At 40.6% G+C, this 72,089-nt stretch overlaps 1 protein-coding gene across 1 annotated transcript; it reads right to left on the bottom strand.

Annotated features, from left to right (window-relative positions):
• Window positions 1-16,611: 16,611 nt before the first annotated feature.
• On the bottom strand, window positions 16,612-62,005 carry fam135b (family with sequence similarity 135 member B; the record flags this gene model as incomplete). The annotated part of the gene is made up of 19 exons (XM_083982100.1): window positions 16,612-16,817; window positions 17,173-17,286; window positions 17,843-17,953; window positions 18,168-18,319; window positions 19,269-19,366; window positions 19,535-19,626; window positions 19,923-20,089; window positions 24,662-26,624; window positions 27,197-27,351; window positions 27,434-27,507; window positions 28,865-29,020; window positions 30,442-30,488; window positions 31,054-31,213; window positions 37,085-37,211; window positions 38,638-38,811; window positions 39,849-39,919; window positions 46,688-46,827; window positions 58,208-58,287; window positions 61,929-62,005. 19 exons carry the CDS (start codon window positions 62,003-62,005, stop codon window positions 16,612-16,614), a joined length of 4,164 nt encoding a protein of 1,387 aa, XP_083838226.1.
• Between the last annotated feature and the right edge of the window lie 10,084 nt (window positions 62,006-72,089).

Below are 72,089 nucleotides of genomic sequence, written 5' to 3'. Positions count from 1 at the left end.
ATTTTCTCATTTTCCCACAATAGAAAACCTCTCTTTTTTTTTTTGATTTCCACCAATTCATCCTTACATCCACACTGACTGAGCTTTGTCATTTTATTCTGAAGAAGGTGTCAAAGGTGTCATATAGTTATCTCCAATCCCAGACGGTGTCAGATCAAAATTCAGAGAAAAACAAAACTGGATTGATCAACATCAGATCTGTTGTCTCTTTCAACTCTACGACATCCTTTATGTATGAAATATAAAATATATAGAAAACAACACAAGCCGGGGTCTTGTTTTGATGTGCTTTGAGGTTTGAACTTCTCGCTCACCTCTCTCTGCCGTGTCTGCATGAATAACTCTCCTTAAGGATGTGCGAAGGATGACCTGCTTATATTGTTATGAAGTTATCAATTCCTCAGCTTAAATTTAAAATCGGGCTTTACTTTTCACCTGCATCTCTTCAACAGCGTCTACAGCCTGAGGGTGGCCTACCAGGCAGCGGGTTTACATCTTCACAACTTCTGCATCACCAGAGAAGAAACAGGTTCAGACTGCAGCGAGAAACACAAGTAAACAAGAACGTGTCTGGAGGACAAATGTTGTGTGAGAAAGGCATCTGATTCTGCCTCGGAGGAGCTGTGTGATGTTCAGTGGAGGATCACAGCGGCGCCTGACATCTAAAGACGCCGTTGTCGATTCCCAGCAGTCCTAGCGCTATAGCTGCTCCAGATCGGGGAGACAGATCCTGATGCGGGGAGGAAAGAAAGAAAGAAAGAAAAGAAAAAAGAATACATATGAATCCATGTGGCTGTGATGTTGGATTTGGATGCATTTCAGAAAAGCACACCATATGCACTTGTCACTGAGTGGATAATCCCGAGATATGCGGGATCAAGGTTAATCTGTCGTTAAAAATGAAATGGATTCAGAACATATCAAGACACAATATCTCTGGCTCAGCATGTTGTGGTTTTTTGCCAATGCAGCACATTTGGTGGAAGGGCGGGAAAGTCATGATGACTTACTTGAGAGTCCAGACATACAGCCCATATGGATATTTTTTCCTTGCGCAGTATATCCTCTTTCACCTTTCGTTCACAGCCTTTCTTTTGCATGATAGAGTGGACCTTTGTAAGGATCATCTATCATTACATGGGATTACCGTTTCTTTGCATGCTGGGATCTCTTAGGATTACAGGGAGATTACTTCATATTTCTAAAACCCCTGTGCCAGATCTGCCTTTATCTTTTCCATCCGGCAGTTTTTTTTGGTAAGACGCTGAACGTCTAGCGTACTGACTGCCTCTCACAGAATTCATTGCCACATCTCTGCGTTAGTAAAACCTGTGGTTGGTATAGCTATGTGCATGTGGAGACAACCTCCAGCTACTTTTCACAGAGCGAATGCATATTATCCGTACATTTTTTTATACCAATTAACCAAACAAGCTTAACAATTCCCAGACTGGTGGCGTCGTCTGCTCAGTGTCCCTGAGGCTTTGAAGGAGATGTGCTGTGTGGGAAACAACACATCATTAACAATGTAGCCAGCTGCAATAGGTAAATGTGAAGGTCATGTTGTGATGATGTTGTCATTTTTGAACTGGTATGAATCAGATTCAACAAGCTAAAATGAAAATACCACAAGCTTTTGTAAACGTAAACGCCTATTTGCTTTATTTCTAACAGTGAGATATGTATTTCTGTGTTACATATTAAAACAGCTAGCCTGCCTCTGTATCAGCCCACTGTAGAAATATAGGAAATGGGAACTCAGAGAAACCAAGGCTTAGCAAAATTTACTTCAGTTCATTCAAACATGGGGATTAGCTGTAGAAGCTATTATTTGTCTGAATCGGCCAACAAGGGAATAGTTTATGCAGATGTTTTCTCTGTCCACAAGACTTTCTGTTAAGAACAGGAAAATGAAAAGCAAAGAAAACAACATAATAACAAAGACACAGTCATGAGAATAAGACAAAGGGTGGACAATCACAAAAACAGATCTGTCTCTAAAATATATATGAAATTATTATTGTTATTATTCATTCAATTTATATAGCACTTTTCAATGACCCAAAGACGCTTTCATTCATACCACATTCACACCGGTGGTGGTAAACTACGTGTGTAGCCACAGCTGCCCTGGGGCAGACTACTGAAAGCGTGGCTGCACAATGTGCGCCAAACGGCCCCTCCCTCCGACCACCACCATGATCATTCATACACATTCACACGAGGCAAGGTTGGTAAGGTGTCTTGCCCAAGGACACTACGACAGCGACTGGGACAGAGCGGGATTCGAACCGCCGACCCTCCGAGTGGCAGTAGTTGTTGAACTAAGGGTTTGTGTATTTACTTAGCCTTAGAGGTTCCTATGACATTTCCCTCACTTTGTACTGTCAGTGCACTGTTTCCTTTTGGCTCCAGTGACTGTGCTAAGCCAGGTTTAGCTAAACAAATCCTGTGCTGCTGTCAGAAGGTAGCAGACGTCTCTGTTTGTCTGGGACTATTTCAACCTGGATGTCCTGGCCTATATCTATATAATACTATAGGCTCTCCTGGCACAATTACATTCATAATCCTAACTATAAAATGATTATTGTTTTCTTTCTTGTGTTCAGTTTTCCAATATAAAAACATAGACATTGCACAATGTGTCTGAACTCATCATTGATTGTTCTGTATACGTGTCTTTGTGACGGCTGTTGTTGCTAACCTATGCTGGTGGCTCAGAATCACAATAGTCTCCAGGAATCTCACTTATTCTATTGTAATGGACAATTACAATGACAAGAAATAAAGTTTTCATGGTGTTGAAAGGTGTGTTCAGATTGGGATATTTGTTTGGAAGTTGAAGTCCTCTGAAGTCTTATATATAGTATGTAAGACTTGTATAAGTAGGACTTGTACATATACAAGTCTTATATATATATATATATATATATATATATATATATATATATATATATATATATATATATATATATATATATATATATATATATATACTGTATATATATATATATATATACTGTATATATATATATATATATATATATATATATATATAAAAGACTTCAGAGGACTTCAATTATACTGTATATATATATATTCATGCAGGGGGTAAAAAGTTACACTTTGGAACCCATGCAGACACAAAGACAGCTGGGCTCAGAGAAGTTGTCTTCAATAAACAAAAACTGGCTCACAAGGCCGATGGGTGGGAAAAAAACAAACAAACTTGGAGTCCAGACAGGCAGGAAACTAAGCCCAAGAAATCCAGAACACAGGTAGCAAAGCCACAGGGAAATGTTCGGGAACAGGAAAACTAAAGAGGAGCAGGTGCGTAGGGAGGTGAGGGGAGGAGGTCTGTGACTGAACAGGACTGGGTCAGGAATCATGTCAGTTCATCATATTTCCTGGCTTGTTTTTGCACTTGTGTTCTTTCCCCTAAATATTCTAAACGTGGCCTGACTTTCGGTCCCACTGCTGGGAAGAAAGCAAATGTGTGAATTTCCTGGAATATCTATCTCCTTTTGGCTCCAGTGACTGTGCTAAGCCAGGTTTAGCTAAACAAATCCTGTGCTGCTGTCAGAAGGTAGCAGACGTCTCTGTTTGTCTGGGACTATTTCAACCTGGATGTCCTGGCCTATATCTATATAATACTATAGGCTCTCCTGGCACAATTACATTCATAATCCTAACTATAAAATGATTATTGTTTTCTTTCTTGTGTTCAGTTTTCCAATATAAAAACATAGACATTGCACAATGTGTCTGAACTCATCATTGATTGTTCTGTATACGTGTCTTTGTGACGGCTGTTGTTGCTAACCTATGCTGGTGGCTCAGAATCACAATAGTCTCCAGGAATCTCACTTATTCTATTGTAATGGACAATTACAATGACAAGAAATAAAGTTTTCATGGTGTTGAAAGGTGTGTTCAGATTGGGATATTTGTTTGGAAGTTGAAGTCCTCTGAAGTCTTATATATAGTATGTAAGACTTGTATAAGTAGGACTTGTACATATACAAGTCTTATATATATATATATATATATATATATACTGTATATATATATATATATACTGTATATATATATATATATATATATATATAAAAGACTTCAGAGGACTTCAATTATACTGTATATATATATATTCATGCAGGGGGTAAAAAGTTACACTTTGGAACCCATGCAGACACAAAGACAGCTGGGCTCAGAGAAGTTGTCTTCAATAAACAAAAACTGGCTCACAAGGCCGATGGGTGGGAAAAAAACAAACAAACTTGGAGTCCAGACAGGCAGGAAACTAAGCCCAAGAAATCCAGAACACAGGTAGCAAAGCCACAGGGAAATGTTCGGGAACAGGAAAACTAAAGAGGAGCAGGTGCGTAGGGAGGTGAGGGGAGGAGGTCTGTGACTGAACAGGACTGGGTCAGGAATCATGTCAGTTCATCATATTTCCTGGCTTGTTTTTGCACTTGTGTTCTTTCCCCTAAATATTCTAAACGTGGCCTGACTTTCGGTCCCACTGCTGGGAAGAAAGCAAATGTGTGAATTTCCTGGAATATCTATCTCTTTGAAACTGCATTGTTCTATCCGGCATTGGTAATCATCTCTCTTCCTCTTAGTATCTCCCTCTCTCTGTCTTGACTGCCTGTCATCTACGGCAGATAACAGCGGCTGCTTCAAGACCGACTGGACTCTACAGTTGGAGCCCACCCCAGCTGGGAAATGATATGGCTGGAACTGGTGAAGTGTGCTCACCAGCAATGCTGTGAAATTGGTGAGTATACTGTCAGAATCACTTGTAGGAGTTGACTTGCTCTATGATCGAGCATCAGTAAAAGCTTGGTCACCTTGAGTAAAGGTGAATGAAACTTTAACTTAAAGGGATAGTTCACCCAAAATTCAAATTTCACTCATTATCTACTCACCCTCATGTCGACTAAGAGCTGTGAGAATTTTCAGAGTCCTCCGTCCCTTCTCTGAGTTACGGGGGGGTCCGTGCAGCAGTATTTGTCCATAATGGTTGTCAATGGATACCAACTTTCTTCGTCCAAAAAGACACACCAAAAAACATCCAAATACCTCCATACTGCTCGTCTGTAATGTCCCTCTTGTATTGAAGCCCCGACATGAGGAATTGTTCCGCCGGTCAGTGCAAATCACGCGAGATTTGCACAGACACAGGAAGAGCAGTGAACTGAGACACTGGGAGCTTCCGTTACAAACAAGCTTAAAATATAGACTTATTTAATTTTTTTCAGAACAATTTCTCATGTCGGGGCTTCAATACAAGAGGGACATTACAGACAAGCAGTATTTTGGTGTGTCTTTTTGGACGAAGAAAGTTGGTATCCATTGACAACCATGGACAAATACTTCTGCACGGACCCCCCCGTAACTCAGAGAAGGAACGGAGGACTCTGAAAATTCTCACAGCTCTTAGTTGACATGAGGGTGACTAGATAATGAGTGAAATTTGAATTTTGGGTGATCTATCCCTTTAACACTGTCTGACTGGCTTCCAGTGAGTGTGTTTTTATGGACTTTTAATCTTGTTTTTGTTAATCAGAAGTTTTCCTCTGTCTTCTAACCACTTACCAGAGAGATGAGGAGGCAGCTTGACACTTCGCTGCCGGAACAGCCGCTACAGTAAATGTCTCTGGATCAATACTGTTGCCTATAGCTCGTCTGTACTGTACCGAGTCTCTCACGCTGCTCTGCTCATTAGAGATGTGTCTGACCTATAGGTTTACATCAGCTCACTGGCAGCAGGTAGAGAAACCTGTTAGGACACACACACACACACACACACACACACACACACACACACACACACACACACACACACACACACACACACACACACACACACACACACACACACACACACACACACACACACACACACAAATATATGTTAAGGTAATCAGTCCAGCTCTAAAAGTGCACTAAAAAGATCTATCTAAACGCACTGACAGGCTGATTTTCACTATGAAAATTGAATATTTTTGCTTGTTTATTTTTTATTTAATTTATTTTTTTTTTCTCATTACTGATGAGCTCATATTACTGACAAAATGGCTTCATTGCTGAACCTTTTACAGTAATAGCAGCAACCTGTCACATAAGCGGCCGGAGCAGAGATCAGCAGCACCATCTGCTGGACACATTCATCAGGAGAGGAAACGGCTGTGAAAGCAAAGACACAAGAGACATTATGGAAATTAGGGGAAATTATGGAAATAAGGAGAATATTTAAGTCGGAACATATTGTAGCATGTACATGAATTTATGCCACCACGGAATTTGATTTGTGAGATTCAAGTTCCAGTGAGGGAAAAAACTTCAATATCTGAGGGAAGGACTTTTTGTAAATTTTCAGAAACACTCTGATAATTAGGCCCTCGCTGATATTCCCCCCTGTTTGATAGCAGCACTGGTGTTTCCCGATGGTACAACTAGACGCTAGTTTAGAGCAGAACTTTCTGTCTGCAAGGATTGAAACTTTTGTTTTTTAGAAGGTAAGCAGATGAGAAATATGAAATTAGAAAATTTCCTTTACAAAACCATAGGCAACTGGATGAAGAAAACTGAACTGAATTCAGCACTAACTCCTTATTTACTGTCAAGCACATTAGGTTTACTCTGGGATCTGTTGAAACAGCTTTAGGCCATTTTGAAATGTGTGGAAATAACTTGATGAAATTGTGAAATAGATTGTTTTGTTTCTGTTTAGTTGAAGGTTTTTTATGACAGTTCTCTTTGTAAAAAAGACACCTGCATTACACCCTGGGGGTGTGAAATATGTGAAAACTCAACAGGAAAAGATGTCATCAAGTTGCATCAGCTGCATCGAAAGATTCTTGAGCTTGACCCACACTAGTTACCAGTCAGGATATTTCTGGCTCTGCCTCTTCAGTTTAGACCATTTGCTGTAGTTAGTTTCCCTACAGCCCCACAACTGTTAAGTGGAACACCTCAATGCTGGAGTAATGCTTTAACAGGCTTACCATGAAAATAACTAACATGAAATTGAAAGTTCATGGACAATTCAGTCAGTGAATTATGGACAAAACTGAAAGATAAAGGAACTAAAGCTTTAATACCAGATTGTAACCACAGCCTCACAGTATTAGCATCACATGAGTGAGAGTGAGGCTTCTGAAAAATATTTACTATCATTTATAATTTTTTCAAATGAATATCATGCATTCTGAAGGACTCCTCTAAAAGTCATTCTCTGAAGTTTATTTTATTTATTAGTTATTTGTATTCATTCATTATTCTGTATTTTCCATCCAGGGAGCTGGGATGACGTGCCCCTACTGTCTCTGTACAACTCAAGGAAAATATTTCAAGATGATTTTGTATGAAAATGTAAAATATTGAACTGTTGCATCACAACACTTCATTACAATAATTTGAAACGTTTTAGTAATTTTATCAGCACAGATGAGATGGTAATGAGTCCACCGTAGTATCAATTTAGGGCATTGCTATGAAGTTTTGTAGATGTTTGTGGTCCCCAGAGGAGCCCATCAGTTCTTCATCTAGTTCCACCTTCATGGTTAACATTTCAGTTTTGTCACATACAGTAAAATACAACCAACAGGTATGTGAATACATTTCTTTTGTACTGACATTAATGGTCTGCAGTGCATGGATTGTAATGACTAACTTTCTTCAATTTCTTGAATACAAATTACTTTTAATAATTTGAGATTTGATTTCCATGAACATTACACTCACACAGACCATAGGCTTGCACATCAGCCACAGCTGTATTTCATACCAGCATGTTAAACCTACATTTTTAACATCAACATCTCAGCATTGTCAGCATCCATTGGTGTGTAGCAGTAAACACCAATGCAGATATGTCATTTGCTGCTTCCTGGCAAATGATTCCAAATGTTGCCCGTGCAAGATTTCTCCTGGTACATGAGGCTCGTATTATTCTGCAGTGGTTTGAAATAAAACTTCTTCTGCTACTTTCCACCGACCATAATAATACACTATAGTTAAATCTGAAAGCACATGTACCGCTCTGGGCCGATATTATTCTCAGTTGGAATATGTTTTTTGAAGAAAAAAACCCCAAACTGCATAAACATGGCAGTGTGGAAAAACCTGTAACAATTTGTAGACTTCCAGACTTTGAGAGAAGATTTAAAAGGTGTCCTAAAATGTCAGTTGTGCTGCGTTTGTGCCGTTTTAGTTTCCTGATAGTTGGGTGTGAAATCCTCATCAGTGTCATGGGAGATAATGAGACCATGTGAGATCTTATTACCTTCCAGCACAGTTTCATGCTGCAATAATTACTCCCACTGGCGGCTTTGCTCGCTGACGACGCCTGCCCAAAGTATCACTCTGGGACTAATGGTTTCCCTCCTTCACAAGGAAAACAATGGAATGAACACCGCTTCAATCAACTAGGAGTGATGGATTTAATGACAAAATCATTTTTCCTCCACTTTATGGCCGAGGAGGAGCGACACATGCAGAATCAGATCGGTCTCTGAGGGGACATCTTTGCGCGAGAGCCGAGCTGTAAACAAGAGTGCGCCTTTTATTTGCTGTGATTTCATCTCATTTGATGATAACTGAATGTGACCGACCAATTGCTGTTAACTTGAAGGCAAATGAAGTGCATTACTATGTGTGAGCGCGGCTCCCTCATCAGTTTTCAATGATAGAGTGATGTCTTTAGGGTCGGGGGGTGGGGTGGTGGAAAAATGAGCTCTATTGATTTCAAGGAAGGAAGAAAAAAGAGGAAAAAGCAAGTAGAGGGACTCCAACTAGCCTCAGTTGGATCATGAGTTCAACATGCAGTGACAAATGGACGGTGGAATGAGAAAGAACACCCCGAAATCAAATTGAGTATGGATTGTTGTGGCCTGGATTTATAGCTCTGGGGTATCTCAGACCTGGAAGTCATAAATTGATGCAGTTGAAATGGGGCATCAGTGGGGGATTGCTGCTATGATTCGTTTACTGCGCGTGTCACCGACGGACAATACAAATGGCGAGTCATTGTTGTCCCACAACAGGGCTCGTTAATAGAATATACAAAGACAGAAGTTAAAGGCCGTGACAAATCTGCCCCAGTGGACCCGGGGGGTGGGTAACAGCCACATATCTACACACAGCACAAGCAGCGCTCAGGGACACTGACAGGCTGAGACCAGACACCGGTCCCTGCTAGAGCCGGTCCCTCTTGTCCTCTCAGGAGAAATCAGGACATGAGTGAGATGATAACGTTTGGGTAATTAGACAGAACCAATCACTCCAATGTGCTGCCTATTTATAAAAAAACATTAGATATGAAACTAAAAAGACAAAAGACTTCATGAATAAATGAGAACATATCTTACTGCACTGACTGGTGTAATGTTTTATCCAGATGGTGATGGGAACTGTAGTTTATTTAAAGTAGGTCCCACATTCATTGATGTGCAGCAATATATTCAAATATTCTCCAGTAGATACTAAACTGAGCACTAAATGTGTATTCATCCGCAGCTTAAAATAGCTCCCTAGGTTTACGAACAGTTGCCCATGCAGGACTTTAAAAAACCAAAGTATATATCTACAGTATTATGTCTCCTGTAAGAATGAAAGGGCTTGGGAAGGCTGCAAATGTAGAGAAGGCTTCTCCCGCTGCAATGTCATGACTCTGCAGAGTAGAGGGCTTTTCATTTGGAACCAATGATACAGGAAGTACTTGGCGACACCCAGCTGAGGATAGAGGAAAAAGAAACAGAAGAGTGAACGGTAGATTTAACGAGCTTTCATTATGTTGGATAGATTTCTGTTATTGATACTCACTCCAACTGCCGACATCACCAACTATGTGGAACTGCAACGCTAAGTAACTGAAAAACAAAAATTTTAGCTTGATGTTGAAAATGTTCACCTTGGTTTATATTATACTATGATCGATCCTTCATATTGTACAGTAATATTATTTGGGCAAGTGTATTTTAACCTTACAAAAACTATTCATCAAAATGATAACATTTTCAAACAGATTCACTAGATCCACATCCCTGTTTCCATCCCTGAGTATTCTTCCTATTTTTGCTGTAAATACTTTTCAAATATGTATTTTTGTCAATCCATTCACAAGTTACTTCCAATCTGTTTCCAAACTGTACTTAGGGTACATTAAATAGGCTAAATATTGTACATTTTGTGTGTTTTTTGTCTATTTAGTTGATATTTGGAGAAATGTTCTCATTTAGGGCTACACACATCTCATGAAGTTTGAAATGTAATGTGAAGTCAATATTCAGCTTCTTTTATCCCACATTTGAGACATTTGGTGAGAATGACAGTCAGGCCTAACATGTATGCTCAAAAAGCAGTTTCACAAAATTTTATTTTTTTCTACACTTATCGCCTTAATTCAATATTCCACTACTTTTGTGAAGCCCAGACTTTCGTATACTCATTTCAAGCACCACAACAGTTTGTTCTCATGATTGTGAAGAGACATATTTTTTTCATGTTTTCACCCAGGATTTACTCAATGCAATTTCACTGATTGTATGTGCAAGTTGTGTATCTCAGGGTCAGATGGGACATAGAGATACACTGCTATGTTATCGTTATGATCATTATGATCATTGTTCGGGGGGCGCCTGAGAGTAATCTCGCCTAGGGCACCAAAACGGCTAGAGCTGGCCCTGCTTCAGTTCAATTCCCAGATTCATAATTTCAACATCTTCATCCCACTTTTTTCAAGTCTACTTTCTCTCAGTTCTCAATTAGATTTAGAGGTCCGCACTTTTGGAACTCCACCTTAGAAACTGTACAAGCATAGAGTAAATTAATTTAAGAAACAAATAATTCACTTTGGCCCAGTTGAGCAACGCATAAACCATCTATTTTCTTTACTTCACCACACAACATTGATTTTCTCTTGTTTTATGTTGTTCTTCACATGACTGTAAATGTAATTGTTTATGTTGAATGTTTATCTTTAGGAGGAACACTTGACAAGCCCTTGGGGGTTTTTCTTTTTTGGTTTCTATTCTATACTATTTAATATGCTGTTTTCCATGAACATTACACTCACACAGACCATAGGCTTGCACATCAGCCACAGTTGTATTTCATACCAGCATTAAACCTACATTTTAACATCAACATCTCAGCATTCTCAGCATCCAATGAATTGTATAGCAGTAAACACCAATGCAGATATGTCATTTGCTGCTTCCTGGCAAATGATTCCAAATGTTGCCCGTGCAAGATTTCTCCTGGTACATGTGAGGCTCGTATTATTCTGCAGTGGTTTGAAATAAAACTTCTGCTACCGACCATAATAATACACTATAGTTAAATCTGAAAGCACATGTAGCTACCGCTCTGGGCCGTTGGAATATGTTTTTCGAAGAAAAAAACCCCAAACTGCACAAACATGGCAGTGTAGAAAAATCTGTAACAATTTGTAGACTTCCAGACTTTGAGTCAAGATTCAAAAGGTGTCCTAAAATTTCAGTTGTGCTGGGTTTGTGCCGTTTTAGTTTAGTTTGTGCTAATACATAAAAAATAATCAAAGAAAATGGTTAAATAAATGATAATGATTGAACAAACTGTGCAAAATTCAAAAACATCAGCTTAATGTCGTCATCAGCTAATGTGACAGGGACTGAACCAGGCTGAACAGATACAAAGAGGAAACGTACAAGTTCTGCAAAAGGAACATGTTTATTGTAACATCATATCTGTTATAATAATGCTATGCTATGTATATATATATATTTATATATTTGTATTTATATTTTTACATGGAACACAAGCTACTAAGGAGTACATACAGTACAGTCAGCAACATAGAAAAATATTAGAGTAGTATTGGCACGGATGAAGTAGTATTTACTGTACTTTACATGTTATACATTCAGCAAAAGAACTGCAGAATGAAATAAATACATGTTCCTCACAGTGAAGTCAGACATGATTTTTTTTTACATTCAGTTCAAACTGGGGAAGGACGCTCCAGTGATGAGCAGACAATGATAACACATCAGCATCCTCCAGACACACACACAATCACCCACACACACACACACACACACACACACACACACACACACACACACACACACCCTAAAAATGAACATGACTCTCAGTAAAGGGCAATCAAATACAAAAAGGTTCAAGTCAGCTAGTTTTGAAGGTTGACAGCACTTGCAAAGAATCTATTGGATGTATGGAACACATCTGGATTCACTCTCAGTTATAACAGCAGCATCAATGTACACTTTACACTCTCAGACATATTCTGACATTAAAAAAAGGATGAAGTTGAACATACCGTAATGTTAAATACTTCCATGTAATACCGTGTCTTCAAGTTAAACCTTTTTCAGGACAGCCATCTATCGCAGGAAACAATCACAAACACGTATTCGCCCTTGAATGGGCTCATCTCAATACCACAAACACTTCCCCCCTCCATCGACTGCCAGTGACCCGTTTGGGTAAACACACATGGCTCTAAATGCACACTCAGATGAAAACCAAATAAGCTAAAGGCTTATCCATATACAATGTGCGTGTGTTTTTTCTTTTTTTTTTGGGGGGGGGGGGTGAGAAGTGATGCATGATGCATGGCAGCTCCAACAGACCCAGTTTTTGCTTCGCAGCTTTTTGAGAGTGATTTCTGTGTCCTAAAGGGGCTCATTTGATTAGAGTCAATCACGGTGACACTCTGCTTACCGCTGCAGCGCCACGGCAACAGCTTCCACCCAGAAAAGAGCACTTTGCGATGTCATCGGTTGTTCAACTAGACGGCACACTTTGAAGACAATACAATGCATGAGTGGCTGAGACGGACAGCCGACAGCTGTTTTTTTTTTTTTTTTCTTCTTTAAGTGCCAGACGTGGCCTTCAAATGTTAAGAAAAACTCACACACACACACACACACACACACTCACACACATGGGAAGAAATAGCTTGTTTGGATGGTGTAAAGCTAGTGGAGGGTGATTCAGGGTTGTCATAAAGTGCACTTGCCATCAAACCAGTGCAAAGGTTAAGTATAGCTCTCTGTGTGTATACGCAGCAGATGCACAGCCGCTGGTGGATGTTAGACGTTCATGATAACAGTTCTCTGATGCCAGAATGTAAACATCATTTGATGGACAGCACAAGTGATGAGGAAACTATCCTCACCAATATGCCGGAAAACTACACCTCCTGTCATGCTTGAATGTGACAGCCAAGGTTGAGGAGGAGGAGGAGGAGGAGGGAAAAAAGGAAAGTACATTTCCACAACAAAGTTCTGATTTAGCTGATGAGATGATCTGAAAATGACATCACATAGCCTACAGTGTACAAACAACATGAGACAGAGTCTGCTACGATGCTTCCCTGCTATCATCATGCATCATGTTGAACTTAGCTTTTTAGAAAATGACAGTGTGTGAGGGTGAGTATTGGCAGTGTGGTTCGTGTTACGCAAAATGAATCCAGTTTCCCACTAAACAAAGACAATGACACCCTGATTCACACCATTTGTACAAATAATACATTCCAAGTGCTGATAAGTGCCTTATGAAGTCCATCTTCATGTAGAGGATTTTTATCAATAATTTAAAACAGTTCATTAAGAAACTGATGCTTATTAGACCATGAGATTACACTACAGGGTCATAGATAATGTCTTTCACATTAGCCTTTACTATATTTTGCTAGTAATTACATGAGGTCTGTTTTCTGCCTCCTTAAAGGGCATTTCCAGTCGTAACCAATGTTTGCCTCAGATATCAGGTCGGGGTCATTCCTGTGTTCCCACAGCCTTATGTTCCCACATTTCTAACTTTTGTTGTCACTGAAAATTAGGCCCTATATTCCCACAGCCCTTTGGTCCCACCATTGGTTGGGTTTAGGCAATGAAGAAAAGAGTTGGTTAAGTTTAGTAAAAAGACCAGGTAGAGGCTAGACAGGCTAGATAGAGAGAGTCCAGATAGGTAGAGAGAGTCCAGAGGGAACATAGGGCCTAATTTTGAGAAAAATCTTAGAACTGTGGGAACATAAGGCTGTGGGAACATATAGGCTGTGGGAACATAAGGCTGTGGGAACATATAGGCTGTGGGAACATAAGGCTGTGGGAACATAAGGCATGGTCTACCATGGTGTCCGCATTGTTCCTTTCCGGTCGAAAGGATCAATGGTCAGTCCGAATTTAGCTTTAATTTAATTGTAAAGCCAACTAAAATTTAAATGATGGTCAAAAGGACGTCACTTGCGACCACAGAACAATTTCAAAATTAGTCTGGAGCCTATTAATGAACATTGAAAAAATGATAGATTCTTGAACAAAAACAATTATAAACGTCCACACACTGCAGTTGGGAGTATGGATGGTATGAAATGAACTGATCATAGGTGACCTGATATCTGAGGTAAACATTGATTATGACTGGAAATGCCCTTTATAAGTAGGCTACCAAAATGGGATTCATCTCAATCCTGCCGGCTATCACGCTGTATACTTCAATAGCCTATTGTTAAGATAGTTTAGCTTATCTACCTGTAGCAACGGGAGCGTGCCTATGTTCCCTCAGCCCTATGTTCCCTCTGGACTCTCTCTACCTATCTGGACTCTGTCTATCTGGCCTGTCTAGCCTCTACCTGGTCTTTTTACTAAACTTAACCAACTCCTTTCTTCATTGCCTAAACCCAACCAATGGTGGGACCAAAGGGCTGTGGGAATAGGGCCTAATTTTCAGTGACAACAAAAGTTAGAAATGAGGGAACATAGGGCTGAGGGAACATAGGGCCTAATTTTCAGTGACGACAAAAGTTAGAAATGAGGGAACATAGGGCTGAGGGAACATAGGGCTGTGGGAACATAGGGATGACCCCGTAGCAACAGTAGCTTAAAGGTGTACAGAAATGGCCGTTTGTCCTGTTTGTCGCGCCGAGTTGTCACGAGCTGCAACACGAGTTTACCCGAGTGAGGAAAACGAATTTGATTGGTCGTTATCGAGCGGGCGGGATATTCAAAGCTTGGGGCGAGCCCGAGCTCCGTGTGTGTGTGCGTGTCTCAGACGTTTGAATGACGGATTACGGATCCAATGTCAGTGGCTGATGAATTGTGTACAGGCTGACGTATAATCCGTGCGCCTGCATTATCCAATGCGAAAAAAAAAATACACACTTTCATCCCGGATTTACTCAAAAATAGAATTTTGCACAAAGTTTGGCCTACAACGTCTGATAGATGAGTTATTACATTAATTTTATGATCCAGAGTGGGCTCAAATTCAATTTTCTTTTCTGTACACCTTTAAGTAGCTGATTTGCAGTGCAGTGTTTCTGTTTTGTGTAAATCCAATTTTGAATGCTAGCATGTTTTTGGCTAACCTTAGCAACTCAGAGCTCTTTATTGAATTTGAAGTTTAGGCTCCAGTTAACCAAGGTGCTATTGAATCTTAAAAAACAGCTCTCATTCAGAATGTTTTCTTTTTCATAAACTAATCAGCTAGCTCTCACATTCATTGTCTGCTGATGACTCATGCCACTTCATTGCTCCGTCTTGTTTAATAGCAACTGGAGAATTAGCCACCAGTTGAATCATCTCCCAATTTCTGCTAAATCTGAATGGTTAGCTGTGCATATGTGCCATGCAAGCCTGATAGGGGGTAGCGATGGCAATTGAGTAAGATGGGGGATGGCAAACCAGCACATCACAAATTCAGTCCATTAACCTTTTTAAATCAGTCAGTGCAATCACGATCAATTTAAAGGTGAAGGCTAACAGAGTAATTTATACGTAAATACTCATTGTGCTGTAGCCTAACTTAGCTAATCATGGGCAGTGAGCTGTTGATGTGCAGTTAAACATAAAACTGATAAATACATGAAAAAGTTGATGCCTTAAATATCCACTATACTGAATCATAGGCTACATAACGTAACGCTTCCACCTGCATTGTACCGTTAACACTCTGTCTGATACATCTGATGATACACACACAATAAAGAAATCACATTTAGATGAAGTACTTACACCGTGGATAGATAAGCGGATAAAAAATAAATAATTTTAAACAATATACTCATTTCTGTATAAAGGAACATCTATGTTTTGTACAACAAAATACTTCATGTACAATCAAGGGGATAAATGCTGCGCATCTGTTGCCTTGGTACAGAGGACAGCGCGAGACTATCGCCAGTGTAACCCTTAAAGAACAGTTCAATAAACCAGTGATTCTAATGGCTCTACCAACTCTAAAGGGAAAGTTGTTAAATGCTTCATACCACAATTAGCATCTGTTAGTGTTCTGGCTGAGAGTTTATTCATAAGGCCTACAAAACATCTACAGTCCGTCCTGCGATGGATGTCAGATGTTTTGTTTTGCATGGCTACACACCAAACTCAGACTTCTGAGTCAGCAATTTAAACAGTCACAATACACTGATCTTTTATAACAGCTGCTAACAATCCTAACCAATGCAACCAACACAGGTCTTGCCTCTTGGATACGAGGGATTATATACATGATACTGTACAAGGTGCAGGTAAGGACCTCTCTGTTAGCCAAACCACAAGCTTTCTGTCCTGTCGGCCTGCAGCGGTAGCACCTTTATTTGAAGTAGTTGAGCCCCGCCACCAAGAAGAACTTCTCCAGGAAAAGCTCAGAGTCCAAGACGGCGATGTGGGCGGCACGACCAATCAGGGTGTTGGCTGTGTTGGGCAGAGCATGGAACACATTCTGACGGATCAGCTTGCACTCTTTAGCCTCCACAAGAGGCTGCAGGAGGTTGTTGATCATCTCCGTGTACACAGGCCCTTCACAGCAAAGGTGTAGATACACTTACAGTCAGTCTACATACATGAGATATTGTTTTCATTCAAATAAAGGGGTAGGTTAAAGCAGAAGTAAGTGGAATGTTTGTGTTAATATAAGTCTTAAATAGTTGTATCTTCCGACAGCAATCACTTCTATAGAGTGTTTGGTCTGAAACACGGGTCTGTCAGTCACTCTGCTCTGCTGTAAGCCGAGGAGAAAACTTTCCTTGTATTCTACAACCTTTATCCAATGAGGAGAGAGAACGGCATGAAGGGGTGCACATACAGCACCAGTAACGTTAGTTGAAATAGTTTGATTGATCATTATAAAACCGTATAATATGACTGTACTGACCTGTGGATCTGTCTTTGAGAGCAGTTTTGCACATTTCTATTCTAGCAGAGTGGAAAGGAACGTAGCGGTCCTGAGGAGACGCCACCAACACCACGTTCTTGAAGAACTGGAGTCCTGAAAGCACAAAGACACAAATCAAATGAGCATAATAAGTGCACAGTGTGTGTGTGAGTATGTGCGTGAGAGAGAGACAGAGAGACAGAGGGAAGGAGTGAATTGGTTGTAAAATGCAAAACTACAGTCGCAAAGTACAATGACAGGCTTGATATGATAAAACTGTGTTTTTTCTCTAGTCTCCTGTCAGTGTGCTTTTAAGAGAGTGCACTGGTGGGTTTCCAAAGACAGGGTTTGGATCATTTTGTCAGCCTGCCACAGCTCTGAAGGGGGAAAAAAGCGTTTTCAGGCTTATCTTCTTCAAGCCTGTGTGACAAACGACTGCTTTGTTCCACTCACACAGTGGGGAGGCCTCTCACAGGCCTCTCACAGCTCGCTGGCAGGGGTTGGAGTGTTAGCGAGCTGACATACACAGGAATTTGACAAAAACGACAAGATGACAACATTTTTTATGAATATTTGAATAGACCGTCTTTCAAGTAATAGTCTTGAAAGTGATGCAGTCAATACACTCAGTGCCTCTGTTTCTAATTCGGCTGCTTTCATTACACCCTACCTGGTTTCTGACTCAGGAGATAGAGGAATGTTTTCCGTGGATCAACGTGATCTCTGAAGGTGAGCTGCAGCAACGATCCGGATTTCTTCAGCTTCTGCATTAACCACAGACCTAAGTGACACACACAAACACACACACACATGCACTTTCAGACCCCTTTGCCTTTTTGAACACCCAGCACAGACGCTGAGCAGTATGGATTCTGAGATTAAAAAGACTGTGGAGCTGAGGACGACAAATCATCACCGCCCCGGCGCCCGGCATTGTAAATAACAGCACATCTGCGCTGTGCATTTTTCTCCCAGAAGCTGAGCAGCGTCCTCACCTGTGCTGACCAATGTGCTGTTGTTATAGAGCGTTCCCAAGTGTGGGCCCGACAGCGAGAGGAAAGTGTGCAGTTTGGGCAAATAGCAGCGGAAGCGAGGCCTCGTCAGCACCGAGCGGATGATGATGTTCCCCAGAGAGTGGCCGATGAAGCTGTTGGCCGGAGACAAACAACTTTCAGAGAGAAAAACTTGCAAACTTGAGTGGGCGGCTGGAAAAACATGAGCCTCCAACGCTGCTGACCTCTGACACTGCGCTATGTCTTATTATAAACTCTTCTCTAAGTAGGAACTAGTTCCAGCGGATGCTATTTGGAGATTTTAGTCACAACATTGGTAATTACAGAAAATTCATTAACTTCCTAAATGTTTAAACATTCTCAAAGGCAATGACAACTTAATGATGCCAACATAGAGGACACACCATATGAATTAATAGCGTCTCCTCAGCAGTGGGGAAATATTAGATCCATGCGGCTATGTCTGTCACTTAGTTTAATTACTGTACTGCTCCAGCTCTCCCCAAAATCCCTTATCACCATGTCTGCTCCCTCTCATCTGTCTCCTACCACACTGAATATAGAGGTAATGTGGAAAGAACCAGATGCTGTTGTGGCAGCCCATTGCTTTTGTCTTTGATTCTTTCTCTCTAGAGAATATGCCACAATAAAGGAAGTTAAGAAAGTTGGGTAGAACGTCTAACATAAAAAAATAAATAAATTGGCACATTCAGGGCAATTAAGCAGGAAGATGAATAGCTTAATTTGATGGAAACTAGGCAACACAGTGCTGCATTAAGTGCTGCATAGTCTATCAAGTGAAAGTCAGAAACGTATTGCTACTCTATGATAAGACCTTTTTCATCAATTTTATGCCATTTATCTATTTAGAGTTTGTACAGTCTATATATTATAGCAAAACAGTGACTCCTATAAGTGAAGGTATTCATAGCAAGTACAAGACTCTGCTGCCATCTACTGACCAAGCTGAATGTTGCTTGAGTTGATGAGTGTCCCTGCTCTGACTTTGCTTCAAATAATCAATCAAAAAGGAGAGAGGTCAGTACTGTTTGTGTTGCACGGTGTTAAAGCGGAACTACTGACCTTATCCTGCCTATGGTGAGATTGTACAGTTGGATATGCTGAATGATCTCATCCAGCAGCCTGTCTGTCATGGTGTCGAAATCTGCAAACGTGTCGGTCTGCAGGGAAATGGCAAAAAAAAAAAGAAAAAGAAAAAGAAAAAGAAAAGCACAGCCGTCAGCGCTCTACAATTTGCCTTAAAGCACTTCTACAGAATGTGACTGCGCACGTTATCAATTTGCTCCCTCTCACTGACATGTAAAAAAAAACAAAAAAAAAACGGGTACCTGGTTCCTCTCAGACATGAGGAAGTCCAGCCTGGATCCCGGCAGGCCTAACTCAATAAAAGTCTTCACCAGCCGCAGGTCTGCACTGTTTCCTGGGAGCAAAGAGGAAATTATACACACGCTCTCTCTGGCTCAGCTCTTGTAAAGAGTGGCCATTAATCATTTAACAGACACATTGAATGTTTTAAGAAATTAGTATTCACGGGCCATACAGGGCGATGCAATATTTTGAGCTTGTAGGGCATACTCCCAGAGACTGTATTACATTTACAATGCTAATAGGACAACTGGAAATCTAAAATAGGATGTACAGTACAGTATGCTGCGGATGTGTCCGTTTAATAGCTATTCTGTTCTGGCAGTTACTGTTTGCTGTATGCAGACTCACCATCAAGCCCGTGGACACACACTACAAGGTGTATCCCGTCGTCAAATTCCTCATCGTCCTCCTCAGGGGGGAAGTAGGGCAGATCTGATGCCAGGAGAGGAAGGTCGCTGTACAAACTTGCCTGAAAGCTCAACTCTTTGAACAGCTCCTCTTTGGCTTTGAAGAAACTGGAGAAAAAAAGGAAGAATATTTAGAGGGAATATTCTGTATTTTAGCAAGAAATTGAAAAATAACTTTCCAGTAATGTTCAAAGACAAGCAGGTATGCAAACCTTAAAAACCTGCACAGACATAAAATGCTGATCTAAGATTGTAGTACTATTTGATCCAAAACATAATGGAACATGCTTTGCATTTTTGCATTTCGCTAATTTTAGTTCACGTTACCCAATCCCATGCAAACCAAAGCTTATGACCCAAAGTCCCACAGATTTTGCTTCTCAGAGTTTTATTCTCCTGTCATCCAGCCAGGTTACAGATTTTCGTCACGCGGCAGTCAAAACAAATCCGATCCCGGCTCCTGTACTTTGAGCTAATCGTGATGGATTTGTCTGCACAGTCTTTGATGTGATTTAATACACTCAGGAGGCATTTCACCTCGTCTTGACTTTTCTTGCTTCAAATTTGCCCTCACTTCATTTTGTTATGCTAGGCTTTCCAAGCGTGAGTAACTGCCAGCTACTGCACCAGATGTCAACAGCTGTCTCTGCATAGCCATAAAACCTTTAGCATTGGCCTTGTTTCCAGAAAGTTGGTGTGGATTATGATGTCACTCCAGCAAAGTTTTCCTTAGAAGATTGCCTGCATTTTCAGAAACCGTTTATTTTATTTTATTGACAGCCAGGTCATAAAGGCATTATGTTACTGGCCTGCACATAAATAGCTAACACAATAGAACAGGTTTTAAACTGAAATCACATAAGCCATTCTTTTTTTTTTTTAGGTCAAAAGCAACCTTTAAATATAGACTTAATATTCTTTTATTCCTGAAAGGAAAATAAAATGTGTTTGGAGAGTCATCAAGCCTCCAAGCCTGAGTGAGCAGGCAGACAGGACCCTGAGGCCCAGAGTTATGCTAAGTCAAAAAATATTATTATCATCTACCATTGCTGGTAGCTATGTTTTGATTGAAACATAAATTGAAAAAACATTTTTTAGAAATTAGCAGGTATGTTGCAGTTACTGTAGGCTACTTGCAGTGCTACGGGGTTACGTAGCTTAGCATGCTAATGTCAGCAGTTTGTTTGGTAGTTTGTTCAGGAAACTGGGGTTAAAGGGACAACGAGGAGTTTCTATTTGGTTATAAAAAAGTCTCACGTTAATGTGGATGAATCTACGCTACCCACACTTGTTAATGGGCCCATTTTCGATAAATATATTGTTTTGTCTCTATCGTTATTTTGTTATTATTAGTGGTGGTGGAAATGCTGGGTGAGCCGACCAGCATTTCCTTACTTTCGGTTTCGTGGCGAGTCATGAGAATAACGCAGCCGATTCGCCATTATGGTCGGAACTACGACGGTATGTGATCGTCTTCCAACCTCTGACTTTAATTCTTGATGAATAAAAACATGAGTCTGTCTTGCGCCGGTCAAAATAATTTTACGGTGCGTGCGGAGGCTCATAAATGTACAGTGGGTACTAGTTTCATTTGGACGATTTCACGCGAGATTCACGCGTGAGTCACGGGAGGCTCACGCGGATTTTTTGTAGAGGAGTAATTGTGTTTTTACCAGAAGCTGCAATGTGCCCAAACAACCGCCAGGTGGCATCTGTGAGCAGGAGCGCCTCCATACAGCAGCACGGAGCAGTGAACACGAATGGGGAATGCAATACAATAACAATACAGTATAGTTTTTCAATGAGACAAATGTAACGATGGCACCTATTATACGTCTCGCTCTCTTTTTTCGGTCCTCAGTCTCGTCAGCTCCAAACACACCCGTCTGTGTTTTTAAAATGAGCGAACTACTGCACAGTAGTGGCACAGATTTCTAATTCCCCACCTTTGATTGAGTGTTGCTGGATGATTTCTCGCGAATAAACGGGCAAGAGCCTGTGTCACTTTCGGGCTGGGCGTTAAAACAGGATATCCTGAAATAACTTGTGAAATAACTTTTCCTCGATAGAAATAGGCTACAAGACGTGGCCGATACAAAGTTGATAGGTTTCATCCATGTTTTGACAGTGTGTGTGTGTGTGTGTGCCGAGCGGACCCGTTTAGAGAGACACGCGTCTGTATGGGACAGGCTTTTATCATCATTCATCTTATGAACGTGATGTAAAGTTATAACTTTATTTTTTATATATATATATTTTTAAATACAACCTCTAAAACTAGAATGAAAAATATTTTACTATATTCCACCTTCTCTGCTCTATTGAAAGTAATGAGTTTAATAGATATATTAGCAATGACCAATAGGTGTGCTTGTATTGCTGTGACGACAGCTGGACACGATGTAACACATTAGCGACACATTAACATCCTCTTTATCTCTGACCAATGGGTGTGTTTGTGGATACTTCACTCCATTGTCAGACAGAAGTCCTGCCCCCCACAGTACTTAAGCTGTTTGCTTTGAACAGAAAAACCGGTTCCTACAGTAGCTCCTCACACTTTTCAGTTTATAGTCTAAGTGAAGAAATTTCGTCGTGTTTCATGTAATAAATTTCACATGTAAGGGGAGCTGAACATATACAGCCTCCATTCAGAACTCCAAGACACATGTGCCAGACGCACAGAGGCATGCGTAAAACACATATTGAGACCACTTCATGATGCTTAGTTTTTTTTTTTAGTTCATTTTTGTTTCTTTTGGATTTTTGTGCGTATTACTGAGCCGTTTTGGTCCATGTTTGTAAGCCCTTTCCCCCCTGCATTATTTTTTTCTAAAGTTGCAACAATATAGTAATATAATATAGGCCTGGTCTATATTTTTTTCGTTTCATTTTGTTAAGTAAAAATCAATCAATCCGTTTTCTTTGAAACTATGAGATTGTAGAGCAGCTCACCATTAACAAATACGTACATTACAATATCACGGAAAAGTCAATTCCCAGTAGTTCAACCCCAACCAAGTATTGAGTGCATATAGATGGACATAGTTTTCAGAAGGCCAACATTTCTATATTAAAAATACTTAAAAAAAATTCCTTTGCAATATTTCCATTTTGGAGATACTGATTTTTAGGTCTTCACTGAATGTTAGTCATAATTATTACTATTAAAATAAACTGAATAAATAAAAACATGGGATGTTTCATTCAGTGTGTAATAGGCCTATATAATGTGTTAGTTTCACTTTTTGAATTGAACACATTCTACATCGCGGAGGCGACGTCTTTCCACTTAGGGCTTCCTTCACCTCTGAAACAGGGCAGAGCTCCGTGGAAACACCTGCCTGACACAGCAACGTAGGGAACCGTGCATGTCCGCGGCGCACAGCTCCACATGCACGGAGGGAAAACGGCGTCGCCGTCGCACCGACTACTGTCTACATTGGAGGTCGGCTGTTATCAGTATAATCAGAGACAACCATGAATGAGTTCGCCTCAGTTTCACGTGATTGTTACTGTCACCCTGTTAGAAAAACATTTTACTGACCCCAGCTGAGATGCTGAGACCCTCAAATTGTGTGTTTGGAGCATAATAATAGATGTGAGACAATTTGCTCAAACTTGGAGCCAGACCCGGCCAGGCTACAGGAGAGATCAAAAATATGGAGGGGTCCAGGACCCCCTTGAGAACCACTGATCTAGTTGAAGGTAGGCTGCTGTAACCACTGTGATACAATAAAAAACAACAACATTGATCTGATTGACCGGCGTAGCGGTCCCTCTCTCCATTCACTCTCTAGCTCTCTCGACCACAGCTGTAAATGAAGTAGCCTATGGCCTATGAACAGCGCCACTCTCCATTGCAGCTACGTTGTGGTCAAACGTGGAATTATCCCAAAATCTTTTGAGCTGCATCTCAGTACGATGCTTCCACCTAGTGGCTACAATGTGACCTACAATTTCACGCAACGCGTGAATCACGCGTTACGTGAGGGAAACGTCCAAATGAAACTAGTACCCACTGTAGTGTGAAAACGCTTCGCTTTTCCAAAACTCCTCGCTGTCCCTTTAAACAGAAGACACAGGTCCTGGTTTATAGATAAGACCGTACAGTATACGGTACAATGTACAGTGCTTGGAAATGCTGGCTACATGCCACAGTATGTATTTTATATTTAAGTTTAAAACCACATTTATATTGCAATGTGTTCTCTACTAACACTAAGTTTTGCTAAAACACATACCGTAAATTCTCAAATTCGGCTACAGGCTTGAGCAAATAAAATTAGAATCTCAAGCGTCTCAATTACAATCCAGGTCTATTTCTATTTTCTGCAAATTCTCGTAATGTACAAAACCTCTCAAAGCCAATTTGAGCAGTTTCTCAAACCCAGCACATCCTGTCATGTTGTTCAGCCCGGCCCAGCCCGTTGAGAACTCTGACCCAAGGAAAGAGCTGGAGCCTTAAACATGTAAATGAATGCATGCTCCTTTCTGTTACACAGTAAGAACAGAATGATTTGATAGTATTTCCCATCTTTGCTGAGCATATGATTTGTTTAATAAAAGTTTAATCAAAGCCTGTCCCGTCTAGACGCCTGTCTCAAATACAAGCCGGGTCAGTTCGGCTGTTGAAGTAAATAAAAGCCCGTTAAATTTGAAAAGTTATGGTAAACTCACTTCAGCATCCGTTCGTTGGTCTCATCATCCATGTTGAGGGGGTTGAGTGAAGATGAGGAGATGATACCAAAAGAACCCAGGGGCTGATGGGTGATGGGCGAGGTTGCCTGGCGCGTGGACATCCCACTGATGGACGGAGAGTCTCTCAGAACTGAAGAAAACGGCAGACAGGTTGGGGCACAGGACACCGACATGTTCACCACCTCCACCATCTTCTTATTGACAAAGGCCAGCCCTGAATTGGGGATCTTAGAGGACTTGGTCTGGCAGTCTAAAGGCTCTTTCTCACTGGACGATATCCCATTGAGGTCAAAAGGTGACATATTACCGGCTGTCAGCCCCGTGAGGTCACTGGGCCTCTGCATGGTGTTGGTGCTACTGGGATGGTCGTTGGCGTACTGAAGCCCTGAAGGTTCTCGAGGTGTTTGGGAAGGATCCAGCTCCTCCTGGTTCTTAACGCCAAGCGGTTCCGTCTGATGGAGGTGGTGGCACTCATCGCGGGTGTAAATTCTCTCCTCATCTGCTGCACTTTCATGCACACATGGTTTATTTCCACAGCTGCAGGGCACTGCTTCCGATTCAATGAGATGCACATCCTCCGCTGAGGCGCTCACTTCACTCATGTGTGTTTGATGGTTAATATTCTCCCCACAGCTGCCAATAACAGCCCTTCCCTCCACATGAGGGCTTTCAGCAGACTCTTGTAGAAGCAACACTTCAGAAGCACCACTAAACAGTGTCTTGGGTCTGGATGCTTCTGACAGGTTCTGTGGGGGATTTGACTTTTCAGAGCTGACACTTTCCTTGAGAACATGGCCAAGATTTGTAATTGAACTTGTGTCTAGTAGAGATGATTCAGATTGCTCCGAGTCCAGGTTGCTGATCAGAGAAGAGCAGTTGATCTTGCAGGAATCCTGGTGCCGCACTAAACTCTTGGTATCTGCTTCCTGGCTGAGCAGCACGTGGTCCTCCTCGGTGTCCTCGGGGCTGCTTATCTGCGGCGCCGAGACCGACTTGGTCAGTTTACTGAGCTGCCTCAGCTGCTGGTCCTCCTCGTAGGGCAGGGAGCTGATGGAGGTCAGCGAGGCCTGTATGCCTCCGCTGGGAAGGCTGCCGTTACTCTCCATCTGCAGGCCCTCCAGGGAGCTGCGGTGGACCGGGTGCCGACACGCCGTTTGCTGCGGGAACTCCAGAGGAGGTCGACCACGCAGCGCTGCCTCCACGGGCCACGCCACCGAGCTGGGCTCACTCTCGATACCTGAGTCAGAAATAACGGAGGATGAGCGCTTCATGATTTTGGAGCCGATCAGGCCTCCGCGGTGACCCATCTCTTTCCTGAGATCACCGGGAATGGGAGATATGACGGGATGGGGATAGGCTGTGGGAAGGCTGATAAGAGGAATATCCTCACTCTCATCGTCCATGGAGTGATTTAACGGCATCGCGATGTCGGACTCCTCGTCGTTGTTTTCCACCTCTCTGGCATCGCTCTCATTTGTAGCATCACAAGGTCGGGTGGTGTCTTCTGTTACATGATGATCAGGAGACTCCTCGTTAGAGTCGGTGAGGGGACTGTGGTTAGAGTTGTGAACCATGACTGCTTCGCTTCTGTGTGGATCCTCAACACAAGGTTTACCTCCGATATACCTCAACTCTGAACCGCAGTCCTCCTCGACCTGGTCTTCTGGTCCTGCTGGTTCCTTCAAGTTTTCTTCTTCGACTTCTTCTAGCTCAGGAGGAATAGGGCTCTGGATACTTCTAATCCGGGTCTTACTCCGCTCTGCTGTAATGGAGACATATGCGGGCATGTCCATGCAGCCGTCGCTGTCCAAGGTGGCCAAGGGTATTGCTGGTGATCTGGCTCCTTGGCGGCTTTCAAGAGTCCTGTTGGAGGGAGTGACGGTGGGATTGGAGTTGGAGCCCTCCTCAGTAGTCGTAGGCATTGGCACATGTGATACCCACTCTGAAATAAAAGGGAACATCACAGTTTATTTTTTTTTTGTACTTTATTTTTATAAGAGGAACATAGACAACATACAGAAAGACATAGAACAAACAGTTGGTCACCTATACAATACATTCATTCAAACGTTATACTGGTGGAGTTACAAATACATGATGGCTCAATGAGCATCTCTTTTGGACATGTACACAATCCATTTTTCCCAATAGTGCAAATATTTATCAGTCTGTAGATTTAACGAAAAGGTCATCCTTTCCATATTTTGGATATTAGTCAGAATATTGATCCAGTCTGACTCTGCAGGAGGTGTGGTCTGCAGCCAGCTTTGAGTTACGGTTTTCTTACTAGCTGCTAATAATATTTTAAAAAGATATTTGTCTCGCCCCAATATATGGGGTGCAATATTACCCAGGTAGATTGTAGAAAAAGAGCTATTAATTTCATCACCAAAAATGTTTTGTACTACTTGCGTAATCTTTTGCCAATATGGCTGACTAGGAACATCACAGTTTATAAAAAAAAAAGTCAAACTCAGGGATCAGGTCACTAGCTTCATTGACCTTTTATTTTACCTGTTTTGGGAGACGCCACATATCTGTCCTCAAAAATGATGGGCAGGCTGTTCCAGTCTCCATCGATGTCCAGGCACTCAACCGGTAAAGGAGGCATCTTGGTCAGGTAGTCTGAGCTCCGCACTTCCGCAGCTATCTGGCCATGTCTGTTGATTCTGAATGAGGAGAGGCATATCGTAATTATATACTATATGGACTGATATACGTAATGAGCCCTTTTTCTTAGACATTACTTACAGTTCCTCTTGAAAAGTCAGAGATATCTCTTTGGAGTGCTCGGTGAAGAAGTACGCCTCTGAGAACCTCCTGACCTGGTGTTTCCACAAACAGACAAAGCCGTTGTCACCACAACATTAAAAGATGTCTTGAGTTAAGTGTTGAGTTTACACACAAAGGAAAAAATTCAGCTTCCTCCAGGTCTGGTTAGAAACACATCATCCTCGAGAGTCAGCCCCTGTGACGGGGAAAATCACCACAAACACTCTTCCTGGTGTATTTTAACCCCACAATGATTAAAAAAATGTGTTAATTGAATTGCTATCTCCTCTTGTGGATGGTAGCATGGCAGTATCCCCTTGGGGTAATTTAATACCAAGGCAAACATGTTCATTATTTTCAGACAACTGAGACGAAACAAGGCCACGCAGGAGATCCTTAGCAGCTCCACTGTTCAGCATATCTTTATATTAAACAGCCCACTGATTAGATAGAAACAGCAGTCGGAATTGTATTAGCCTGCTCAGTCGGATTCTAGCTATTGAGGTCTGAAATGGCATCTTATCATTTTTCTAATTCCCATTGTAGCGCTCACAGATCCCTCATAAACAGTCATAATCAGAGGTGAATAGAGACATTTATTCCATAACTTGTACTTGGGAGCAGAATTTTTTTTTTTTTTATGTTCTTAAAGTTGCATACTTTTTTACTCAAGATATTTCATTATGTTCACTTCACTACATTTAAATATGTTCATAATGCTACTTTATATATTTTACTTCTTTTTATTTTTATTTTGTGCATTCTCTTTCACCTTTCCCGTATTTTATGTTAAGTTTTGATATCTATAAAAATATACATTTGCAGATTTAAGAACCAAATCCCATCTCAAAGTAGTTTTAAATCCCCACTTCTCTCTGGAGCTCTAGTAACAGGTCAGTGAACCAATCAGAAGAGAGGAAGACCAATCCATGGTTATAATCAAATGAATATAGAAGAAGTGCAAAGAAGTAATTTTGTGCTCTTGCTCTTATGGCTACCAGAAAAGTAGCTGTCCATATTGGCATCTCTATACCATCTAGTCATAATTCTGACCATTTTCCTGGTCCAACATCTTAATGTTATTTTTACTTTATGTATCTGCACTGAGACACTGTTTCAGCCACATGAGAGAATTGTATTCAATAGCTTCTAGAGAATTGGTCACAGCATATCCTCCGGAGCTGCTTACAGAGCTAATATGTCAGTGCTTATGAAACCATTTTCTATCGTTATGTAGTATTTCTGTATTTAAGTGTGGGCGCTGAGGACGGAAATGACTAATTTTCAACAAATTGTCATCAGTGCACTGTGACACGGAGACTAATCTAGACTGTGGCTTGGAGACCAACATGTTAAATGAGGATGTCTGAGCATTGTGTAAGTCTGTCTTTGATGGTGTGTGATGCCCACCCTGAGCGTGTGGTGCTCCTGGGCCAGATAGGACAGGATGTGGGGGTTGAGCACAGCAGCCTCCAGGAAGCGGCTCCACAGAGCAGCCAGCTGGGAGCAGAGCTGGCTCACATCCCTGCTGATCTGCTCTGCTACCTTCTCATGGCCCTCCTGCAGCTGATCGGGACGGGGAAAAAATATAGATTATGAAAATGAATATAAACCAGTTCCCCAAATTCTTCTTGAATAATACTATTTTAAAGGATAATTTCCGTTTTTTACAACATGGACCTTATTTCTAGCATAAAATACGATCATTTACTCACCCAGACGATACATATGATGATACACTAGTGCTATTCCCCTCCGAGCCCGTGGTGGCATGTTATCAACATCCGTGGTCTGTAGGTTGACCTACTGACCTCTGACCTGGATAATGTCATCTCCGACCGCTACCCGGCTCATTCTGATAATAATCATTCTGCTTCGGCATTCGGGTCCATTTTTATCTCAACTAGCCGGAGCTTTAGTGAGTCCAGGTTGAGGAGAGGAAGCCTGTGGAAGCTGAACTTCATCCAGCTGCTCATTTTGTTCTGACAAGTCAGAAACACGCAGAAACGAACCATAGTATTAGCGGTAGCAGGTTAGCCGCGCCGCACCGCGGTTGGAGATGACATCATCCAGATCAGATATGTTGATAACATGCCACCACGGGCTCGGAGGGGAATAGCACTAGTGTATCATAACAAAATATTGGTGAAATGAACGAGTTTCTCAGCAGATAATGCGTTATATAGAGGCTGTGCTTGGGTGCCCCGAGTACTCGCATTATACGGATACGCGCCGCTCCCCTGGGGCTAATTTCATCAAAACGACTCCAAATGACACCAAAGTTGTCTGGGTGAGTAAATGATCGTATTTCATGCTAGAAATAAGGTCCAGGTTGTAAAAAACGGAAATCATCCTTTAAGATCCTTGGTTTTCTTGCTGGCACATTTATAAGCACTGACACTGGAGTGTCTGCAATCTGTCTGCCTGACCTGACTTGCAGGTCTTTGGATCTATGTACAAAACTCATGTTGAATGTGTAAATCAAGTGACCCATGCTGTTCTATGTGGGAACAGCTGGGCCACAGTATCAGTTCACAAATACATCAGCACTGGAAAGGCATGATTATTTAATGTCTTAATGATCCCCTTCATCTCTTGACAGAGACATTGTTTTATGCTGCAATTATATCCATCCCCTTGAACTAATGACTCATTAGCACTGTCTAAAGTTAAATCCACCGGCTCACTGTATATTAAAAAATGAAGAGCAGCTTCATTTAAACAGCAGATGATGCATGAAAGCTTCAAACTTATTGCTCTATTTTTCCTGTGCACCTTTTTTGAGTCACAAATTTGCATACATCATTTCCTAATTATAAGCTACATGCACATGGTCGACTAATAGTAAACAACAACATCAATACAGTACATAATTAAAGAAAATATAACATTTATGTAACTCTATCAATTAAATCAGAATTAAATAAGAAAAAAAAACTTTTTTGTCTTGTTGAGGCGACAGAGGTTTGTCTTTGACCTTAACATACCTGCAACTCTATTGTGAGCTGATTTAGAGTCTCCTCCACGGGCACCTCTGTTGAGATAAAAGTTATTTGCAATCAAAGGATTTAAACTGCATTGCACTGAGGAAAGGATTACAGACAGATGTAATGACACCAAGTAAAACATTAGAAAGCTAATTAGGACCAAACACAAGACCAATTTAAAACCCTGAAAAATCGTCACTTCAGGAGAGGAGACTAAAAATATAACAGTAAATTATGAATGAGGACTAAAATAATAAAATAATGAATCATTAAAGACCATCAGCACATTTTGCAAAGTAAGGTAGTTTGTCGTGTAATGCAGTACTGTATATTATAATTTATTGCTTCCAGTTAAGAGTTTATAAATATGCTGCAATGCAGTTTGCAAGCATTTCTCTTTGTCTGTTCACATTATTATTCAAACTTATACTAAACAAATGAATGAATACATCTCTCATCATCTCCAATGCCGCTGCAGCATGACTTGTATTAATGCAGGTGCAAATAGCCTAAAGATATGAGTTCTTCGATTATTAAACAATAATCTCATCTCAACACATTTTGACTTTTCCAGTTATTTTATGGATTGAAAAAAATACTGCATGTGTTCACCTGAGTCCAGCGGCATCTGCTGGAGCTGTGGGATTTCCTTCATCAGTGCTGTGTAGTAGTTGTGCAGGCCCCTGTGTGCCACCAAGAGGAGGCGACAGAGCCTTCGGTGCCACGTGTGAGCGCGCTGCAGGCAGTTTTCACTGGGCACATAGAAGCTCCCCTGCAGAGAAGGAGACCCAGAGGAAATGTCAGCTGCTATGTAGGTCAGCAGTCACCTCTTAGTAAAAAAAAAAGGTCTGCCTTAAAAAGACAGACATGAACAAACTTGAACTTTACAGCCTCCACTGCAACAGTTGTGTGGGCTTGTCTCTGACCTTGTGTTAAAAAGGAGCCTGTTTCTCCATCGGCAGCGCAGTTGTGACAATTACTTGGAAGATCAAATACGGCTTTAGAAACAAATGGGCCCTAAACACAGCTTGCTGCGAGCTGTAAAAAGCAGATGAGGATGTAACGCATCCCTGTTATGACCTTTAAAAGATCACAAGTATGGGAAGATGACCCAGAATCCACAGTGTGGCTCTATGTCTCTGGACAGATGAGTACAAAAAATAATAATTACTATATTGTATATAGAGAGCATAATCAAATTTGTTGAATTTTATGATATATTAATTCTTATAAAACAAAATACTTAGAGCAGAAAGAATACAGTACATTTGTCATATACAAAGTATAACGTTACTGTAGTTTAAGTTCCACATCATCCCTACAAGAAAAAGATAAATACAATTTCCAATTCATTTCATTCTTTGGATTGTCCCAGATGTAATACACTGTAAAACATCAGGATGTGATCTATGATCTGAACCTCAATCCACTCCTTCACTACAACACTTTAGAAAACAATTAGATGTAACCATTGTTTCTGTGTAAAACAATATATCCACCAAAAGTGCAATTGCTGAAAAATACAATAACATATTGTTTACCTGGATGAAAAGTGAATAGCATTGACATTTGTATTATTTCTTATTTTTGTCTGACTTTTTGCATTTCAGTTTAAATTCGTTTTTAAAGCAGTTTGCTTTTGTGTTGGTTTTATTCATTGTCACATACACACAATACACAATTTCACTTTTTTGACATAGTCTTCACTGTTTTTAGTTAAGTCAAGTCAAGTCAAGTCACAGTTTATTCATAAAGCACATTTAAGACAACCTCAGTCGACCAAAGTGCTGTACAGTAGTAAAAATACAATATAGTTAATCATAAACACTATAACAAATAAAAATGAAACAAGGAATAATAATCACTCAATTTAAAACAAATGTAGAATAAAATGATAAGAAGATGGTGTGGTTGAATGGGGTGGAGGGAATGAATGGGGAATATGAAGATTCAGCATACAGTTAATGCATATTCATCCACTTGTGACTGCTAATTACACTAAAAAGAGGATCATATGCTGAAACCTCCCTAGTGAGGAGCAGAGCTGAAGGTCACAGGCAGACTGATGAAGGTGCAGAGACAAAACTGAGTCATCTCTCCGGCTCAGCTGCTCTGGAGTGAATTAGCTAAACACGAGCTGTAATATAGGCCGTATTTCCAGTAGATGGCTCTCTAACAATGTAGCAGAAATATTAACCGCATCTCCCACCACCACTGCAATTCACAGTAGGTGCTGAGTGCAAAACAAGTCTCTGTCCACAAAGCAACAATTCATCATCAGCCTGGATGCTTTAATCATGTGTCTTATTGATGTTCCTGAGAGGCTGATGGGCCTTCTTTCTCAAACTACTATCATTGTACACATGGTGGTGGTGATTTAGAGCCGGGGAGCCTTGGACGTGACCAGCGACTGCCCCCCGTCTGCTGGTCCTTGACCTGCAACGCTCCGATAAGAGTTGTTCCCGTGGCTGGGATGTTTGGGCAGCGCCGGCGGGGCTCAGGGCTTTGAAGGCATGCGCCTCCTGACTATCTGGGGATGTACTGTAATTTGCCCCCAAGCAACTCAAGTCTCCGGCCCTATCATCATACCTGTGTGCGCTCTGTAATTGCAGCATTGCTGTATACCCAAACCAGGAAAGAACATCTGTATGTTTACTTTCATAATTCTCTTTAGCTTTATAGAGGCCTGCCAGGATCAGTCTATGAGTGAAGGCCAAAGAAAAAATAGCTATTTTTCTTTCTGTATGAACTACTCATTATCCTAAAACTATGGTTTCTGTGAGAGCTGACAATACCTGGGATGTGCCCCACTTTTCACTCACCTGACATGAGAAGTTCTGCTTTTGATTGTTGCGGTGAATGCATGTTTTTTTTTTTTCCCGACAGCCCATCGTGGTGTCTAAGCATCCAGTGAAAGACAGGTTGTACTGATAGAGGAGCTCTGAGTTGTTATCCTCAGAACCGTGTTTTATTTCCTCCAAAGACACCAAAGATTCTCAGGTGTCTTGACTTCTTAAAGCATCATTTTCCACTCAAAAAAAAAAAAAATCCTTTTATGCCACTGAGGGACCTTTTTTTTCTTTCCTTTTGAGATGTAACAGCTGATATCAATGGAAATCTACAACAAGCAATTCTTTCTTTTTTCACCCAGAAATAACAACATAACACTTAGAGAACATGACGTGGTGCTGAGGGGGGAAAGTGCTGAAAATGAAGTGTATAGCCGCAGGTTAAAAAAAAAAGAAAAAAAAAAGCTCTAAATAAATAAAGGTGAAGGAAGAGGCGGCGGCGGGCGCAGATTTCACCTGCAGCTATGTGGTACGTGGCGCTTGTGAGCAGAACTCATTACTGTGATCAAACGAAACCCCCCTGCTTGGCTAAACGCAGAGCTTATTAAAGCGCCCAGCCAGGGGTGGGAGTAAAAACCAGGAGGAGGGGGGGGACGGGGGCAACCAGGGCGCTCATTAAGATTTACAGTGTAGACTAAGACCTGAGAGATGCATGTTATAATATGAGGAGGGAAAATAAAAGAAGAACATACGTCTTTACAACCGTACATATAGTAAGTGGGAATAATTGGGAAACACAAAATTTAAAAAAATTACAGAAAAGATAATGGCTTCAACAAGAACCAGCCTTCAGGTGTGGAGAATCATCCATTTGAACTTCAACAAGCTGTACTGACTAAAATGTTGTAACGTTACAGAAACCACTGGTTTCTGCATGAGCAATCGTGTGCTATGGGATAGTGCAATTTAAGTCGATCCTGCACTTTATTGGGGCATCGTGCAATTAAATTAAATTAAATCTTGCACTTATGCACTCGTCACTTTAGCAAACAGCACTTAAGCACATACTGTAGCACTTTAACTAGCACTGTAGCACTTTATAACTTCTCAGTAATCTTTTGTCCCCTTACCCACTCTTTTAACCGTCTATGGTCAGTTAACTGGTGGTTTATATGTCGTTCATATATGTTTTGTGTAAGATGTCAAGGTGTTTTGTTGTCCTAGTCCTGCCTCTTGTACTTTTTATCGTCAATGTTTTTTATGTCTAACATCAACCTGCCAATGGGACTGGGGATGGAAATTAGCCACTTGGCTATAATCCCACACATTTACATGTCAGTGTCCATCAATATGTACTGTTCCCATTAAAAAAAAAAAAAAAAAAATCTGAAATCTGAAATCTGGAAAAGTATAATAAGTACACACTATAAGCATTAGGTAAGCATTAATAAATACTGAATTAATCATTTATAACGCATGGATACGCATGAAGTAATACAGTTAGTGCTTACGAATGATGAGTAATACATAACTGTGTTTATAAACTACATACTAATGATTATCCATGTGTTATAAATGATGAATTCAGTATTTAATGCTTAATAGTCTGTACTTATTATAAAGTGTTACCAATATCAGTTTGATTTGGGGTTAATTAGTCCTGAACTTAGTTTTTTAATGAACATTGTTGTTGATTATTGTTGTTTTCTGTTGTGTGCTATGCTACATGTATAAGTAATGCATTGCATTGCACTTATTGTACTGCCTGAGTTGTCAATGCTTGTCATGTTGTAGTATTGTGTTGGATGTTGTACGTACAGAGTGACAATCAATTTCCCTTCAGACAGAGGGATTAATAAAGTAAACCAACCAACCAACCAACGTTATCCATACAGCAAACTGTTCTCCACATTATCTCTATAGAATTCTATACAAATTAATATTAAAAAAATAACAGAACATTTTTTTTTGTCTGTGTCAATTTGACCAATGCTATATACTATAATTATTAGTAGCTATCTGATTGGTTTGTCTGCAGTTTCTTCATTATCATTTCACGTATCACTTCTGTGTTCTCAATAAGTCAAATGACATCATGAAAACAGAGTTTTAGATCATTGGTTGATCTCTACATTGGATAGATTAGATCTATTTAGCTACTTTTAGCTAATTGAGGTTTCTTACTGTCGGTCATCAAATTAAATACATATGGGCTCATGTGTTATTAGATTCTATGGCTCTCGATGTAGATGAGATAAAACAGTCCTTCAGAGCAGCCAGGTAATGAGTCTTGAAGTCTGGCTGTTAGTGCAGTCATCTCCTAATGCCCTCCCAATCAAAAGCAGCCTACAGCTATGCACTACTGTACATACTAATCATTTTACTATAATTCAATGCAGCCTGGGTCCACTAACAGACTTTTCACCCAATAACGGCTTTCTGTATAGTACCGTCTGTATTCGACTTTATGAGGAATGGCTGCATCTCACTTGTGCAGTGAATCATTTTGGCTTAATGTTAGACCCCGGAATCTGATCACGAAAATGTGATTTCATTTCAGAAAACTGAATCATCATTTGCAAACAGGAGCAGATGTGCTGAGTTTGATTTAGTCGCTTCCTGAAATGATGAAACACTACAGTATACACTGACAGACGGCTATATTCATGTTCATGTAGGTATTAGACATGGAATGAAATATTTAAAGGGATAGTTCACCCAAAATTCAAATTTCACTCATGATCTACTCACCCTCATGTCGACTAAGAGCTGTGAGAATTTTCAGAGTCCTCTGTCCCTTCTCTGAGTTACGGGGGGGTCCGCGCAGCAGTATTTGTCCATATAATGGTTGTCAATGGATACCAACTTTCTTTGTCCAAAAAGACACACCAAAAAACATCCAAATACCTCCATAGTGCTCGTGTGTAATGTCCCTCTTGTATTGAAGCCCCGACATGAGAAATTGTTCCGCCGGTCACACAGGAAGAGCAGTGAACCGAGACACTGGGAGCTTCCGCTACAAACAAGCTTATTTAATTTTTTTCGGAACAGTTTCTCATGTCGAGGCTTCAATACAATTAATTCCCCCTCGTAACTCAGAGAAGGAATGGAGGACTCTGAAAATTCTCACAGCTCTTAGTCGACATGAGGGTGAGTAGATAATGAGTGAAATTTGAATTTTGGGTGAACTATCCCTTTAAGTTACTGTAAAGTAAAATATGTATAATCCTGATTAATAATCATGATAACAGTAATTGGATTATCGTTTCTGTCATCTCGCAATTCAACAGTTTGACTCAGTGCAGTGTAAATAAGCACAGTGAGTCTACACTATCATTTCCAGTGAGAGCGGCTATCAGCTCCAGATGCCAGACCTGGGGCCTACATGCCGGGACAGGTGGGTTAATCAGATATTATGAAAAGCCACAGTGCAGCACAGTAATAATCTGTGTGTGTCGGCCTCTGCTCTTTAAACCCTCAAGACTCCACACAGGCCAAATGACCGATTTCTAAGGGACGGACGGGTCCAGGATCTGTAATCCAGACCAAAATGACTCTCTGCTCAGCTCTTGAGCTGAATCCTGTTGCTTCTGGTCGACGCCGGGCCAAAACAAATCACAGCTAAATCCATCGGCCGCTAAACCAAATCATGTTATAACGTCACCACTTGGCATTAGGTGCTCGCTTACAAAAAAAAAAAAAAAAAATCAGAAAAGAAAAAGGGAACAAGCAGCTGAATGGGGACAACGCCCGGCTTATTTTTAGACGTTTCAAAGCTTTGTGAAACAAAATGGGCTTTGACTCTGTGTGACTTCCTGTGTGAACGCTGCTGAACAGCTAAAAGGTTAACATACCTCAGAGATGACAGGCTTGCAGTAGCCAGCTCCGAACACAAGGTTCTCCACAGACATGGCAGATGGGTCGCTGGCGCTCTCCGGTGAGCCCTTCCCCAGCCAGGAGCCCTTCCCTGTACGTGCAAAGCTGCAGAGAGACAGAGAGAGAGAGAACAGGAAGGACACATGCAGGGACAAACCATGAGTGTGTGTGTATGTGTGAAGAAAGTCAGTTAAGCTGAGAGATTGGAGCTACTCCAATCAGTCAAGTGCTGTGGTAATCTATGTAATGCATGGCTAAAGACTGAGTTTATGATACTGAAGGCTGATCTCATCACATAAGTGTTTGGAAAACAATCCATTAACAAAGCTAACTGATACACTATTAGTTATGTCTGCCAAACAAGAAGCAAATAGCTGTGTGTTCAATTTCTGTTCTTGATGTTCCAAGTGCCAGTATAGTTTATCTCAAAAACTATTAATTGTTCCACAATTAAGATGTAGTCGCCAGTTTTTTAAACCCGGATGTTCAGTGGTCCAGTCAACATTTAGCAAACATAGCTTGGCACAGGTTCCTTGTCAAGCTTTGGATTTTCTCTTGATGCCATAGTTGATGTGCATGGTTCGCTAGTTAGAATCCGATTACACATTTTAAAGGTGCTACTTCTAAGTTTAGTTTGTTATTGCCTGAAGAGGTTATGTAAAATATGAGCTCTAGCCCTGCAAGGATGATGCTGTCCTGTCACCAACTGCTTCCTTTTTGCTCAGGACGTGTAGCTTTAGCCTCAGACTTTAAACTGATGTAGGCGTGATTATAACCCCTACTCCTACCTTTTCTAATTAAAAAAATCCTCTTCTAAATATTAAACATTTTAATTACATTAAAAACCCATTAGAAGCCATTTCAAGGAACTCATTAAGGTAGAATTAGCTTAATTCAGTAGCTGCCAGATATTAAAGCCCCTGTATAGACTTTTCATTTAGTGTTGATTTTGGCGGCCCCTATGGACGAAAGCGGCGGAATGAAGACTGCATTTCCCACTGTCATGAAGACGTTTGTGTGATTTGTTTTCAAAATGTTGTAAAGAAGACAGGACTTGCTATTTTTTTTTTAGCAGCATAATGTATCTATTGGTATGGTTTGGTCAGTGGTCTGACCCGACCATGCCTTCCAGAGGTTTAGAATTAGACTACTTAGAAACAGCGTATCTTCACACTGATGGGCTCATGTGCTGTTGTAGGTAACAGAGACACATCAGCAGAAACCAGAGACTTTTGCGTATCCAGTTAAAAGCTCCGTACAGGGGCTTTAAAATGTAGCTAATAAGCTGACAAAAGTTTGTTGTTGGAATGTCTTCTATCTCTGACTGAAATCATGGACGACTGTTTGAAGATATCACTGGTATTGAGTGGTTAAATTGGCTGTTGTTACTGTGAATAACAGTAATAACTGTATACTGTACATAAATATGGGTTAGCCAAATATTATGTCCTTTGATAGCGTATTATTTGTGCATTGTGTACAATGAAAAACTGCCAAACCTCAATAATCACAAAGTTGATCTTAACTCTACCTGATTAGCGGCTGATGTAAGGCAACCAGTGAGGCGTGTATGGAGACAGAGATGACGGACAGGTGGAAGTAGTCGAACATGACGGGGACGTGGTGGTGGAGGCCTCTCCGCGGGTGGAAGTGGAGGCTGAGGGTGCGACTGCTGATCAACGGGACGGTCATGATCTCTGCCAGCCTGAGAGATGGAAGGAGAGACGGAGTTTCACTACATAACAAATGCATTTAGATGAAGCATCTACAATGATAATCTGCAGGATACCTGTTTTGCTTCTCTCTGGATCTTTGGTGCCGATTGCAATTACACAACCACACACTAATAAACTCAACAGACACGTTAGACAATCAACAGAATAAAAAAAGAGGTAATAAAACAAAATAAAAGCTATTCAACTGTGTTAAAAGATTTAAAAAATAATCAAAAATAGACTGAGGCTATCACAGTATTAAAACAGAAATGCATACTGTAACTACACTGAGCAGTGATTTCACTGCACCTAGTAAAAAGAAATGCTTACACATGGTACTTCTGGCCTGAAGAGGATGTCCTTTGACACTAAAAGGTGCAGCTCTCTGTTCAGAGAGAGTCTATTGTCTATTGTCTGTACTTTTTGCTAGATTTATTAAAAAATGTCTGGGATCTTGGACGATTCTCACAATAATCTAATGACATATATTGTCCTTGCAGCTCTGAGTCTGAGAAACAGCCTGAGTCTTGACTGGAATGGTAATGGAGGCCTAGAGGATATTCTACTGCCAAACAGACTGGGAGTAAAAAAGCTACAAGGTTCCACGTTATCATACAGAGAAGGTGCTCCATAATTCGGTCCTGTGTTGCACTGATAAGTACTATAATCACACAGGTATGACAAAAACAGTGAAGGTTTTAACACGCAAACACACCAGTCAACACGCCGCAGTAATACACAGCTGCTGGACAATACAAGGGTAGAGCTCCGACAAAAATTGTGCCTTTTGCAGTTTATGCTAATGCAATCTACCCATTTCTCCTTCTATTTGTCCCGAGCAAACAAACAAATCACTGTAATCGAGTATTGTCAGCACACAAGCTGTGATCAGGTGCTTAAAGAGATGGCTACGAGCCAAAAGACATAATAGCCCTTATTCATGCCTAGTTTGCATTAGAGTCTAGTATTCTCTCTCTCTTTAACACACACACACGCACACACATTTCCAGACTGCTGAAAAACCTACTGTTGCTCATTGTCAGTGAAATGAAGATCCAGCTTCAACTGAAAGTCCACCTCACTCAAAGCTTCCTCCACCTGCAAGACATTGGGACAGCAGTGTTACATACTTAAACATTGTAGGAGAAAGGTGACATGAACAGACTGGTGGCATTACAGCTACAACATTGTGCCTTGTTTTGGCTTGAATTCCAGTTTAGGCATTCATTAGTTGTGCGTTTTCATCATAGCTCAGCCAATGGAGCCACAAAAGACACAATCATGTTCACAGAGGAAATCTTTGAAATGTTTAATGAGGTGAGAAACAACAATACAGAGTCTACCGCTTCCATAGAGACTCTCTATTCATGTCTCCGTCCAAACAGCACTTTTTTTTCTAACTGAATTTCCAGAAAGTTTGTAATGAATGCACATTCTGTGTTGGATGTACAGTATCAAAAGATGCTAAAAAAAATGTGTGTCATTACAGTAAAGCACTTCAGAGGAGGAAACAACAAGATGGTGTAATTCAGAGAGCACCAGCGAGACCTCCAGTCATCTAAAACCTTGTGGAAAACATAATGCGTTGTACATGGTGTAGCCTACATTTATGTACAACATGATTTATCAACTCAATCCACAACACCGATTTCATTATTCGTAAATCAACACAACAACATTTCCACCTCAACTAAGCATAGAAAAGATTTGGGGTCATTTTGAACTCTTTTTTCCCCTGATTCCCAATATTTCAGGTGTTTCAATGTGCAAGAAACCAGTGAAACCTGCATATTTCCACAGGTTCTTATGATTTAGCTCATGTGCTACCATTTGCCAGCCAGCACACAAACCATGATGAGGGATTGTATAGTTTTGAATCATACATCACAGTATTAAGATGGTGTTGTGGATTGAGTTGATAGATCATGATGTAGGCTACATAAATGTACGCCGTGTTCAACACTTTATGTTTTCCACATGGTTTCAGATGACTGGAGGTTGTTGTAGGCTTTGTGGGAACTTAGCTGCAGCTTCGATGGAAAAAACAAAGCAGGACTTGTTGCTGTTTTTTCGTTGTTTTACTGACGCTGACTAACCAAACATAAACAATCTCTCATCTGGTTATTGTTATTGTTCCACCGGTCAGTGCAAGACACAGGAAGAGCAGTGAACTGAGACACTGGGAGCTTCCGCTACAAACAAGCTTAAAATATAGACTTATTTAATTTTTTTTGGAACAATTTCTCATGTCGGGGCTACAATACAAGAGGGACATTACAGACGAGCAGTATGGAGGTATTTGGATGTTTTTTTAATGTGTCTTTTTGGACGAAGAAAAGTGAGCACCATTCACAACCATTATATGGACAAATAGCCTACTGCTGCACGGACCCCCCCGTAACTCAGAGAAGCCACGGAGGACTCTGAAAATTCTCACAGCTCTTAGTCGACATGAGGGTGAGTAGATAATGAGTGAAATTTGAATTTTGGGTGAACTATCCCTTTAACAATGTTTCCAACTGACCCTTTCTTCTTCTACGGTTCAAACTTTGACCTCCTCTCAACTGATATGGAACCAAACAAAACGCCCCCTTGTGGTCTAAATGTGTAACATCACATCCCAGTAATAGATTAAAGTATGTATGGAAGTAACTTTACTTTTACTCTCTATTTTAATATTATCTATCTAATATATTTAAACTATCTGAATGTAAATCATGAAATATAATCCATAAATAAATAATGATTTATAAATAAATAATAATGAACAAAAGATACAACAACCTTCAATCATCTAAAACCATGTGGAAGACATAATGTGTTGTGTATCATGATTTATCAACTCAATCCATAACACCATCTTGCATTTTTGGTAAATCAACACATTTCCACCTCAACTAAGCATAGAAAAGATTTTGGGGATATTTTTAACTCTTTTTTTTTTTTTCCTGATTTCCAATATGTCAGGTGTTTCAATGTGCAAGAAACCAGTGAAACCTGCATTTTTCACAGGTTCTTATGATTTAGCTCATGTGCTACCATTTGAGATTGAGATTGAGATTGAGATTTGTTTATTTTGATTTTTAAAAAAATCAGGGGACAGTACATATTAATAGACACTTTCATGTAAATATGCAGGATTATAGAAATCAGATAATTTTGTGTCCCTTTGCCAGCCAGCACACAAACCATGAGGGATTGTCTTATAGTTTTGAATCATACATCACAGTATTGTGTCAGCTCCTGCCTCAACAGGCTATCTTGCACTTCTGAAACTTCCACTGCAGATATTCAACAGAGCCCACACCTTACCAACAATGATGTGAGACCAGAATAAAAGCTTGAGTATTATGTTACAAGGTTAACTGTAAAAATGTAAATCTAGTCTTTGTGGAAGCTTTCTTTTCAGAGCCTCTTCACACTACACACTACCTTCTTGTTGTCAAACAGCATCTGTTTCTAGTTAGTTTAACTAGTCCTAGAGACACATCACCTGTGTAGATGATCAACCAATCAGCAGACTGACATTGTCATGTTCCTACCATGTAAAAAAAAAAGAGTAATGTCTACAGGAGGTTTGGTTTGGCCACCATACGTTTCAATGCTCCTGCTGTATAATTTCATTAATACTCTTCAAAACATCCGATGAGCCCTTGTGCCCTACTCTACAGTATATGAACACCTACACCTGTGGTCCTCCACTCATTTATTCAGGGTTTTCTTTTAATTTCTCACTCATCAGCATTTCAAACAGGTAATCACATGTGATCAATAAGAATCCGGTGGCTATACATGTGTGTACATCAATACTGCTGTTTTCCATAATGTGTCGAATCCTGTTTGCAATGCTGATTTTATTACTTCAAAGTTCTTCTTTTTTTAAATTCTGTGTTTATGTTCTCTGTGTTGTCCACAAACGGTATTGCTGCATTTCTTTTAATCCAATCTCTCTTGTGCAGAGTGCTGTAGAGTATCACGGTGCTCCCATTTGAATTCAAACAACAAAGTGGTCAAATAAAAGGCGGCGAGGCAAACAAAGGCGGTGCCGACGGTGGAGTCTTTTGAAGACTGAGATACACAGTGTCAGTGTTGCTGGTTATAATAAGGTAAAACACAGCTCTTCCTCTCCTTTCCCTAACATGAAACCAAAACACACAGACAGTAAACATGCAGATGTGCACTTGTGTCCCGTACTGATGCTCTGATTGATTAAGCATACATACGGGTGTACATTGGGGAAATGAGGGGCTATTTTTGTCTGTGCTATCTGTAGCTGTCAGCAGCAGATAACCTCTGGAAGGTTAATGAGCAGGGAGACTTAGGGAGAGCTTACAGTTGAAATCTGATATGCCTTTAAGCTCCTTTGTCTTCCCATACCTTCACATGAACATCTACAATTGGGAATCAGACAGAATATCCACAATAGTCGCGTTTCCACTGCAGGAGTTCCTATAGGAACTACAGGAACCGCTCTTATGGCGATGTGCAACAGTTTCGATCACCGCGAGGTCATTGTGCAGCGTTTTTTTTTTTTTTTTTTTACTGCTCTTGTTGTTGTTTTTTCTGTCAGTATCAGCTTTCTTAAAAAAAAAAAATGCTGTCTCGATCGTCACATAATCCCGCGATTGCCTATTTACCACTCTTTTTCTTTTCTTTTTTTTTTACCAGGCCTACCTACTGCTACTCTCGTCTTTTACTGAGTTATTCTCTTTTTTCCGGCCGTTTTTCCGTTTTTAGTAACGTTGAGTTATAAAAATGCATCTTATTTTGGGGCTTCCTCTTGGTGTCACATGATCCTGCTTTGAGTCTGACCAATCGGCACAGAGTAAATCTGGAGCACACGGTCAGTTAAATAGATTTATTAAGGTGCGGCTGCTAACGTTTGACATGATGTCTTCTTCAGAGCAAACGGAGCCTACTGTGACTGAGGGGATTTAAATCCTGTGCCTGCCTCCCTGATTGGAAGCGCAGGGAACCGCGTCATAGACAGAAGGCTCACATGATTGGTTTCTACATCGCACACCAATACAAATATTATACGAATGAAATACAATCTATCCATAATTCGAAGACATGAAAGATATACAAAATCACAGCAATACAAAAACCATGTCTGGGCACCATTCATAGAAAACAAGACAGAATCTCAAGCCCCACCAGGACATTTTCAGGGCCGATCTGAGTAGGCCTACCTACCCCCAGGTAGGGACTCCGTTCGGCCCCGTAAAAGTTCCTGTAAAAGTTCCCTGTGGGGGAGGTTCCTGCCGTGGAGACACGCCCCGTAAAATTACCCCCAAGTTCCTGCAGTGGAAACGTGCCTATTCAGTTCAGACTAAAGCAGCATTCCCTTCCCTCCAGTGTGCTGCAGACATCTGGGCTGTGGATGTGTGTGTCAGAGAGGCAGCTGAGCTGAGAGATGCTGCACAGGCGTGTCAGCGTGTGAGCTGTGGCTATCATATGGATGATTAGCTTCTAGAGAGGCCATCTTAACGTCCCCGCGTCCCGGCCTCCAGCCTGTCTCATCGCTGTCAACGCTGATCAATTTGAAGTCTGGTGGCTCCCAACAACAACAACAACAACAAAAAGAAAAGGCAGGCAGAGTGGATGTTTGGGGTCGTGCCCGTGGTTAAACCATAGACGACAGTACATCAATAACTGTCTGACGGGTTTACACGCCCCAACCGGGCCAGTCTGGGGCGCAGGCAATTTGCATTTGTCTGTCAATTAAAACTAATTAATTCTATGAGGCACATCATTGAACTTAATAATCCTCTTACTGATTTTATGTCTATAATGGTTTACATAGAGGAAATGTGCCTTATGTAGAATATGGTAGATCAAATCATTCTATCACCTTCTCAAAACCTGTTATCTGTGATTTGACTGAATACTATGGCCACTATAGGGAGCAGAGAGAGGCACATGAGCTGTGGCCCGGCCAGATGTTGCTGCTGGTGGCTATCTTACCTGGAAAAGTCTGTACAGCCTGTTCTACTCATTGTGAACTGCTTCCAAGAAAAGCCACTACAGGCTAAAAGAGGAATTAGTCCAACTGATGATCAATTTGTTTATGCCTGTATTTACGACAGCTCCCGCACTGATGTGGGAGGGGTTTATGTTATGTCTGTGAAACAAAACAATCAATTGTTCCCAATGTCAGGATCAGACTTCATACCTCCCCCGGAAGCTTGGAAGATAAATCTTAGCGGTTGTGTAATGATTATCTAGATAGAAAAAAAAAAAGATTTTATGAATTGCCTCCTTACATGACCTCCCAAGCCTCTGGCCTGCAATAGATTTTGCTTTTAATGTCAAAGGACTTTGGAAATTCTAAAGGTGGTGTATATACTTTAATCATTTCTTTTTTAAAGCGGAGCCTGTGCACAAATAAAGACTTCACCAGTAGCCTTCTATGATTTCATAGGCCTATTTTGATGAAAGCAAAAAAGGGTTCCTGTGCTGTAGTTTGTGATGGGCAGTTTAATAATTACCACTTCAGAACCACAATGGCTCCAATATTAGCGCTGCAGTCAGTAGATCGACAGATTTCAAAGACTCAGATGCTAGTTTTGTAACATCTGAGCCCAGACAACATCTTTTTTTAGGTCGAGATATGAGGCTGTTTTGTTACAGTGTGACAATTCTACCAGGCTGATTTTTAACAGCAATATTGACAATATTCACTATATCAGTTTTTAGTTTTGGGCACGCTAACATTTGCTAATTAGCCTAGCACTAAAAACAATGTAGCTACATCAGTTGTTACTAAGATACTGGAACCCTAACCCTAACCCTAAGGCCAACAGACAGCAGTAGAATCCACTGCTAGCATGCCTTAAAGGGATAGTTCAATATTTTGGAAAATTCACCTATTGCCACTATCCCTGTAGTCATAGGGGAAGGTTCATTACCATTAATTATTGGTGCATGTTGTTTTGAGATCAGCGGGGCAGAGACGTGAGCTGCTCAGTGAACACAATGGAGGTGAATGGTACAGGTCCCCTGTCCCTCATCAAACTCATCAAATACACAATCCAACAACTCCAAAACGCTCTTGTGGAGAAGTTGTGACCTGCACATTCACCACGCTATAAATTATGTGTACAATTACATTACGACACATGAAAAAGATACTTGGAATTACTGTAATTGCACTTTTGAAATCACTGCCCCCAACAGCCGTCTGGAATGTAGTTCTGACTATGCATTTGCCTACAACTCTGTCTCGTGACGTTCCGTTATTATCTCATAGCGTGGTGAATGTTTTTTTCATGTAATTGTTTATTTGTAACCTCAGCATCTGGCATGTAGATTTGTTAACAAGACTTTTGCACCGTCTGGTGACTAATGTCACCAAAAAGGTCCCTAAATGTATAGCAACAGTTTAGTTTAGTTTGTTCATTAGCTTGTTTGTTTGTTAGTTGTTGTTTTATGTTTGTGTTTTATGTTTTATATGGTAAAAATGCTGGGTAGCTTAATTTGGTATGTAGGACAGGCATTAATATAAGCATCATGCTTCTGCCTGTGCCTTTTCAGTCACTATTTTGTCGATAATGTTTTGTGTCGATAATGTTGTTGTATGATGCGACTGAATAAAGAATTTCAATCAAAAAAAACAAACAGATTTAGCTGGCTTGTAATAATTAAAGTTGACTAATACCATGACAGTGGGGGAATGTGTGCTTTAATGCAGCTATGTGTACTTATATACACCTGTTTTCTGTCTATTTTTTAATTAATTGTCATGCATTTTATAGCAGGCTGCTGATAAAATGCAAACACCCAGATGACATCCCCTATTCTTTCTTTTTTTTTTCTTTTGGTAACCAGGAAATGTGTGCAGTAAATGTCACCGGCATGACTCACCCGCTCTCCGTCCAATAGCAGGTGGACTTTGAAGATCATACAGTCGTTCACCACAATCTCCTCATTTCTGTAGAGGATCTGGAATATCCGGCTGAACACAGCGCCGTCGTAGACCCCCGCAGAGCTGAAACTGCATTCTCCTGCAGGGACACAACAGAATGCACAATGACTATCAGCTCAGTGCTACAGTAGTGTCGCTGACTGACTGAATTACAACAGTCAGTGTGTATTTGTCACACAAATGTTATGTAATCTCACATAAATCTCACAGCATGCAGAGATGTTACAGTACAACATAAAACAGTATAACATGAATATTTAATTGATGAGACATATGGGTTGTCTCATCATCATGCCTAAATAAATCCATTCCATTAATATGGTATATACATCACCTAATATTTGCATTATGAGCTCAGCTATGTAACCATATTTGAGAATGTATGACCCGTTCGCAAATCTCACTGTGAGGGATCTGAGTGTGCGCCGTCCAATCTACAATCTACAGCTCTGGAAAAAATTAAGAGACCACTCCTAAAATGATCAGTTTCTCTGGTTTTACTATTTATTGGTATGTGTTTAAGTAAAATTCAATTATTTTTGTTTTGTTTTAATCTATGAACTATTAATACCGACAACATTTCTCCCAAAATTGAAAAAGAAATATTGTCATTTAGAGCTTTATTGGCTAATGACTAAACTAGTCTAAATAACAGAAATATCAAGTCTTTTCAGACCTTGAATAATAATAATAATGCAAAGAAAACATGTTCATATTTATTCCAGCAAGAATATTTTAACTCAGGAAAAGAAAAGCATGAGTGTCATACATGTAGAGATGCTTTTAAGAAACATTTTGTAAAAGTGGTCTCTTGTTTGTTTCGGAATAAAATAAGAGACCACTTTCACAAATGTTTCTTAAAAGCATCTCTACATGTATGACAGTCGTTCTTTTCTTTTCTTTTTTAAACACCGACACAAACACAACTCATTCTACTTAATGAGACACTGATGAGGTCATCACCTGAACCACATCTTATTTTATATAAAAACCACTGCTGGGATGAAACATTGACATGATCCCACAAAAACTGGTTTATAAAGAGTAAAAAAGAGTTAAAATATTCTTGCTGTGTTGTTCAGGAATAAATATGAACATGTTTTCTTTACATTATTATTATTATTATTCAAGGTCTGAAAAGACTTTTTGTATTTTTGTTATTTAGACTAGTTTAGTCATTTTCAGCCAATAAAAGCTCTGAATGACAATATTTTAATTTCAGTTTTGGGAGAAATGTTGTCGGTAGTTGACAGAATAAAACAATTTTTTAAATTCAATTTTACTCAAACACATACCTATAAATAGTAAAACCAGAGAAACTGATCATTTTGGGACTGCATGGTCTCTTCATGTTTTCCAGAGCTGTATGTGTCTGGCACAAAATAGTTCATATTTCCAGCAGTTTAAGTTCCATGCTGCTGCATGCAAACTCAGGCCATCATTCTGTAGAGCTGAAAATATTTAAACGCCATAGAACAAGTAATACATGATACAAGATCAACCATATTCCAAGTCCTAAGAATCTTGAAAAACTGTGGGAAATATCTTTACTTTCTTGCTGTGATGGGCCCATAGACTGTACATAAAAGAGAATGGGTCACATTCACCAAAGCCCGATAGGTCTTTCTAGTGATAACCTCTCAGGAGCAAAAAGGAGGAAGATATCACAGCAGGAGCTTTTTTGATATGCATGGTCAGGGGTGCTTCTAAATCTGCACACATTTTCAAACATTTTTTTTTTTTTTTTTTTTCATGGGTTGAACACATTTATGCATAAAGCCATGTGTACCTATTTGTGCTGTTTCGATTTTCACCATCCCCTATCTTCCAGCTCCTTTTGTGTTTGTAGGGTGTTTACGCTTTGCTACTATAGCGCAGTCTCCCCAGCAGGACTGCAGTCACTGAGGCAGAGCTGCTGTCCAGCTGGGAGCCGGGAGAGCTCTTTGAAATCCCCTGCTGAGGTTGTGCTCTTTTCTGTCTCATTCCTACTCTCCCTCTCCCTCCCTCCCCCCCGCTCCCCTGATAATGCTGTCACTATACTTGCAGCATCAAGCGGCCCCGGCCAGGGTGACGTGGGATGTGTGAGAGCATGAGTGTTGTCAAAGATTTGGTGGATGTGTGACAGGGACGGCATAATCCCTGTGGAGATGTGCTGTGTGGACAGAGTAGTGGCTCTGCGCTGCGGCAGAGCTGACCCATCACCTTCTGTTTCCTCCTATTGCTCTAGGATTCTGTCTCCCGGCTGAGAAAAAGTTTAGGTGCATTAAAGTCTTAGATGAATTACCATAAATGATTCTCTGTGTGTTTGACCTGTGAGGGTTCACACGTGCCCCTCTCCTGGGGGTGGGTGGCCCTTCGGTGTGGCCAAAGTCACATAATCAATGAACTATAGCTGCTGCAGTTGCCCTCTCCCTCACACTCACACAATGCTGTACTGCTTTTGAATGCCAGTTTGTTTTACTATATCGATTAAACATTACACGGTGTACCAGCGGCGCAGAAGTGATAAGAAATTGATAACAAAGCCGTTTTGCTGAGATCTCTGCTCTGACATCGATAGCTGTGCTTGTACAAGAAGAAAGTAAAGACAGTAGCAGCTATACAATGTTGGTTACAGCAACCATGCACACTCAGAACCTAGCACTCGACATCTTCAGACAGTTTAGTTCAGAAATAAATGCTTAGTGTTGAGCCTTTAGTTTAGAGGTGTGTATTGTGAGGTGTACTCAATGTTGTTGTCACAGAATTGTCAATGAAATTGAATCATGTTCCTTGGTTGGATCAAAATGGGGTTCTGACTGTTTGCTAACATTTAGTCAGAATAAAGTGAAGGTCAGTCCAGACCAAGCAGCAGAACCACTGACTGCACACTATTTGAACTGAACCTTTCATGTATACACTTTAATGGGATAGTTCAACATTTTCTGTGGAATAACTGCCCCGGACGGGAACACGCATCAGCGGTTTTGCATGAATTTGCCTCTAAAACAACTCTGTCTGGTAACGTTGTGTTATTATCTCATAGTGTGGTGAATGTGCAGGTCACAACTTGTCCACCAGAGCGTTGTGGAGTTGTTGGATTGTGTATTTTGAGTTTGATGAGGGAAACCAAGAAATCCCATTAGCCTCCGTAGCGTAGCTCTGAGCAGCTCACGGCTCTGCTCCGCCGTTCTAAAAATAGCTTACACCTACAAAGGTAACGAACCTACTCCTAAAACTATATGGATTATTGCAAAAGGCCAATTTGCCAAAATGTTGAACTATCCCTTTAATACCAGTTAGAGGTATCTGCCAGTTTAAAGTGAATGCCTAATCTCAAAATAGTCAAAAAGAACTGATGGTCAAACAATTATAAGATATAAGCCAAAACTGTAACTTTTTAACGCAAAGTCAAAAGCCAAAATATTGATTATCATATCTCATCTTAGTATCTCAGGATTTTATGACATAATGTTGATTATAGTACTAAGCAGGCAAGAAATTAAAGCAAGTCTAGTTGTACATGAATTAATTCTACATTCTAAAGGTGATACATGACAAAAATGAAAAAGCTCTTTGCTTCAAATGTACTTTTGAAACGTTACTTATTTGGAAAGACTCTTTGACGGAAAGTCAAACCCGTGGCCTTTAAAGTCTCCATTATGTCAGAATGAGATGAATTTGAATGAAATGCAATGAGAATCTTCACAGATAGATTTCATCGATCTCCTTGTCTTTTCCTGGCAGAGATGGTCTTCACTAAATGTCAGAGTAAAGTACAGTTTGCAGAAAGGTTTGCTAACACTGTGAAAAACTTGTGGTGTTGAATAGCATCTCCATCCTGTTCTTGTGGGATATAAATGCGATCAGAACAGATTGTACTGCTCCCATTCATGTTTATAGTGTGTTAAACCAACAGAAACACATCAAACCCAGCCTGTTTCTACATTTTGGTCGACTGCAGTTCTCACAGGTGTTGGGGCGTTATCACATCCTGCACATTAAAACCTGCTGAAATGCCCTTAAGCTTTAGCCACAGTAAGTCTGTGCTGGAAATAATCTGCTTTTCAGCCTCTGGTGCTCTACATCTGCTGTGTGTGTGTGTGTGCTTATGTGTGGGTGTGGGTGTGTGCTCGTCACTCCCTATCAGTAAAACACACAAAACTCTCCACGCAGTGTTGCTCTTGGTGATACTCGTACGAGGGGAGTATCTTAGCCGGTGCACTTGGACTAAACCGTAAACGGCAAATCCAATTCTCCTCGTTAACATTCAAGACTTGAAAATCACCGTGTTATTGTGCGTGAATCACCGTCATTAAATGCTTCGGTTGAGTGTGTGGCACGATCCTTCACACACAATTCATTTGTCTGAAGGGCACCGACAATTGAAATGTCAAGCGTACACTTTTGCAGAGAACACAGTAAGTTATTATTTCCTGTGTCTGTGTATGATGAATGTGTTTCCTGTGGCTGCTCAGAGTGCCGCCCGCTGCATTTATGCTCAGGATTCAGCCTGTGAGGTGTACGGGCTTAATACACGACCTTGTGAAAGGAGCTGCAAATGGGGAGGGAAGAGGGGAAGAGGGGAGGGGGGAGGGGGGAGGGCTGCAGCCTTCCAATTACAATATGGATATGATCCTCTCTGTAATGTACAACGCTGCAGAGTTCCTTATTTGACACATATGCCTGGAAAAATATAGGATGGCAGTCAGTGGCTTATGGTATATAGGCTGCAGAGCTTTAGAGCAGCTATGGATAGAAATAAATATTGATCACAGGCATGTCGTGCAAGGTGAATATAATAAAGCGACAATGTAGTGCACGTTGATAAGCATAAATCTCTAAAGAATAGTTCAGCATTTTTGTAAAGACTTACTGGATTTCCTTCTCAGTGTGTGTGAGATTAGAAGATGAGGACGTAAAGCACTAGTGAAACCATCCTCCAGCCTGCGTCAGATGTGTGGTTTGCTGGTATAGATGGTGAACATAATAGTAAACCAGTATAGACACTCGGCATAAGACACGTATAAGGCTAAGATATTTGTTTGGACTCTGAACAGAGCCAGGCTGTGCCATGCTAGGTTTTATCCTAAACTAAGCCACATCTGACCCTCAGTTATGAATATATGAGTCAGATGTTTCATCCTGTATTTTAGCATTTTTTGTATTTGTGTGTGACAATAGTGTGTAATAGACAAACATGTTTTTGAATACTTGCTTTTCTATGCAATTCAGAATGTGTGGGACTGTGCAATACAACACAGTTATATGGTAACACTTACACTATTACTGTATAAGTATTGGTTAAGCATTAATTACTGAATTCATCATTTATAACACATGAATACTTAATAGTATGTAGTTTTGAAACACATTTGAAAATGTTTTACTCATCATTGATAAGCACTAACTGTATTTATAAACTACATACTAATGAGTATTCATGTGTTATAAATGAAGAATTCAGTATTTATTAATGCTTAACTAATGCTTAATAGTGTGTAGTGTTAGCCAATTGTACTGCTGATGGACAATCTTATTTTTACTGCACAGACATGTTTCATCTTTCAATTTTTCATCTATTGTCGTGTCACTCCTCTGTTCGTACACATGGTTTGTTGAATCTACTGTATGTACTGTGTTGTGTCTGGTATTTCCCTCAGGGGACAATAACATTTGATTGATTGATTGATTGATTGATCATGATTTCAGCTCAACACCAAATTTAAACCAAAATAATTGTCTTCCTGGGGGCAGAAGAATTGAGCTAAATACTACATTAAATCACCTTTAAAGGGATACTTCACCTAAAATCAACTTGCAACTTTTTCATGTTGCAGCTTCAGGACACTTGGGTCAGTCCAGACCAGCAGTATGGAGATGTTTGGATGTTTCATAGTGTGTGTTTTGGACGAAGTGAACTCTATCCGCCGCCATTATATAAAAACCCGCTACCAGTCGGACCCCTCTGGAACTCCTAAAGAGTTTTGATGACTTACTGTAGGAAGTTCTCCATACCTTTCCTTGGCATGACGGTGAGTAGATGATTGGTGAATTATCGATTTTGGGTGAAGTATCCCTTTAAGTTGATACAATGACTTTATTCCACAAACTAGTGGCCATTCACACATGAAGCGAACACAACATTGGTAGTCATCTGGATCATTGTTTCTGTGTGATATGCACCGTCATGCTCTCCCCTCTCACATACACACATGTGGCCCACTGGAATTATATTATGATCATATTGGTTATGGCCCATGGCCACACCAACACATAGACATGTTATTGATTTCTCACTCGCTGCAAAGAAAGCTTATGAGCTTATTTCACTAAAGCTTTTAATTACTTCAGTGCATGTATTCTATCAACTATGAACTGTCTATCAACTGTTCCTTACCTGACATCATGTAAAATGCAACTCCTGCATTTAGCACCCTAAAATAGAGCTATTGAGAGCAAGACTACTGAACTGCTATTTTTATCATTTTCATTGCAAATCTATTAATATTTTTCGGCTACTTTAGTATTTCTTTCCATTCATAATGAGGTGAGGAGCGAAGTCTTCCCTGCTGGTTCTCCTGTCACTGTGATGCTGCAGAAAACACTCGACATGACATGAATCACTGTCACGGCTCAGACTAAGACACATCGCCTTCACAATAAGCCCCCTCCCTGCTGACACACATGTACACACACACATTGTGACTCTGCTAAAGCTGTGAAAGCATGGAAACCGATACTGAATCTCCCTCTAAGCTATTACCATGACTTTAATATATGTCTAAAACTAAAACACCTACTCTTAATATACAGCAACACCAAACAGTTAAAACCTCACTGTCTTCACAATTCAAGAAGTCCTCATTAGAGCTGCGGGCTGCACTGTCCACGCTTGCACAGCTACGTCTGAACACACACACACACACACACACATATGCACACACACGGTGCTTCAGTCATGACAAGCTAAAAATAGCCATTATTACTGTGAATCAGTATTGCCAGTGAAACGGCTTCCTGCATTGCCAGAGATTCAGATTTGAACGCTTGGGCAGGTTCAGAAACACTCCGTCGCAACCTATGAATACAAAAGAGGACGAGGCATGAGGCTCTTTATGATAGAAACCATCTGCAAGTATTTAGAAATTCAAAGATGTAAAAATGCAAGTAAAGTGCCAGGTTTATTACCATCTTACCTGATGGGTTGGTTGTTTAGTGTTGGTTGTTTTATTTGTTGGTTATCTACAGGACTTTTAATTAAGACACAAACCTTTGATCAATTTAGATTTAGAGAAAAGGTTTAATGCTCTAAGCATAAATTACCCCTCCCTAAGCTACCTGATAAATAGAACAACCCAACAGGAGAAAACGAGATCTGTAAAACTCTAAAGCTAAAGTGTTCCAACAACTGCAACACATTTTTGGTATTTCATTTCAAGTTGTTGATGCATGAAGACATGTTTGTGATTTTTAATACCATCTTCTCCCTGAGGCTTCTCTCTGAAGCTGCAGTCACACCAGGTTAGTCAAAGGATCTGAGCCTCTCGAGCTGAGGGTGGTGGCTGTTTTTTGTGACATCACAATGTTACAGAAGTCCTGACAGCTCATTTTAAAGCTCAGTTTACGAATATGGGCAATGTGCATTTTATCCATAGCACACTTTTATACTTTCAGACTATAGACCTGCTTTATAATCGGTGTTGACATGAATATCTGCACATTCTACAATATATGACATTTCACTTTTACTTCTAAATGGAGTGTTTTGTATAACACAACAACAAAGAAACAGACAACTTGGCCCCTGAGCCAACTCACTTCATGAGTCCACTCTATTTTCTTGACAATAAATTATATTATACATGCTGATTTACTATTGAATATTGCAGCTATAGGTCATATGGTCGTTCTGAATTAGATAAGTAGATCCGCTCTAACCAGCAGAGGGCATATAACTCTGAAGTCAGTCCCCACCTATATGCATGGGGAAGTGTATCTCTACAAATCACTGTTAATCATTGATATCAGTCATTTTTTGAAATCATAAACTTCAGCAGTTGTGTTGCTCATAACATCATTTATTTGGCTATAAATGTTTAGTTTCAGATGATACCAAACATGCCTTTGAGGAATGAATGAACAATTCTACCTTAGCATTGCAAACACAACTGATCCTTATGTTAAGAAATGTTATATTGTACTATTTCACACTTCTCATGACAGTGTTCTGTGGTTCTCTCTGCTGGATTGCAGCATGTTCAGCTTTAAGTCTATTCTGCTCTATTCAGTCAGAAATCTGTCATTGTGACAAGAGGAAATATTTCTCCTGGAACACAGACATTCCAATAACATTTTATATGTTTCCCAAACATCTCGACAAAATCAGCCAAGCATTACGAAGAAAACCAAGAGCCAAGCAAACCATAACTGAAACTGATTTATATTTGAAACAAGTGAGACCATCTTGTACCCATTTGGTGTCGGAAGACTATGCTGTTATAAATGCAAGCTATTTTCTGCAGTGTGACTTAGTCAGTCTTCAGTCCAAAGACAGCCAAAAGTCCTAAATCACTGAGACATGGTGGCGTCATAAAATTCCCAGACACCACTCCCCTTCTCTGATGTATAACTTTGAAAGCTGGGACAATCGCAGGGACACAAATACATACATATTTGTCACATCGTCCACAATGATGAGACAAAAGCTGTGTGTTTTCCTGCTGTGTTATCTAATGTATGCATTTCTCTCTCTCTCTCTCTCTCCATGTTTCCCTAACCTACTCTCAACAAAGCCAACAAACAACAGGCAGACAAACTGCATGGCTGTTTTATTTTCAGTCATGTCTCTCCTCTGAATCCACAGAGGTCAGGGATAGAGCCTGGCTACAAAGGAATGAGTCTGTGGGAAGACTACAATCCAGATAACGACGTGTTCATATTCCACATCCATATGATTCACCACCATGCACTTACTGCACACTAAATATATAACACTAAAGATTACTGTTTACACACAGACTTCAAAGACAACCCTCACCAAGGCAGTGTGTGTTATTCAGGCACAAACCATGTGTTCATGAACCGATTCACGGTGTAATGTGAGATTTTCTCACACTCTGTCCCCTTTGGTCGGCGGAGCCACTGATTGGATAAAGTCCAACATGTTCAAGCACGGCCTAAACTCTGGGGACCAGAGTCAGACTAACAGCATGTTGAAGCTCATTAAGATGTTTGATTAAAATACGACTGGCCAAATCACTGTTGGACAGTCAGTATTAATGCAATACTGACAGACAGTGTTGACTTATATGTGTACTAGGGGTGTACAGCCAGTGCACTATTCGGAATCGGATTCGGGCTTTTTAAAAAAAACTTCGGATTCGGATTTGGGAAGAAAGCGGAAGTGGGTGCACTGACTTCAGCTGAGCTATTGCTATGCCGAGCTAGCCGGCTAACTTCCACTTTAGCTCTCAGCTAACTAGAACGGGAATAAAATAATTTAATCATGCAGCTGTTCTAGACTTTCCAAATGTAATCGGACTGAATGGATCAAATTCTGGAAGAGAAACGAGTCGTTTCGCGGGGGTTGTGACACTCAAAAAAAAAGATCCACCGTTTTATAGACGCTTCTTTTCCCATTATTGTCTATGGGAAAAACGCTAAGTTGTTGAACGGTGACCCTGGTGACCCTGGTGACACTTCCTGTCTACTGTAATGCAATGCATGCAGGGAGTTGCTATTTCTTAGCAACCCCAACGTGAACTAGACACAAATGAAACAGGGTGACTCAGTGCTGCTGCTCTTGTTTGGCTCTACCATAGACTGTAAAAAATATGGACGTAGCATCCGTGACGTCACCCATTGGTTTTGGGGAGTCGTTTTTGTGACTCAAATATGGCGGCCTGAACAGCGCCATGTTGGATTTACCGGCCGAGAACCCGCCCACTGGCCTCGAAGCAGCTTGTCTCCGGACCGCTCCGGACCTGTCACTCAACGTTTCTGCGTCCTAATTGGCCAGAATTTTAACCTAATAACAGTAAAACGGTAGAGTTACAAAAAAAATCACCCCCCTCAGAGTGTGTGCGGGGGTAGAAACTATCGATTGAGACCAAAAAACGTTCTGACACCAGGCTTTGATCATGTTTGTTGAGGATGTAAAGGCTGCGATTTTAACATGGGGGTCTATGGAGAATGCTGCTTTCTGACACCAGCCCCCAGAGGAAGCTGAGAGGATTGCAGTTTGTTGAACGCGGAAGTGAGCTTCATTTCTCAGACCCACAACTGCCCCCTTGCGCTCTACTCTTGTTGTGCTTCTATGGCGGCGCACCAACGTTAAGGTGCATTAGCGCCACCTACTGTGTTAGAGTGTGAACCAGAATCACCTGGTTATGTTGCTGTTGCTGATCCAAACGTTTCTTTTTCTTTAGAAAAAATCTCCAGAATCATGAGGAGAAACTTCGAACAGCAAAACTATTCGGGATCAAAGCATTATTCGTGTACTTCCGAATACATATTCGGGTTCGGGTATGTGTACAATAGAGTGTTTGTCCAATGCCCTTACTCATCGCCAGTGATGCCACAATCTGAGTAAATGTCTGTATCCTAAACTGATGAATACATTTATTTATACTGCTGTAGTTTCTGTATATTGTACCTCATATAGCCTATTAGACTTCTTGCTTTTCTCCAAAAAGCTATTTGTCTTTATTAAATATACATAACAGAACACATGAGTGGATTACTGAACAGGCACACATTTTATTTTCAAACAAGAAATGTTGACCCCCAAATATTTCTGGCCCCCGGGACAAAGCCTCAGTTTTAAGTGACTGGTAAAAGTCAAAGCAAAAAAAGAAGCAGAATGACTAGAGAAAGAGGTCCAGAGCAGAAACACAATCACACAAAGTGTGTGTGTGACTGAAAATTGCTACAGAGAGATGCAAAATGACCAGAAGAACAAACCAAATGGCATCAATGACATACAAAGATACCACACTGAAATGAAAAAAAGCTACAACATGACACAGCTGTCAGTGACTGCAGAGAGGCACAAAACCACCTCAAAGTGGTAGAAAATGACCACAGGGATGGGCTGAATGACTGCAAGCAGAGATAAAACAGACTACAAAACACAGAACAATACGACATAAGCATGAAGAAATGACCACATACAGTATGAGAACAACAGGTGACAATGCAGCCCCTCCATGACCCAGGAGGCTACAGTCTGCGCTCTGGTCTGTAAAACCTAAAACCTTCAGCCCCCTCACGAGTCAAACCAGTTGGTGTTTGCAGAGTGAATGTGATGGGAAAGTGCAAAAACTGATTACGATTACTGAGAAGCAATGTAGCAAAATGGGAGCTTATCCACCGGTAAGAATGAGGATTGTGTTGACAGATTTGTGAAGTCTATGTCGAAAAACACTGTGTGTGCGTGCGTGCGTGTGTGTGAGGGTGTCAACATTACTTTGCCTTACCTGCATTGTCTTGTGTTGTTGCTATCAACCTGTGGGGCACTCGAGGTGAGACCTTCAGCCCTGCTCGTACCTGGTAGAAACTGACGGAAGGACACAAAGACAACAGTTACACATCATCTACCAAGGAAGTAAACCATATATGTAGTCAAATATACTGTATACAATAGTGGGTTGCTGGAATTCAGTCTTGTGTAATGTTTGGATTTAAAGGTCCAGTGTGTAATATTTGTCAAGGTTTATTGGCAAAATCTGAATTTAAAAAAATGATAGAATCGGAATGCTAGATGTGACTTGTTTCCCCTCATTTTAGACACAGATTTGTATTTTATTTTATTTCATTTCTGTTTTATCTGTTTCAGTAAAAAAAAAATCTGATTTTTTTTCTGGTATTTGTGAGGTCAAAATGACATTGACCTTTGGCCAACTTTAATCAGTTGAGTCCAAGTGAGTATTTGTGTCAAATCTGAGGAAATCAACTTGATCACATGAATAGATATACAACCTGAAACATGAATACAATCATGCCACAAAAAAGGATTATTTGGAGATTTATTCACACTAAGATTTAAACTGCATTTCCACCACCAACAGTGTGAATTACATGAGTTTAGGTCAAATATGATGAGATTTATTCCTGTTGTAGCATGGGTTACACTGCTTTTACATAATAATTGTAACAAGTGCCGCTTCAAAGTTTCCAGACTGCTCTGCATGACATGGATGACAAGTTACCAAAGTCATGTAAAACAAAACCAGGCACGAATTGTACAAATGTCGCTAAATTATTAAAGGATGAAGGGCAAATGGCTATTAATAATGGAACAGACATAATAATGCATCTCTATTCAAAGGCTGTTAAGTATAGACTGTGGATGGTATCAGATGGGTGCTATAATTCTACATTCAACATCCCAGGTAAAATGAAAATGTATTGATCTGAGTAACAGCAGTCTATGAAACAGGTTGCCTTCCTATTATTTACATGGCATCCCAGACTACATGCAAAAAAAGGAAACGTGTCTCTGAAAAGGTCACTTTGACAGTTCAAGTCGATGCAGCTTTGTGTAAAAGCACATCTCAGCTCTCCAGAGACACATCGGCGGGATGGGAGACCTCAGCACGGCTGTGAACACAGTCATCACATCAGTGCGTTAGTGACAGCGCTCCTAAAGATGGAGGCCTGACGGAGGAGAGCACGGAGAAAAAAGAGGATTTGGAAGGCTGGTGTATAAATAAGGGCTGTTTGTGGAATCAGACTTGTCACCAGTCTGAGGCTGATCCTCAGATACAATCTGTGTGCTTGATTGTTATTGATCAATAAAAGTCATCTCTGTTTACTTAAACTATTAGGAGTAAATGGATGCACGAAGGCATATCTAAATATTTCTGGCTAGAGATGGAAGAAAACTGAACCTATCAGAAGTTTTCATTTTCTTTACACAGATATCTGTATAAACAACATTAGGAAAATGCATTTGGTTCGTAATTTAAGCATCTGAAGTCTTGCGCTCTGACTTCGCCTCCATTAGTGAGAACTTAAAGTGCTGTGCTTATTGACATTGCCTTCTTTACAAATCAAATGCAGATTTAATCACTATTTTTAATGCAATCAGTGTACAACTGAGGCCTTAAGTGTACAGCTGCACGTTCCCCAGTCATGGTGCAGGGTTTAGTATTGATTTCAGCAATTACATTTCAGTGTGTGGAGATGTGTAGGTCCTTGAACTACTCTGATTCTGCAGTGCTTCATTTTTTTTTTTTTTTTTTTTACATTGGGATCCAGTTCTTTTCAGCGTTCGCATCAGATCTGCGCTGCTGCTGCTGCCGCTGCTATCCAAAGCAACATGGGAACTGGTAAAAACAAACATATTAGTGCACTCAGCTGAAGGGATTACCATGATAAAGCTCCAGCCCAGCCCATTTGAGGAGGGAAAATAATTTTGATAAAGCTGGTGTTTCAACGAGCCGGAGGCCGACCAGATGAGAGGATTTAATCTTCCTGCAGACGCATCATGGCAGGATCAACATGGCCCCCTTTTTATGGCAAAGACTACCATGGACAAATAAACTGGAAAAGCTAAAATTGCATGTTAGCTGTTTCATTGCACATTCCTTATTAATCTGCTTATTGAAACAGTCCCATTTATTCCATGTGTTTATTCTGTGTTATTTCCTCCATGTTTATGTTCTTAGGGCACCACTGTCATATACAATAGGACTGAAGAGGTTGTCATGCCTCTTTTTGTTATTTGACAGAATAACTGCCATATGTAATAAATAATAAAAATCCCAAATAAATCCAGATTTGCTCTGTGCTTTTTTGATAATATTTAGGTTAAATATATATATAAATACACAGATAATAGGCTAACTTAGCCACACTAGAATCAAACTAAGAGTTAGCAGTTAGAATATGCTAGCTAGTTGTACTTTTAGGCCATGTTACTGTGGCTGGTGTACTCTTAGAAAAATGTACAGATATTTCTAAGGCATAATGTTTCTTGGTCCCAGTTCAGTCATGCATGTATTCATTCATTCTCTGCCTGTATTACTCATTATCACTGACTCCTGTCATGTGGTGTCAGACCCTGCAGTAACCCAGTAACTCCCTGACTCCTCCCGGCCCACGCTATACCCTCTCACCTGTTCATAATTCCACCTATTCAGGTATTATGCTCTTTGTAGCTGTGCAGTGTCTGTGTTTTTATTATTATTATTTCACCTTTTGTCCTTTCTCTGCCTTTTCTGCATCATTGTGATTCTGGTCTCAGTGATTCCATTTAGGGCAGATAAATCAGTATGAAAAATGTAGTTAACCCATCAGCAGGGGAAACAGGGTCAATGTAATTTACAAAACAATAATAAAACAATTAAAATGTGCCTTAATTATTCCAGGATGAGTAATACCTTTATTAGTCTTTAGCCTTTATTTTCCATTTAGCAATGTTATAATGAGTTGAAGGGAAAATGTATTGTGTACAGAGGTCATGCAATCTGCCTTTAATTTGCAGTTCCTAAATCAATTAGCACAGATCACCTGAATACAGGGATATATTGTTGTGATCAAATTAAACAGCTTAATCCAAGGAATGGTTTTGATCTTCTTGCTGACTATAAACATCATGACGCACAGGAGAAGTGAGAACACATCTGAGATTCCTTCACCTGCATGTGGACCACCTGTTCAGCTCATGGCTTCTGTCACAATCTAATTTGTTAATATCAACATTGACTGCTGCATATTGACTTTCTTTAATTTTCTTTTCTTTTCTGACATTCACCCGGGCCTCTCCATGCTGAGCCCTCTCTCTCTCAGAAACACTCCGGACACATCTGTCAAAGTGAGGCTGAGCCACATCACAATGCCGTATTTGGCCTTTGCAAACAGAAATTGTGTACATGTATATTTGCATATAAAGCATGGATGAGGGATTTGATCGCAGGTGGTCACTCGGTACAGTATGCGAGTGCCAAATGTATTTTCACTTGTGATCTGAACAGGGACTTGGATGTTTAAGTTGTGAATGCAGGTTTTTCTTTTCTGTTCAGTCAGGGCATTTTTGTGGAAGAAAATGAAAAGAACAAAGCAGCTATAGTTTTGACAAATAAAAAATGTGTGTATCCTTTGTCAGCAATCAACAGTGAGTGTATTTGCTGACGGGCCAGGTAAACAAAAGTCATGACTCTAGAGATGTGATTTCTGCAGAGATAAATTGCTTACCCCCTCTGAAAGAGATCCACATTGTGAAACTTGTGCAACTCTACAGAAAACTCCAGTGTTCCCTGTACTTCAGACATGATATAATCCCACTCATCACCTGTCGGAAGAGAAGACAACCAGTAAGTATGACATATCAGGCAAAATAAGCAACAATGAGACAGAATCCACAGTGAAAACTAAGGCAAATTATGACATTTCTAAAACCAGCTCACACTGTTCTTTCTTCTGTGCTGAGTTGTTGTGACTCATACAGGCCAGTGTGGAGGACTGACGTATGAGACCATCTTAGAACACAGTCCTCATCCTCACTGCTCAGGTAAATGTCAGACAATGACTGCCACCTGTGATGTGATTATTACAGAGCAGTGATGTGTGCAGCTCTTTGTTGTGTTATTTAGCATTTTTCACTGTAAACATTGTCCTTCTGGTTTACTTTGATTATTATCATCACTAATACTACTTCTATCATTTGTAGGGTAAGATCTGTATGACCTGTAAAGTTATTGCCCTTCATGTAAATGTGCATTAGCCTTTTTACAAAACTGGCATTTACATGAACAAATGATCTTGTTCATTTCAAGTGTTTTTTCTGCTGCCATTTCCTGTTTGGAGCAGGTGGAGTGAGCTTTAATCATTGTTGTGTGAACATGACAAGAGGTTATAACATGTCCTGAGCAGCACCACTACTTCTTTTTTCTAAGTATATTTTTGGCATTATTAGATAGTTCAGTTGAGACAGACAGAGAGGGGGGAATGCATGCAGTAGGTAAAGGGCAGCCCGATGCAGGATTCAAACCGGCACCGACTCCAGCAAGGACTGTAGCCTCTGCATATGGGGCGTCTGCTCAACCCACTGCGCCACACGGCACCCGAGCAGCACCACTTCTATTGGACAGACTGGACATCAGTTGGCGGTCAAGCTGAACCAGGGCTAACTGCTAACTGCATGTTGAACTTGTAAGGTTTCTTGGTATGTAGACGCTGGCTTTGTAGCACTAGCAAAACTTACAAAGGTACCTTTAAATAATGATGCACAATTATGTGTAATGTTTGCAATTCAAGGCCTATAGCTTTCTTTATGAGTCTGGGCAGAGACAATATGTAGTTTCAGAGGCTTCTACCTTAATAATATGTAAAATTGTGAGCAAAGTAAAGGACTCCTCATGAAAAATGTAAATTTATGTGCTGCACGCCATTTGCAGTTCTCATTAACACAAGACAGATGACTATTTTTGACCTTTAGAGATCTAATTTGCTCACAACATCACTGAATGAAGGCAACTAAGATGCCAACACAACACGACACAAGATGACAAACTACACTGCTGGAAAATTTGCATATTCAGTTTCTGTTTACTCTTAAGATACAGGTTCATCACTGAGTGAAAAGACTGTTAGCTTTAGAGCTACAAGCCAATGTAAACACTGCCATGGGTCATTAAGACATTATGCAGGCAAATAGCCTACTCTGTGTGTCTGAATGCATCAGGCTAATGTCAGTCAACTGACGCCTCCAACTAAACCTGTGATCAACACACCCAGGCTTGCTGATGCTCACTTCTCACACACATGGGGATTGTTTTCCGTTTACAATTAAAGCTCATTGTTTTCTCAGCAATTCCAATTTCCCTTTAAATCCACACTGTGTAAACCACTTGGGGAAAACTGTAGATATGGACTTCATGCAGCATTCAGATAGAGTGCCCAGAGAGCTCAAACACAGGAAGACTGAGCTGCTGCCAACCACAACCACATGAAACACTGTCAGTGTTTACAGTAAAGTGTATCACATAACCTTTCATTGAATACTATGAAACACAATCCTTAAAATTGTGAAGTGTTCGGTTTGTGTTCCTGTAAGTGCTGTAAAAAACTGACATGATGAGTGATTATAGAAGAGGAAGGTGTAAGCTACACACATACTGTATCTATAAAGTAACATATTGCATAACAGGCCTTTTATATTTTGACTTTCTTTAAGCAGTAAGGTTTTATCTAAACAAGCTGCTTTCCTAATGCCACAGCGGGGCTATTGTAAGAGGTTAGTTCAGTGTAAAGTAGAAAATCTACAGCTAATTACAGTTGAATCCAACTTTCAGAGATCCATGTGTACAGACCTATTACTAATCTTATCATGGCCAACATGAGAGCGGTTGAGTGTTTGATAAGCCCGACCTCTTGTGCACCACCACCTGCCATTTTCTCCACTGTGTTGTACAAGCAATGATGGTATTTTCCATCAACATTCATATTTTCATTAGCTGCTTGAATGTAACAGGCACACATCTCATTTCTAGCAGATGTTTTATTTGTCAGCTAATAATCGTCCAGTCAGTTCTATTTGCTGCTAACTAGCTGGCTAATCAAGCTAAAGGTTGAAAACGGTCTTTTACCAAACAGATAGATAGATAGATAGATAGATAGATAGATAGATAGATAGATAGATAGATAGATAGATAGTACTTTATAGATAGTTTTGAAAGTTTCCAATTGATTTACTTTCAACAAAATTCTCCAAATGAGTGGTCACTGTTAGCCTATAGCATCCAGGACTAGCCAGCTTCCACATGGGACTGTAAACACAGCAGAAGCACCAGTAGGCAGTTAGCTCAACAATGACCTGCCTTGGAAACAATGGTAGATTAATAGTTAGCTGGACATGCTAATATAACTATACGTAGGTGATACTGTACAGCAATGTTTTTTTTTATTTGATTTATTCGGATCCCCATTAGCTATGGCAATGCCAGAGCTGTTCTTCCTGGGGTCCATACAACATATTTGCAGTGTATCAATGCAATTTATGTCCTATAAATACAATCCATGTCCAAATACAACATAAAACACACACACACACACAAAAAGAGATAGTTCAACATTTTGGGATTATGGCAGCGGGCAGATTTGCCAAAATGTTGAACTATCCCTTTAATCTAACGTCGTGCAGGTTTGGGGAAGAAAATAAAATCTTAGAAGTCTTTAAATGTCAAATAGGCTTCTGCTCTCATGTTTTTTTTTTTGGGGGGGGGGGTTCTGGCCAGAGATGTGCCCTGTCAATATGTATTCACAATGTAACTGATTTGTCACTTCCTCTCCTTCTTGCAGTGTCCTTTTCTCCTTTTCCATCACCAGAATTTAAATTGTGTGAATACGGTTAGTCTAAGGTGTCTTCTCACTTGGCAGAAAAATACACTCCTCCACCTTACTTATGCTAATCAGATGTATTATAGGAGTCTCTTGCCAAGTATAGAGGAAGAATGGCCACTAGCTACATCTTCAACAAAAAGCTGAATCTGAGTCTTTTTAAAAGCAGCAGTGTAGAGGACCACGACCACATCAAACTGTCCTGACAGAGACAGTAACGTCTTTACACATAGTAGCCTAGTACTACGTTAGCCGGCCACTGCTGCAAACGGGCCGAAGAGACAAGGAATGACACGGTGAAACTGTTCTCCCTCCTCCTGCTGACTCTGCATGTCGTGTCACATTGGCACTCACTTGCCAGACTTGCAGCTCCATGAGAGTGAAGCTTTGTGTGTGTGTGTGTGTGTGTGTGTGAGTGTGAGTGTGTGAGGGTGAACCACAGATGACGGTGGTCATCGTAATGTCATGAGCCAGTTTATGGGTCATTTGATGCTGGACCGCAGGGCTGTGGAGAATACGGCCTGTGATTTCATAAGTGTTAATTAAGCTAGCAAAATGCTGCCTCGTTGCTTCTGTAATTCACCCAGTCAACCCCTATAACGTCCTTGTTATCTGTTACCTGCTGTCTCAGAGATTCAGGAGAGGAAGGAGATGCTCAATTCTCCAGCAATGTGTTAGGCAGAAAGGTGGAGGATGAACACTGTGTTCTTGATTAAATGAAGGCTCACAGTCCAGGGACTTGGGACTTAATGTGCTTTCTTACCCGCTAAAACAACCTCTATACCTACAGTAGCTATGTGGCCAAGGAGCATGCACACACCGCAGGCACTGATTATCGCCCTCTGCAGAAAATTCATCAATAAGTTAATCAAATAAGCTATGGCACAGACCAAAGCACCCACGCTGACAGCTTCAAAGGCATACAGCTGTCATTCATCTAAGTAGGGTGCATTGTGTGTCCTCTGATGACGATGACAACGGCGATCATGATGATGCTGAAGAAACAACCCGTCAACAAAAGCGGAACCGAAGCACAAGACGAATATCTTTCAAAGGCAAAAGTTTCCCTTGTTTTCATGTTGTCATCGAATCCCACGGAAAGAGCAAAATCTTTATCATTCTCCGACTTTGAAGGTCTTGTGTGTGGAATTTAGCTTTTAGCTCAATGAAGATGGAGCGCAAATTTATAGAGAATTGAAGAAAAATGCTTCCAGCAACAAAGACAATACTTTTTAGCACAATAAATCCCTTATTGGTTTTGGTCTTTTCATGGGATTTGCTGTCAGACAAACACAAACAAGGACTTTTTGGCAGCTTTATCCAAGAAACATCTCGCAAATAAAAATAATCTGTATTAGGCCGATTCCAGTGGGTCCTATTTTTAGACTTCTTCGATCAGGATCCAGTGTTTCCCCACCAGAATTTCACAAGGCTTTGTAACAAAATTTAGACAGTCAGGTTCAGAAATAAAACTGAAATGGAAAGAGAACAAAAACCAGCAGTGCTGCAGTGTAGCCAGTTGTGATAATACTAACGTTTTTTATATTAAGAGAATTTCTCTTAAAAAGAGAAAAACATTAACTTTAAAGGAACAGAGATCTTAAAAAATGTTATGATGGTGCTGTGTTGGCCTAACACTATTTTTATTTCAATTCTATTGAATTATTTGCTTTATCAATGAATGTCTTGTTAGAGAGGGGGAGGTTACATGAGGTTACTCTTCTTTGTCTAGACTTGAAAATGTGTGTTGGCATTTTGCTCATACTTTCTTTGGTCAATGAACGAAATTGAATTCCCTTGAGGTAACTGCCCAGTTTGTCTGAATCTTGGAGAAGGTGGGACTGTACAGCTAAAAACTGAGGTAATTAAAAAAATCTAGGACCTTCTTTTTTAATGTTTTCCTCTATAATCAAAACGCTCTAAGTGAAATCCAAACACATTTGTGATTCTATTTCTAGTTTACCCCAGAGTTTCAAAGGATGTGGTTGGCATGAAAACCAGTTTAAATATTTTTTCCAAATATGCAGCTGGATACACACTCATTTATTAAAGCTTTCAACCAAAAGCATGATGTTGATGAGTAAAAACTCACTTCCCTTTAAAACCCATGTTACCTTATAGTTCACCTGGTGCACAAGATCAAACAGCACACATCTCTGCGTTAGCTGTAGAACCTCCACTGCACAACCTGTAGCCTATACTGGCTAACACTAGTAATTTGCTGTTTGTGCACTTTTACAAACTATCTGATTTTCTACTGGCTGCAAATCATTAAACTCTAATCATTACAAAACAGCCATCTGCTGTCTGATTACTATTTAACACGGGCACCAAATGCACACACACTTGAATGAGTAGAGTTTGCAGCTCCACTGATTCCTCCACCTTGAGGAAAACTTAAAAAAAAAAAATCTGGCTGCCCAGAAGCTGCCCTCCTCCTCCTCCTCCTCCTCATCCTCCCCCTCCACACTGCTCCTGCTGGTGTCGGCTCAGCCGGGAACACTGACTGACATCTCCAGTGTCAGTGTGGGGAGGATGAAGAGGCAACGTCCTCATGACATGATTGAATATGGAAGAAGCAGATTTTGCAGGTAGGTGTCACTGGGTCGAGTCATTGTGTGCCACGACGGGGAGCTGCCTGGCTCACAAAAAAAAAAGGGGCCGGAAATTAATACAGACATTATTCTATTTATTAGCATTCAACTCCTCCTGCAGAGCACAATCACAGACAAAGGGTGATCACAGGATATAGTGATAAGTGTCAAAATAATGGAGTTAAAGCTTCTTCCTAAGGGATAGCAAGATCTATCAAATCACAAAGTTGATACAACTCAGAAAGAGTGCCCTTTGCAGGAATACAGTGCGCCAGCCCAGCACTCATGTGACAGCATAATCTGGCATTTGCTCTGAAATGCTCCCTGCATTAGGCTCTTTGTTGCTAGAATTACAGGGCAAAATCTGTACTAAAGCAAGAAAAAGAGAGCGAATGGTGAGAGTTAAATGAGTGAGAGTACAGTAGGACTTTGAGAGGATGTGACTGGCATCCTTTTCTATCTCCACTGAGATCCTCTGATGATCAAGGGGCTTCTCTCTTAATAACGCAGCTCCGAGCAGCTGGAGGAGCCAACTTTCACTCCCTCTCAGTGGAGAGCCGCTGGAGCAGCATGCAATCTGCAGTCAGACGCATTATTATTTATACTCTCAACTCATGCATGTGAAGGCACTCTTGGACCAACTCGTAAAAAAGTATGAAGTCAAATGACACAGTCTACTACTCCAACATGGTCTCGTGGTTTCCCGCAGTAATGAAATGTTTACATCAGTCACGTGTGACTGAGCAGCCTTATTATCTGTCATCTGTTTAACCTTGAATCATCTCTTACTTCTGTCCCCGTCTCTTTGCATCCTGCCTGAGACAAAGACAACAAGCCTTTGCGTTCTTTCATTCTGGAGTGGGAGCTTTTCTTTGTTTCCTTTCAGACACCGTACGACTATTTCAGACTCCAGCAACTGCAATATAAACAGCACACACTGTACCGTATCTACAGCTTGTACTTGTCCCTGGAAATCTAATTACACTGTATTCAATTTAGGTAATTTCTACATGAGAGTGCTCATGCTGTACATTTCACTAATACCTTTATTTTGAAAGTCTAATTCCATGTAAATACTCCCTTTTCGTTTTGTAAACTTAACAGTGTGGGATCATGTCCAATGCTGCGTGTCCACACATACAAAAGGTCAGACCCTGGGCTTACATGCACTGTACTGTATTATGATGTATGAGTGTTTCCTATTAAAGCCATCCCCATTCAGCCTGACAGCGCTCTAATCACCCAGCAGGCTACAGTAGCAGCTTCCCTCCGCTCTAATGTACAACAACGAGCATCCTCCTATCCTCTCATCAATCCTCTCATGTTCCCCACACATGCGGACACAACAACCAGCAGGCACAAGGAGAGGGCTGGGGCTGGGGGGGTGCAGGGGGGGTTGTCACATGTAGAATAAAGCAGCCTCACCTTAGCAGCGATCAAAGTCTGGTATCCACAGAGGGGGTTCGGGTCCAGCCTTTAGCTCAGTAAATCGCGGATTTGCGGATGGATGCGCGGTTTGCAATGTTTATATCACCGCTTCTCCTGCTGCTGCTGCTGTTGCCATGGTTATTCATCCAGACCCTGTATGTTCTGCAGTCCCCCCCTCTCTCTCTCCCTCTCCCTCTCTCCCTTTTGCTCTGTGTGTGTGTGTGTGTGTGTGTGTGTGTGCGTCTCTCTCTCTCTCCTGACGGGGATTTCAATTTGGGGAAGTGCAGCAGCGTCTGTCGCGGGATCTCGCTGTGTGCTTATCCTCCGGGTCCGCCCCGCGTTTTGCACACAATGCATACAGACAGTGGATAGTTAGGAGGAATATTAATAGTCAGCACCCAGTCAGTGTGTGTGTGTGTGTGTGTAGGCTATGTGTGTGTTGGTGCTGCTGCTGCTGCACTACAGAGCGCGCGTCCAGCGGGCGAGCTGACGTCACAGCCTGCCCCCCCTAAAAGCTGAAGTGAACCGTGCAGTCGGAAATTACCATGCTAAGAAACAAAGACTGGATGTCATTATGCAAACACAGCATTAATGCAATGACAAACACGCAGCTACAGGGGCAGAAGTGAGCATGTCGTCTGCATAGGTAGTAAAAAAATAAATAAAGTGCAGACAGCCATTAAATACCCAGCATTCTAATTGAGGTGCAGTATCATTTAGCTCTGGTTGATAATTGACAAGGTTGCTCATTGTTGAGTTGCCAGCTTAAAGGGACAACGAGGAGTTTCTATTTGGTTATAAAAAAGTCTCACGTTAATGTGGATGAATCTATGTTACCACTTGTTAATGGGCCCATTTTAGATAAATATATGGTTTTGTCTCTATGGTTATTTTGTTATTATTAGTGGTGGTGGAAATGCTGGTCGAGCCGACCAGCGTTTCTTTACTTTCGGTTTCGTGGCGAGTCATGAGAATAACGCCGCCGAATCGCTGTTTATGGTCGGAACTACAACGGTATGTGATCGTCTTCCAACCTCTGACTTTAATTCTTGATGAATGAAAACATGAGTCTGTCTTGCGCCGATCAAAGAATTTCACGGTGCGCGGAGGCTCATAAATGTAGTGTGAAAACGCTTCGCTTTTCCAAAACTCCTCGTTGTCCCTTTAAATCTCAACTCTAGTCGATAAGAAACTATAAAACTCTCAGGATTTTTTTTTCCATTGAAGCCCTGACTGGATAGATGTATGCTGTAAGTTGAGCTATAATTTACTAGAGTCATAAAATGCAACAGTAACTATAATTCTTCCAAAACCATTCACAAAGTGATCAGAATCAATGTCAAGGTACTAGAGAACCCAAATGGCTTCGTGTCACAAGATACAAGGTGAAGGCTGTGAGGGACTCGGACCACAAAAAAGAACAGCGGAGGCACTAAAAGCTCAGGGTCGCTGTGCCTCAGTGAGCTGATGCTTGGTCTAATTCAATTTAAATTGTATTTGGGAATATGCATCACTCAAGTATGAGCTGATATGATAGAGCTTTAACCTCCATTTTTATACCTAATGAAACTGATATACATCTAATAAGCACAGAGCGATTCCACATAGCAGACTATTTATTTGGAATCATGTTTCTGGCCACTAACACGTGAGAAGGATATTTAGTAAGAGTTGCTGCAGGCAAGTTACTAAGTTTGTCTTTTAGTTCTGAGCTGGGAATGTAGAGTACAGAGTTATCTGACCTTGTTTGTCCTGCTGGTGGAAGCAAGGTTATGAGAGCTGAGCAACAGAAGGAGAAAAAAAGAATTGTAAAGTTGTGTAATGTAAAAACAATAAATAGAAAGGTGCTAAAACACTGTACAGTGTTGAGGGTAGCTGCTGGTCATAACATTCAGATTACAGATCATCATGTCTACTATGGAAATAAGTGGATTCTTATTTTATCATGATACCCTCTTTGTTTTTCAGTCATGAGTTGAATTTTAAATTAGGTTTTGTTTGCTCAAATTACCACACAGCACATGTAGGTCTCTGTGATATCCCTGCATTGAAAACATAGATTTATTGCATATACTGACTGGGGGCTTATAGGGGCCCAGCATCTTATTTTCATCCCTGGGCCTCCCAGAAAGTTAATCCAGCCCTGTGGATTATATATTCATATGTGCAGTCATAAAATGTGATTTCCAAAGTCCTGAGATATTCAAAAGATGCATGTAGGGCCTCGAAGACAAAGAAGCAAAGAATGAATAATACAAATATAATAATTTGTGATATCTCTCATGTAAAAGTTATACCGAAGAAAAGTCATTTTAACACAAAACTTTCAAAACTGAATCTATATTGGTATTACCCAGGGGAGCTGCATGTGAAAATGCAAAGGTCCACTTCAGATCAATTGTACATTAAACAGATTCTATCATGCATTGCCAGCTCCCTATTACAAAGAACTGAAAGTAATGTGAAGTGTCTCACAGTGAGCTAGTGGGCATGTTGATGACTTGAGACATGATGGGATTTGGTTTGTGCTCCGGTCATGAAGGGCCGATGCTGAAAACTTTCGGCAGTGTACTTTTTGTATCTGTCTTGTGTACAATCTTTATTTATTTATCTATTTATTTATTTGGCATTTTCATTCTACCTGCTGATCTCAAACCAAACACTGTATCTGGAGTAGGTGAAAACGTATCTGAAGCAGACACTCTTCTGTTGTAGATATGTGAAATGTGTGAAACAGCAGCCAGTGTCCACACACCTGATGCTTCGGATGCTCTCCAGCGTTCATACAAAAAAAAGAAAAGAAAAAAAACCCAGCTTAGTAACAACAGGCAGACAACCATTAACCAGCACCGGCTCCTTTGTTCCTGGCAGACAGGTACTGCAATTAAAATGCCATCTGTCCTGGTTAAACAACTCCTCACAGACTAATCACTTGTCAGATAAGGGAGAGGTGAGGATTATGTAACAGGAATAAAAATGTCTGTGACCTATAAGC

The sequence above is a fragment of the Trachurus trachurus genome (assembly GCF_905171665.1).
Source record: "Trachurus trachurus genome assembly, chromosome: 11".
In the NCBI taxonomy this organism is placed as follows: Eukaryota; Metazoa; Chordata; class Actinopteri; order Carangiformes; family Carangidae; genus Trachurus; species Trachurus trachurus.
Note: the sequence above shows the minus strand (reverse complement) of the source record. Positions and strands in the feature narration are given on the sequence as shown.